The sequence below is a fragment of the Oncorhynchus mykiss genome, chromosome 3 (assembly GCF_057628025.1).
Source record: "Oncorhynchus mykiss isolate SJ-2025 chromosome 3, ASM5762802v1, whole genome shotgun sequence".
Taxonomy (NCBI): domain Eukaryota; kingdom Metazoa; phylum Chordata; class Actinopteri; order Salmoniformes; family Salmonidae; genus Oncorhynchus; species Oncorhynchus mykiss.
Window position 1 is genome coordinate 24,069,939 of NC_143024.1, and position 72,089 is coordinate 24,142,027.

The following is a 72,089-nucleotide window of genomic DNA, read 5'->3' on the forward strand; positions in this document are numbered from 1 at the left end:
GGGTTCCTGTGCGTGTTAACTCTTGGGTTCCTGTGCGTGTTAACTCCTGGGTTCCTGTGCGTGTTAACTCCTGGGTTCCTGTGCGTGTTAACTCCTGGGTTCCTGCGTGTGTTAACTCTTGGGTTCCTGTGCGTGTTAACTCTTGGGTTCCTGTGCGTGTTAACTCCTGGGTTCCTGTGCGTGTTAACTCTTGGGTTCCTGTGCGTGTTAACTCTTGGGTTCCTGTGCGTGTTAACTCTTGGGTTCCTGTGCGTGTTAACTCTTGGGTTCCTGTGCGTGTTAACTCTTGGGTTCCTGTGCGTGTTAACTCTTGGGTTCCTGTGCGTGTTAACTCCTGGGTTCCTGTGCGTGTTAACTCTTGGGTTCCTGTGCGTGTTAACTCTTGCGCTGCATAATTCCCCTCTAACTGTGGGCGGAGTCACAAACCAGTTAAATACGTAGAGCCAGGTCACTCTCTTTCATTGTTCTTTATCTCTCTGGATATGTGACTTTGCTGACATCACTACGGTATGGAGGTCCAGAGAGACCACACAGGGTGCTTTCCACACTACCCACCGGCGGTCCAGTGGAGTATGGCTCCGGGGTATCCAGTGGACTACTACCAGATGTTTTATACCCCCTCTCTGGAGTCTATGGGAGCTCCACGCCTGCTGATGGTGCAGCTTGGACCTTATGTCCCCTGTGGGATACTACTCAGCACCAGGTGGGGTTGCATCCCAACAACCCAGCGTGTGGATTATTCTTCTACGTTGGAGTACCAGGGAGTTGCAGCGCCTTGGACATCGCTGCATAAGTCATATGGAGTACAGGAAGAGTCATATGGAGTACAGGAAGTACTGTATTACCTGTATTGAGCAGAATATACAGCACAGGAGGATGCTGAGGGGAGAACAGCTTATACAAATTTGAATAGCATCAAACACATGGAAACCATCTACAGTATTTGATACCGTTCCACTGATTCCACTCCAGTCATTAACATGAGCCCGTTCTCCCCAATTAAAGTGCCACCAACATCCTGTGATAATTTAATTTAGGCCAGACAAAATCAGCAGTGTATCAAATACTAGTTCTGCCCACTCTACATTAAGTGGATAAGGAATAACAATACTTTACCACATTGTCCTAGGCTATATGGACATGAACAATAGGAGAAATATTCAATTTCAGACTGATTATTATTTTTAATACACAAATTAATATCAATGAACATTATTCACATAGAATATTGCATTATATTATACATCCTATCATATTCGAAAATTATTGAAAAAAACATAATGTATGAATGTTTTATCAGTTCATGAATCTACTTAATTGTATAGCCTAACAAATTCAAGAATTATTGAAAATAAATAATTGTAATCAAATTAAAATGTTGATGCATAATAATGAGTTCATTACCTGAATGGATCTCTATAGCCTAGGCATTAACAAAATATTCATACAAATATGATTAGGCCTCTCATAGACATGGCCTAGTAGAAAGAGGGTTAGTTAGGTCTAGTTAGGTCTGACAAATTAATGTTGCATTGGAAAAAAATTATAAATCCAGCCATAAAGTATAACCTATCATCATCAAAATAAAAATAAAATGTGTTTATAACATGCACAATTTGAAGCATCAATTTATATAGAGCAAGAGTAACTAAATTCCAGCCCAGTAACTTTGATCACCGCATCATCCTTCGATTGTCTCGTCTGGCTTCCATGAAAAGCCCTGCTGATCTGCGCAAAGTGTGTGTGTGTGCCACTGACGATGTACTTTCCTGGACATGCTAGCTTTTCTTGGCGGCGTATCATTTCAAACGCATTCTGTCGTGTTGTTATCCGTTAGCCTACTACTACTGGTAGTACCGGTAAAATGTAAGTTATGAATTGCAATTCACCATACAGCTGACACTTCTATTTCATCAATCATTTTCACATCAATTTGGTTGTCCAAAATACTATCAGCACTGCGTCTTTGCTGATGAATGCCCTGATCTCTGGCCAGTCAATTGGTTACATTACATTGTTGTTTCGTCTATGTTAGAGTTGCATTAATTCGAATCTGGTATCAGGATAAATATGACATTGAGTCACCGATTGTATACTATGTATTTTTTATTAGCTAAGCAATAAGTGGTAAATGCAATTTTCGTATATACGGGCTCTCTGTCCCACCTCGCAGGGCAAACCAGAGAACTGACTTGTTCTTGACAAAGATATTATAAATATACGGCCTGTCAGAGTAGAGACTGGGCGTGGTTTAGACTCACCCAGCCTATCGTTGATTGTTGGCGCAGAAGCTAGTCCCAGCCCCCTAAGCGCTCAGCGGTTATTCGTTGTAGCTGTGTAGAATATGCAGTTATCAGGCACCTGGCTCCTGTTATCTAACAAAAGACAGTTTGTTCTCGCAACACTACGTTCTGAATGTGCCCAACTCATTGCACAGTTCCTGTCTTCATGTTATTCTGTATTTTTCCATCATGAGAAAGGCCCATGGCCCTGAAACTGTTAACATTGTCTCAAGTCAGCTATGTTGCATAACACATACATCCACACAAGCCAACAGCAGATAATATTCAATCACATATATGGTAACGGGCTATAGTGCATAACACAGAATCCTCATATCTATTAATCGATTCTAATAGATCTGAACATGATGCAATAACCATGAATTTAACCCACTGTTTGTTTATAATGAGGGACGTCCCACGTTTAACCTGGACACATAAATAGCAGGAATTTGCACTGGCTTCAGCCATGATGGCATGAGAGAGAAATTAAAAATCTGCACGTCGCCTGCAGGTGTGTGTTTCACTGTCCAATCCCAGGTTTGAACATGATCTGAGCGCGTGATCTGAAGCTGTTTGGTCTCTTAGGCATCAACTTGGGAAAGCCTCAAGGCAGAGCAAACAATGCATTATAAACGAAGAGCGCCATATATTGGCCGAAAAATAACACATCTGATATTTATTTTTTTCCGGGGTGTGGAAAAAAGTGTGGCTGGCCATCCGCTAAACAGTAATTCAAATATGTCAGCCTAAGTATCAAAAGTAAAAGTACAAGTATTTTCTGTGGAAGCACCAGAGAACTCCACTCTCCCTTTTAGGCTCAAATCATCATGTGTTTCCCAAAGGTAGGGCTAAAGTGAGCTATGCCAACCTCTTTTCTATCTGTTTGCTCTTACCGCCACATAACCTGAGTGAGATTGTCCTGGAGCAACTGACTAAGTAGTGTGACATCATTAGCCAAGTACGCCATCATCTGTTGGTCAACACTGACCTGGGCTGTCAAAACTACTGGAGATGCAGAGAAGGGGGAGAGAGTGAGAGATAGAGAAACAGAGATTATTGGAGAGACAGACAGAAATAGAGACAGAGAGATAAACAGAAACTAGGAATAATTAGATTCTCTTTGCATCCCTACAGATTTTTTGACCGATCAGTGCTGCCGATATCAAAGAGAACGTTTGCTGCCTTCATCTCTCTTCCTACTCAAAAAACTAGCTATATGAATGAAAAGCAACACAGAGATTGTACGTTCCAAGATATTTCACATTGGGATTAATTTCTTTATTATTCAGTTAATCCTGTGAGACAAAATAAGAAATATTTACAAGACCCTATAGTGATCAGAGACCTATGATAAATACAAAGTTGTTGATGTACTCGTTTATGATATTTTCATCCACTCCAACTCTACTCATTTAACACTCACAATGCATGAGATGTGTATAATAGGTGTATAACATTATTCTAAATAAAGTGTGAGGGTCAAGATTATTTGTATTACACCCAATTCCAGAGTCATTAACAAAATCCATACATGTTGCATCGTTCAGTGCATGAGACGAATAAAACATTAATTCCATTATTTTATTGGAATTTCAGTGAATCTTCTGCATCCTATATAGTGCACTAGCAAGCATAGCAGGAGCACTCAAACTTCCTCCTTTCAGAGGAAAAAACCCGATGTTACATCTGTTACATGTGTAATGTGGTTCAGTGTAGGAAGTTTCTATGAAAACTCCCCTGATGGCATTTAATGTAACACAGGTCATTATGGTCTGAGGGATGGCAGTTTGACCAGGGAAAGTCAATTCAAATGAGTAGGACTTCAACTGGTGTGTGTAATTTAAGGGGATACAATTTGTCCTTGTGTCTCAGTGTACTGTTACCTGGTCTATATTACATTGAGCAATTAGACAAAGACCAGTGTCTCATCAGAGGTGGAGTACAGTAGTGTCTAGTCTTCTTGGCTGGTCATCCAGTCGTTTGTTGTGTCCATGTTTACTTGATTAAGGTGTAAAACCTGATGGGTGAAGTCCAGAGCCAACTGAAGATATGTAGTTGAGATCAGCTGCTCTCTGAGTCAGGGAGAGCGAGAGAGAGAGAGAGAGAGAGAGAGATTGAGACAACTAGGCAACTATAAAGCTATAAAACAAGTATAATCAAAGGTAATATCATAACGAGGACCCAATAAACAGTTAACTTACCAATTTATACTTTTACAGTACATGGTGGAGCCCTGGATTTCCCGGGTTAGTAAAGACAGAACGAGACACACTGAGTACGTTTGTGTAAATCATCTATACCTATACCTAGGAAGGTTATTTAGGGATGATGTGGTACATCAAAGATTGTGTATTGGAGAGTGCTCCTTTTCATTACAGCTATAACAAAATGCTTCAATGCAGTAAGGTGCCAGCAAGGTGCCAGAGGTGCAGTACTACTTACAGTGTCAGTGTTGGTTTGTCTGGTAGGAAGCTTTCCCTGACAGAGAACAGTAAAGGACTCAGTCACTACAGTATACTAACAGACCCACAGTCTGTCACAATGCTGCTATCGCTGTAACTAACTCATACAGGACATGTTGGGAACCATAGGTATACAATATCATAAGTGTTTAATTTAACTTTGTGGTGGAAACTCACTCTTGAAGGTGGTGTTGGAGCTCCAGTTTTCTTAATTGCTATGCACTCATAATCGTGTACACCTGTAGAAGCTGTGTGGTGGGTGGAGAGAGAGAAAAACAAAATTGCAGCTGATGAAGTTGATAACGAGACAGATTGTTGTCAGCTCGCAAATATTTGCTACACTCTATACGCAAACCTCTCTCTGACCTTTAGTTCCTGGTGAATGGCTGGTGGCTATAGTATGGCTGGTGCCTGGTTGTGGTTGCTTGCGATCATGGGTTCTGTCCTGGATTTGGGTAGTCAGTTCGTGCCCCTCACGTCCTTTGTCAGTGCTGGACATGGACATATCCTCTGTCTGGGATGATCTGCTCAGTGCGTCTGTATCTGATGGACATCAAAGATGATAAAGGACAACTGTGGTCATCAGCTGCAGCGCAGAAAGGCTCTCCACTTTCATCTCAATACTTGCATGTACTGTACAATTACCATACAGTAATTGAAAAAAGTGTACTAGACTAAAATGATCATGTTTTTCTCTTACCTTTCTCTTCATTGTTCCCTTTCTTGTTCCTAAACAACATACCATTACTTCCAAAATGGTCTGCAAAATATTTATGCACAAAACCTCAATTGTCTTCGTGAAATGTATTGTTATTTCCCCACAATTGATGGAAGACATTTTTTCTATTGAAATCAATGGTTTCCAGTTTTTGTTACACCAGAAGAAAAATGACTTATTGGTGTAACCAATCACATTGGTTTCATAGACTCACCGATGATGAGTTATGCCGAAATAGAGACCAAGAGCTACAGCAACCACTACCAACATCACAGCGACTGCTATACCTGCTGCTCCCTCTGGGCTTAGGGGTGGAGGGGTTTTATCTGCATTGCACCAACACAGGAACGTAATCAATAAACAAAACACATCCTATAGAACTGATGCTGATTGGATGTTGATCGTTTTTGCCATTAGTTAGCTTTGATGGTCTACATCTAATGGTGAATGTATCAGAGACCAGTACCTTTAACTGACAGACTATGGCCCATAGAGACAACATTTTCAGTGAGATCATTCCTAGCATCACATCTGTAGTCCCCACTGTTGTTGTAGCTGACGCTCCTTATGATGTATCCAGCTTCATGTACACCTGTCTTCTGCCCATTGAACAACCAGGTGAACGTAGCAGGCGGTACAGACTGAACAGAGCAGTAAATAAGGGTGAATGACTCCACCTCAGCGATATGTCGGCCCAGGATGGTCATGGACTCTGGTCCATCTGTAAGCCCAAGAGCAGAAGACCCTCAGACTGTAGTCGTAAATACAACACGCACAGATGTCGTGTCTTAATTTGAGCCAGTATGTTACAGCAGAAAAATTATGAATTATGAATGTTTTATAATTAATGGACATCTTTGTAGGGGTTGCTACATAATTTCAAAATGAAAATTACAAACTTCAGAAGCTTTTTAAAACCTCGAAATGTGAAAGTGCAGGAAATGCAGGAAAGCAACAGGGTAATTAAATTAAGATCCTGCAGCTGTATGATGAGGGCCAGGAATTTTTCCTGACCACATGACCTGAACAGAAATAAAGTGGGCTCTAAGAACTGGGCATTATGAGTGTAACATCTCATAGGGCAGGTTTCCCAGACACAGATTAAAGGTGCACTATGCAGAAATCGGTCCACCATTTCCTGGTTGCTAAAATTCAAGGAGTTTGCCTAAAACAAGCAAGTATCATTGAACCATCTAAATTACTTTTATACATATTTTCCATAACCCAGAATATTGTATTTTCAGCTGTTTTAAGCTGGTGTACAAAGCCGAAAGTAAAATTAAATTTAAGATGTGGAAACATAGAAATAGCGCACATAGAACAGGTGTATTGCTTTTTAGACTTGCTTTCAATGAATGGCAGATCTATAACTCACACTTCTATGTGAATTTGGTCGAGTCGCCCAATAATTAAAATATTGCAGCTTTAAGCCTAGTCCTGGATTTAAAATACTTGGAAGCATGCTTGTTAGTTCAGGACTAGGCTTAATTTGTGTCTGAGAATCCAACCCATAGATTATTAGATTAGTTATAGACCTTTACTCACAGTTCACTATCATTCTATAGGAGGCAGTAGCAGAGCTGGCAGGGTTGGTGAGTTTACACACATATTCACCGTTGTCGTGTCTCTTCACAGGACTGATGGATACTTTCCTGTTTTCCTCTGAGAATAATATATTGCCACCAGCAGACAGAGGCTGACCTTCCTTCGTCCATTGTATAGTAGTGATGTTACCAGCAGCCTCACAGGTTAAGTTGGCGGAGCTCCAATCTGCAAACAGATTGTTTGATGGTCCTGTGATGTTGGCATCAGATATATTCTCTGTAAAACAAGAGGACATAGTCAAAGACTGAGGAATATCGAAGACACCAAGATGATGATGATTTGTATGGTTTTGATGATGATGATGAGGATAAGGTCAAGTGATATCCATTTCAAACTTTCCCCATTGTTTACTAAACTCTTAATCCTTATTGCCACATGTATTTTTCCACTTCTAAATTGATGACATATACCCATTGATTATTGAATGTGACTTCCCACTGGGCACACGCTGGTTGAATTAATGTTGTTTCCACCTGAAATTATGTTGAATTGACGTGGAATAGAGGTTGAATTGACGTATGTGCCTCCTAATCTAAGTTCAACAGTCATATCCGATGTTTGTAAATAATAAAAATGTAAACAAACACTGTATAGCCTCAAAAGATGGTTAAAACTATCATGTTGATATCCATAGCTCTGTCTATGAATTGGAGAATTGTTTAATTTCACCAGGCCCATATCTCAGCTTTTTACCAAAACTGAAGTGGGACGACTACTTTGTTATTTTTTCATTTAAGGATTTGAGCTTTAACTCTCTTTGACATGGCACTTGGACTTACCATACACAACCAGTTCAGTTGATCCATTGATTGTTTCTGCTGTAGCTGTTGTTATAGACACTCTGTATTCTCCACTGTCAGCCAGGGTCAGATTCCTGAGCTGCAGAGATCCAGTAGTTTTGTTCAGAGTGATCCTGTCTCCGTATCCAGGCCCTATAGAGTCATCACCAGTAGAGGTAATAATGTTGGCTTCACCAACACTCCAGGATATTTTTATGAACGGCTGGGCTGGTGGGATTAGATTTGTGATGAACATCGCTGTCCCTCCTTCTGCTCCATTCACAGAACCTTGTGGAAACAGACCCTGACCAGCACAGAGACCTGGAGAGGGAATACAGGACGGCAGAGAGCCTGGGCTCAGACAACATGCTGTACATGGTGGTACACACTGTACACTAAAACATTCCATCATTCAGGACCATTCTAAATGACTGACTCAGAGAACAGGCCCAGTAACAATCACACAGCACTAATAGTCAGACATAGCTAGCTATACGTACACACAACACAGACAGACTGTCTTGCACAAAAAGGGGTGTAGCCAACATTTGTAGTTCAAACACAGGAGAATAGGATGTGGAATCAACATTTTACTAATTTCACGTGGTATCTGACAAATACATGAATCAATAAACTGAATAAGGCATGTTCTCTGACAGAGAGTTTTCTCCCCTACTTAGGTAATCAGAGTGTAATTACTGTACTCTACTGTACACAGTCATCTATAGTACAATAATTCAATTTTAATTAAAATAAACTGTAGCTGTGTGAAATTAGCAACGAGTGTAGTTATTGTGCAGTTAGGGCTACGTGCAATTACATTGTAACTACAATGTAAATTTACAACTCAAATATCTGTAAAGCATGGCCTAGGTAACAACAAGCGGTTTAAAGAGACAAAGAAGATATCTGCTTTACCTGTGAGTATGAACAGAGTGAGAGAGATGGCTACTGCAGTTTCCATTGTTGTTGGAATACTTTGTTCTGTTCCAGATTTAGAAAGTGCTTCTAGTACACTCACAGTATGATGCTATAGAATAGGCTGAGGTTACTATCTTTTAGAGCTGCCAGCCAGGTGACAAGGAAGTTCCCCATTTACTGTAAGCCACATTGCAGTGACCTTTGCATCTGTTTAGGTAATGGCCCTGTAATGTTATTGTGATACAGATATTTATGGTTTATTGTACATGAAGGACAGGAATTCGGTAAACTGGATAATGATCTGCATGGCAGATAAACACACACCTTTTCCTAACATCGTCATTCATTAATGTGATCCCCCATTCAGGATTGGGCCTTGCTGTGGACCATGATCCGGAATGAAGTTAGGACACAAACACTCAAAGAGACAAGGATGAGGACCAAAACTACAGCTTTTAATGAATCCAATAAACAAGCTTTAGTTTAGTCGTCAACCCAAACATGAACTTGAACTACAAGCAAGTTGTGGATCTTATAACTTTATTCAGTCTTTACCTGGACAGCCACACCCTAAATTAGGCAATTACTCACATTTGTTAGACAATATTATGTTTTTGGTAACATTTCCCTTTATTATAAATACAACTAAACAAAATTATTAACGCAACATGCAACAAACAAAGATTTTACTGAGTTATAGTTCATATAAGGAATTCAGTCAATTGAAATAAATTCATTAGGCCCTAATCTATGGATTTAACGTGATTGGGAATAAAGATATGCATCTGTTGGTCACAGAAACCTTAAAAAAATGTAGATCAGAAAACCAGTCAGTATCTGGTGTGACCACCGTTTGCCGCATGCAGCGCCCACATCTCCTTTGCAAAGAGTTGATCAGGCTGTTTACTGTGGAATGTTTTCCCACTCCTCTTCAATGACGAATTTGCTGGATATTGACGGGAACAGGACGGGAACAGGAACACGTTGTCATACACATCAATCCAGAGCATCCCAAACATGCACAATGGGTGACATGTCTGGGATTGTGTACAGATCCTTGCGACATGGGGCGTGCATTATCATGCTGAAATATGAGAGGATGGCGGTGGGGGAATGACACGACAATAGGCCTCAGGATCTCGTCACGATCTCTCTATGCATTCAAATTACGATCGATAAAATGCAATTGTGTTTGTTGTCTGTAACTTATTTATGCCCATACCATTACCCCACTGCCACCATGGGGCACTCTGTTCACAATGTTGACATCAGCAAACCGCTCGCCCACACGACGCCATACACGCTGTTTGCCATCTGCTCAGAACAGTTAAACCGGGATTAATTTGGGAGAGCACACTTCTCCAGCGTGCCAGTGGTCATCTAAGTTGAGAATATGCCCACTGAAGCCGGTTACAATGCCAAACTGCAGTCAGGTCAAACCCTTTTGAGGACAACGAGCATGCAGATGAGCTTCCCTGAAACAGTTTCTGGCAGTTTCGTCCTGGGCTGGCATGGTAACACGTGGTTTGCGGTTGTGAGGCCTGTTGGACATACTGCCAAATTCTCAAAAATTCTCTAAAGCAGCTTATGGTAGAGAAATGCACATTAGATTCTCTGGCAACAATTCTGGTGGCCATCACTGCAGGCAATATACCAATTGCAGGCTCCCTCAACTTGAGACATGTATGGCCAGAAGCACGAGTAGAGGACATCACAAGGCTGTTTCCGACTGTTTTACGACAGATGCTGGGAGCTGAGACTGACGTAGTCCATGTGGGGTCAAATTACATCAGGAGGGCTAGCTCAGAACATCTGAAAATTTATTTAAAAAAAATGATTTTAGCATTAAAAGACTCCAAAAAACGACCAATCGTTGGGCCACGGGTGTGATAGATACCGCAGGCTGCTGGCATTACACATCTGGCTAAATTATTATTGTTGCTGGAGTCACTTTTATAGATAACGTTGACACCATCTGGAAACAGAAGATGCTCTACAGGAGTCCATCCAAATCATCTTGGCTCCTGGACTCTGTCCTCGCATTTCAAGGCTGCATTGAAACAATGACTTATCAATGACCCAAGACCAGCTCAGTTAATCCCTACCATTGTGATAATGAGTCATCATAATGCTGCATCAAATGTACGTTATCCTAGGGACACAATCTAAGTAACTTAATGTATGTCCCCCTGATTGCCCTGAATACCTTTGTTAATTAGCCATTAGATGCAGTAATCATGAGCCTATGAACCAGAGTTACACTATTAGCACTGAGGCCATGTGCCCTAGTAGGAAGACCACTTTGTGCAGCTCACCCTGCACTATCAAGTCTACTTCTGATAGGCTCCTGGTAAAGCATTAAAAACAATCAAGCAACCCAGAAAAGTGCTAAAAATAACCCATATTAACATTTGCAGCGTGAGAAAGAAGGTCCATGAAGTCAATAACTTGCTTGATGAACAGATTATGTTCATATTCTTACTACCTTTGATGATACAGTGGTAGCAATACACAGTTATAACATTTACCAAAAATACTAAAATGCCAACGGGGCTGGTGTTGCGGTCTATATAAAGAACCACATTCATGTAAATCTAATGTTAAATACTGATTTTAGTAATAATGCTACATTCATCTGCCTCACCTAAAGCCCATTATTGTGGGAAGCTGCTATAGACCACCAAGTGCTAACAGTCAGTCTCTGAATAATATGTGTGAAATGCTTGATAATATATGTGATATCAACAGGGAAGTATATTTTCTGGGTAATTTAAATATTGACTGGCTCTCATCAAGCTACCCACTCAAGAAAGAAATCCAAACTGTAAATGTCACTCCCTGACCGTAGAGAGCTTTATATGTCTCTATTTTGGTTTGGTCAGGGTGTGATTTGGGTGGGCATTCTATGTCCCTTTTTCTATGATTTGTATTTCTGTGTGTTTGGCCGGGTGTGGTTCTCAATCAGAGGCAGCTGTCTATTGTTGTCTCTGATTGAGAACCATACTTGTGAGCATTACATTGGCTTCACGGTTTCGTTTGATGTTTATAGTTTTTTTGGCGACATCTTATAATGAAGAAGTATGTACGCTCACCACGCTGCACCTTGGTCCTCTCCTTTCATCAGCCATGACAGAACTACCCACCACCAAAGGACCAAGCAGCGTGGAAGAGAGGACTGGACATGGGAGGACATCCTGGAAGGCAAGGGATCCTACACATGGGAGGAGATCCTGGCTGGAGAGGATCACCTCCCATGGGAACAGGTGGAAGCAGGCAGGAGAGAAGAGGCAGCAGGAAAAGGGAACCAGCGTTATGAGGAAACACGGCTGGCAAGGAAGCCCGAGAGTCAACCCCCCAAATGTTTTGAGTCAGGTTGGAGACCTGAGCCCACTCCCCGTGCTTACCGTGGCGAGCATGTGACTGGTCAGGCCCCAGGCTATGTGGTGATGCGCACTGTGTCTCGGGTGAGCATTCACAGGTTGGTGTGCTCGGTGCCAGCATCCCGCATTTGCCGGGAGGAAGTGGGCATCCAGCCAGAACGGGTGGTGCCAGCGTCGCCCTCCAGTCCGGACCCTCCAGCGACGCCCTCCAATCCGGACCCTCCGGCGTCGCCCTCCAGTCCGGAGCCTCCAGCGTCGACCTCCAGTCTAGAGCTTCCAGAGGCGCCCTTCAGTCCGGAGCCTCCAGCGTCACCCTCCAGTCCGGAGCTTCCAAAGGCGCCCTTCAGTCCGGAGCTCCCAACAAGGATCGCCAGTCCGGGGCCCGCTACAAGGGTGCCCAGTCCGGCCCCAACAACGAGGGTCCCCAGTCTGGGGTCGGCAGCGAGGGTCCCCGTCCTAGAGGCGCCTCCCAAGTGGGCCAAACCAGAGGTGGAGCGGGGTCTACGTCCCGCACCAGAGCCGCCACCGCGGAGAAATGCCCACCCAGACGCTCCCCTATAGGTTCAGGTTTTGCGTCCGGAGTCCACACCTTTCGGAGGGGGAGGGGGGGGGGGGGGTACTGTCACGCCCTGATCGTAGAGAGCTTTATATGTCTCTATTTTGGTTTGGTCAGGGTGTGATTTGGGTGGGCATTCTATGTCCCTTTTTCCTATGATTTGTATTTTTGTGTGTTTGGCCAGGTGTGGTTCTCAATCAGAGGCAGCTGTCCATTGTTGTCTCTGATTGAGAACCATACTTAGGTAGCCTTTTTCCCACCTGTATTTGTGGGTAGTTTTCCATGTATAGTTAGTTGCCTGTGAGCACTACGTTGGCTTCACGGTTTCGTTTGATGTTTATTGTTTTGTTGGTGACATCTTATAATGAAGAAGTATGTACGCTCATCACACTATACCTTGGTCCTCTCCTTTCATCAGCCGTGACAGTAAACAATGCCTGCAACCTGGTTCAGGTTGTCAGTCAAAATACCAGGGTAGTTACAAACAGCACAGGAATGAAATCATCAACATGTATTAATCACATCTTTACTAATGCTACAGAAATGTGCTTAAAAGCAGTATCCAAATCCATAGGATATAGTGATCACAATATAATAGCCATATCTAGGAAAACCAAAGTTCCAAAGGCTGGGCGTAATATAGTGCATAAGATGTCATACAAGACGTTTGTAGTGATTCATATGTTGATGATGTGAAGAATATTTGCTGGTCTGTGGTGTGTAATGAGGAGCAACCAGACGCTGCACTTGACACATTAATGAAATTGCTTATTCCAGTTACTAATAAGCACGGGCCCATTAAGAAAATGACTGAAAAAAACTTAAATCCCCTTGGATTGATGAGGAATTTAAAAAGTATATGTGACCAAATTATGAAGGACAGGAATTGTACTTTTGAATTCTGTAAAGTCAGAGTGGAAGAGGTGAAAAAATTATTGTTGTCTATTAACAATGACAAACCACCAGGATCTGACAATCTAGATGGAAAATTACTGAGAACCATAGGGGACGATACTGCCACTCCTATTTGCCAAATCCTCAATATTTGCCCTCAGTGTATGCCCTCGGGCCTGGAGGGAAGCTAAAGTCATTCCGCTACCCAAGAATATTAAAACCCCCTTTACTGGCTGAAATAGCCGACCAATCAGCCTGTTGCCAACCCTTAGTTAACCTCTGGAAAAAATCGTGTTTGACCAGATACGTTGCTATTTCACAGTAAACAAATTGACTTTCACAGACTTTCAGCACGCATATAGGGAAGGACACTCAACAAGCACAGCACTTACACAAATGACTTATGATTGGCTGAGAGAAATTGATGATAAAATGATTGTGGGGTCTGTCTTGTTATATTTCAGTGCAGCTTTTGACATTATTGATCATAGTCTGCTGCTGGAAAAACGTATGTAATATGGCTTTACACCCCCTGCTATAATGTGGATAAAGAGTTACTTGACTAACAGAAGGCAGAGGGTGTTCTTTAATGGAAGCCTCTCAAACATAATCCAGGCAGAAGCAGGAATTCCCCAGGGTAGCTGTTTAAGCATCTTGCTTTTTTCAATCTTTACTAACGACATGCCACTGGCTTTGAGTAAGGCCAGTGTGTCTATGTATGCGGTGAACTTAACACTATACAAGTCAGCAACTACAGTGACTGAAATAACTGCAACACTTAACAAGGTGTTGCAGTTAGTTTCGGAATGGGTAGCAAGGAATAAGTTAGTCCTAAATATTTCCAAAACTAAAAGCATTGAATTTGGGACAAGTCATTCACTAAACCCTCAACCTCAACTACATCTCGTATTGAATGTGGAAATTGAGCATGTTTGGCGTAACCCTGGATTAGAAACTGTCATGGTCAAAACATATTGATACAACAGTAGCTAAGATGGGGAGAAGTCTGTCCATAATAAAGCGTGACTCTGCCTTCTTAACGACACTATCAAAAAGGCAGGTCCTACAGACCCTGGTTTTGTCGCACCTGGACTACTGTTCAGTCGCGTGGTCAGGTGCCACAAAGAGGGACTTGGGATAATTGCAGTTGGCTCAGAACAGGGCAGCACAGCTGGCCCTTAAAAGTATATGGAGAGCTATCATTAATTACATGCATGTCAAACTCTCATGGCTCAAAGTGGAAAAGAGATTGACTTCATCATTACTTGTTTTTGTAAGAGCTGTCTGTTTAAAATACTAGCACACAGCTTAGACACCCATGCATACCCCACAAGACATGCCACCAGAAGTCTCTTCACAGTCCCCAAGTACAGAACAGACTATGGGAGGCGCACAGTACTACATAGAGCCATAACTACATGGAAGTCTATTCCACTTGGGTAACTGATGCAAGCAGTAGATTCAGATTTAAAAAGCAGGTAAAAATACACCTTATGAAAACTCTGGGACTGTGAAGTAACACAAACATAGGCACAGACACATGCATACACACATATGATAACAAATGCACTATACATACACATTCAAATGGATTTTGTATTGTACATACAGTGGGGAGAACAAGTATTTGATACACTGCCGATTTTGCAGGTTTTCCCACTTACAAAGCATGTAGAGGTCTGTAATTTTTATCATAGGTACACCTCAACATTGTGAGACGGAATCTAAAACAAAAATGCAGAAAATCACAGTGTACAATTTTCAGTAATTAATTTGCATTTTATTGCATGACAAAAGTATTTGATGCATCAGAAAAGCAGAACTTAATATTTGGTACAGAAACCTTTGTTTGCAATTACAGAGACCACACGTTTCCTGTAGTTCTTGACCAGGTTTGCACACACTGCAGCAGGGATTTTGGCCCACTCCTCCATACAGACTTTCTCCAGATCCTTCAGGTTTCGGGGCTGTCGCTGGGCAATACGAACTTTCAGCTCCCTCCAAAGATTTTCTATTGGGTTCAGGTCTGGAGACTGGCTAGGCCACTCCAGGAACTTGAGATGCTTCTTATGGAGCAGCTCCTTAGTTGCCCTGGCTGTGTGTTTCCACCTCCATGCTTCACAGTTGGGATGGTGTTCTAGTGGTTGTACTCATCCTTCTTCTTCCTCCAAACACGGTGAGTGGAGTTTAGACCAAAAAGCTCTATTTTTGTCTCATCAGACCACATGACCTTCTCCCAAATCAACCATGGTCATGAATTTTCACCTACACTACTCACTGTTTATTATCTATGCATAGTCACTTTACCCCTACCTACATGTATAAATTATCTCGACTAACCTGTATCCCCACACATTGACTCGGTACCGGTACCCCCTGTATAGAACCTCGTTATTGTTATTTTATTGTGTTACTTTTCACATATTTTTTTACTTTAGTTTATTTAAGGTGCCCAGAGTAAACTGCCTGCTTCTCAGGCCCAGTTGCTAATATATGCATATTATTAGTAGATTTGGATAGAAACACTCCGAAGTTTCTAAAACTGTTTGAATTATGTCTGTGAGTATAACAGAACTCATATGGCAGGCAAAAACCTGAGAAGAAATCCAACCAGGAAGTGGGAAATCTGAGGTTTGTAGTTTTTCAAGTCATTGCCTATCGAATATACAGTGTCTATGGGGTCATATTGCACTTCCCAAGGCTTCCACTAGATGTCAACAATATTTAGAACCTTGTTTGATGCTTCTACTGTGAAGGAGGGGGAAATGGGAGCGGAATGAGTCAGAGGTCTGGCAGAGTGCCATGAGCTGATCACGCGCGCTCACGTGAGAGTTAGCTTGCGTTCCATTGCATTTCTACAAAGGAATTCTCCGGTTGGAACATTATTGAAGATTTATGATAAAAACATCCTAAAGATTGATTCTATACTTCGTTTGACATGTTTCTGCGAACTGTAATATGGCTTTTCGTCTGAAATTTCGCCTGGACTTGCCCGCGCGTTGCGAGTTTGGATTGTATACTAAACGCGCAAACAAAAAGGAGGTATGTGGACATAAATGATGGACTTTATCGAACAAATCAAACATTTATTGTGGAACTGGGCTTCCCGGGAGTGCATTCTGATGACGATCATCAAAGGTAAGTGAATATTTATAATGCTACTTCTGGCTTTGTTGACTCCACAACATGGCGGCTATCTGTATGGCTTGTTTTGTTGTCTGAGTGCTGTACTCAGATTATTGCATGGTGTTCTTTTTCGGTAAAGCTTATTTTAAATCTGACACAGCAGTTGCATTAAAACCTCCCTGGGATATACTTGGCCAAAAGCCAGAGAAAATGCAGAGCTCCAAATTATAATAAATTCCTATAAAAATCCAACTTTCATGGAATCACACATGTAGGATACCAAATTAAAGCTACACGTGTTGTGAATCCAGCCAACATGTCAGAGGCTTTTCGGCAAAAGCAAACAATGCTATTATCTGGGTTTCGCCTGTTACATAAGTTCTGTTATACACAGACATCATTCAAACAGTTTTAGAAACTTCAGAATATTTTCTATCCAAATCTACTAATAATATGCATATCTTATCTTCTGGGGATGAGTAGCAGGCAGTTGAAATTGGCCATGCTTTTCATCCAAAATTCCAAATGCTGCCCCCTATCCTAGAGAAGTTCTTAAGGAGAAGTTTATCTTAAGTTCCATACATAACAGTTTTATCTTTTATCAATGTTTAATGAGTATTTTTGTAAATTGATGTGGCTCTCTGCAAAATCATCGGATGTTTTGGAAGCAAAACATTACTGAACGTAACTCGTCAATGTAAACTGAGATTTTTGGATATAATAATGAACTTTATCGAACAAAACATATATGTATTGTGTAACATGAAGTCCTATGAGTGTCATCTGATGAAGATCATCAAAGGTTAGTGATTAATTTTATCTCTATTTATGTTTTTTGTGACTCCTCTCTTTGGCTGGAAAAATGCTGTGTTTTTCTGTGACTAGGTGCAGACCTAACATAATCGTTTGGTGTGCTTTCGTCGTAAAGCCCGCCACACTGTGGTGGGATTAACAACAAGTTTATCTTTAAAAGGGTGTAAAATACTTCTATGTTTGAGGAATTTTAATTATGAGATTTCTGTTGTTTTGAATTTGGCGCCCTGCACTTTCACTGACTGTTGTCATATCGGTCCCGTTATCGGGATCTAAGTCATAAGAAGTCTTAAGGGCTTGTAAGTAATCATTTCAAGAAAAGGTTGTATTTGTACCTGTTGTACATGTTGTATTTGGCGCATGTGACAAATAAAGTTTGATTTGATTTGTAATAATCATGCTGTTTAATCAGCTTCTTGATAAGCCACAGCTGCCAGGTGGATGGATTATCTTGGCAACCGAGAAATGCTCACTAACAGGGATGTAAACAAATATGCGCAATTTCTTTGGAGAAATAAGCTTTTCGTGCATATGGTAAATTCCTGGGATGTTTTATTTCAGCTCATGTAACATGAGACCAACATGTTGCATGTTGCATTTATAATTTTGCATGAATATTTCATGACATGTACCATGGATTACTTTGATTAATTGATATATATATATATATATATAACATAGTATTTTAATAAAGCCCAGATAATATTACAGTTTGACAGGCTAAAGTACATCGCTACATATTAAAACTAAGACGGGTTTGATTCTATACAACATCCTCTAGCCCAGAAGAGTCCATATCAAGATTGTCCTTCATCAGCAAGAAGGCTCTGGGGTTGACAAATCTACAGAAATATTTACAACAAAACATGTTTTACACAGAGTAACCAACACAAAATCATGGCCATTATTATATCAACAACAACAAATATGCTATTATTGTAGAATTGTTTTTCATTATCAATAAATTCATGAAATAATTTTACATAATATCATACAATTCTGTATTCAATTGCATAAATGTAAAACTTATCTTATAATTAACAAATACATATTGAAACATTAAAACATACTCATCATATTTATGACAGCATACATCACATTCATCCTCACCCTTCACCAGCCTCTTCTTGTCCCTGTCTCTCCTTTCAGACATCTACAGTTTCAGCAGTCCCACTACTGGTCACCATCAAAGCAAACGACCAAATGGGGGCAGCAGAGGAGCCTGTAGAGGGGAACAAGTCATATCACCTGCTCTGGTATGAAGCTGTGTCAGGTCAGTGCAGTGATCTCAGGGATAAACCTTATCCAGCAATTCCAATGAAATTCCAGAGGAGTGTAAGGAACGAATAAACACTTTGTATTTACACAAATTAGAGTGACTGAAATATCAGGTTTGTAACTTATTATCCAGGCTCAGATTATAGAATACAAAGTAAAGGTACAATGACAAGTCACAAAGTTCTAGCTGTGTTACTTTTCACAATAAATGTATTTTGTTAATGTATATGACTTATGATCTTAATCTTGGATACACTTCATTTTTTCATGAATCCTAACTGCAACATCGAGCTGTAACTAACCTCTCAGCTTGTAGACCACAGAGTCTTTCAGTCCGGTGATGTTATTGGTGGCAGTGCAGGTGTAGTTCCCAATGTGTAGCGCCTCCATCCTCTCTATGGCGTATAGGGTGTTGTTAACACCTGTCTCTGTCCTGTTGAATATCCAGGTGAATGTAGCAGGAGCGATAGAGTCAGCCGAACAGCTCAGAGTTAGCCTGTATCCTGTTGATGCTGCTGATGGTCCACATATGGAAATTTTCTGGGGTCCAACTGCAACATGGTCAAATAAAATAATGACCAATGCTAAATCCACAAAATACTTATTCCGTGGGTCTATGCACTATTGAAAAGCAAAGTCAAGACTTTGTTTCGTTTTTTTCAACGGCAACATCCAGTGACTTGGTAATTGACACAAGGTTGCCAATCACAATCACTCCTGGAATTAGGATCTAGTAAGCAGTACTCACAGTTGACGGTCAGGTTGTGGGATGCTGTCCGGTTGCTGACAGGGTTGCTGACTAAACACTCATATTCTCCATTGTCAATGTCCTGAACAGGACTGAGAGACTGTCCTGTTGTCTGCAGAGAAGGTGATATTGTTGCTGGGAGACAGAGGGAGGCCATCTTTGATCCACTGTATGGAGCTGATGTTGCCAGCAGCCTCACAAGTCAGGTTGGTGGAGCTTATGCCAGCTATCAGGGTGGCTGGGGTACTGGTGATGGTGGCAGCAGATAGCAACACTGTAAAGAAGTTAACAGTATGGGGAGAGTAAGAGGTACAGTACATTTGAATAATCTGTCTTAATGTATACAACTTTCATATTCATTGCTGAAAAAAATGCCTTGGTGAGTCTAAGATATGGTGATGTGACTGCCAAGAATATACAGTGCCTTGCGAAAGTATTCGGCCCCCTTGAACTTTGCGACCTTTTGCCACATTTCAGGCTTCAAACATAAAGATATAAAACTGTATTTTTTTCTGATGAATCAACAACAAGTGGGACACAATCATGAAGTGGAACGACATTTATTGGATATTTCAAACTTTTTTAACAAATCAAAAACTGGAAAATTGGGCGTACAAAATTATTCAGCCCCCTTAAGTTAATACTTTGTAGCGCCACCTTTTGCTGCGATTACAGCTGTAAGTCGCTTGGGGTATGTCTCTATCAGTTTTGCACATCGAGAGACTGACATTTTTTCCCATTCCTCCTTGCAAAACAGCTCGAGCTCAGTGAGGTTGGATGGAGAGCATTTGTGAACAGCAGTTTTCAGTTCTTTCCACAGATTCTCGATTGGATTCAGGTCTGGACTTTGACTTGGCCATTCTAACACCTGGATATGTTTATTTTTGAACCATTCCATTGTAGATTTTGCTTTATGTTTTGGATCATTGTCTTGTTGGAGGACAAATCTCCATCCCAGTCCCAGGTCTTTTGCAGACTCCATCAGGTTTTCTTCCAGAATGGTCCTGTATTTGGCTCCATCCATCTTCCCATCAATTTTAACCATCTTCCCTGTCCCTGCTGAAGAAAAGCAGGCCCAAACCATGATGCTGCCACCACCATGTTTGACAGTGGGGATGGTGTGTTCAGGGTGATGAGCTGTGTTGCTTTTACGCCAAACATAACATCTTGCATTGTTGCCAAAAAGTTACATTTTGGTTTCATCTGACAAGAGCACCTTCTTCCACATGTTTGGTGTGTCTCCCAGGTGGCTTGTGGCAAACTTTAAACAACACTTTTTATGGATATCTTTAAGAAATGGCTTTCTTCTTGCCACTCTTCCATAAAGGCCAGATTTGTGCAATATACGACTGATTGTTGTCCTATGGACAGAGTCTCCCACCTCAGCTGTAGATCTCTGCAGTTCATCCAGAGTGATCATGGGCCTCTTGGCTGCATCTCTGATCAGTCTTCTCCTTGTATGAGCTGAAAGTTTAGAGGGACGGCCAGGTCTTGGTAGATTTGCAGTGGTCTGATACTCCTTCCATTTCAATATTATCGCTTGCACAGTGCTCCTTGGGATGTTTAAAGCTTGGGAAATCTTTTTGTATCCAAATCCGGCTTTAAACTTCTTCACAACAGTATCTCGGACCTGCCTGGTGTGTTCCTTGTTCTTCATGATGCTCTCTGCGATTTTAACGGACCTCTGAGACTATCACAGTGCAGGTGCATTTATACGGAGACTTGATTACACACAGGTGGATTGTATTTATCATCATTAGTCATTTAGGTCAACATTGGATCATTCAGAGATCCTCACTGAACTTCTGGAGAGAGTTTGCTGCACTGAAAGTAAAGGGGCTGAATAATTTTGCACGCCCAATTTTTCAGTTTTTGATTTGTTAAAAAAGTTTGAAATATCCAATAAATGTCGTTCCACTTCATGATTGTGTCCCACTTGTTGTTGATTCTTCACAAAAAAATACAGTTTTATATCTTTATGTTTGAAGCCTGAAATGTGGCAAAAGGTCGCAAAGTTCAAGGGGGCCGAATACTTTCGCAAGGCACTGTAACTGTGGCCCACCATAGACATCCAGAGTGGTAGCTCCTTGTAACTCCAGAGCCCTGTCTGGTATGATGCTGACTCTGTATTCCCCTTGGTCCCTCAGGCCCAGATTCCACAACTCCAGAGAGCCAGTGGTTCTGTCCAGACTGATCCGGTCTTTGTGGTCAGCATTAGTAATGTTGACCGTAGTAGAGGTGATGATGTTGACCCTGTTGAAGGTCCAGAGACAAAATGTTTGGCTGGTGGACGGAGGGTTGTGGTGAACTTCACTCTCCCTCCTATGGCTCCAGTCAATGGTCCTGGTGGTAACACATTCTGACCTACACACAGACCTGGACGGGACAGAGGGAGGAGGAAGGAAATGTATTAATATACACATAAGACGTAGCAATACATGAAAAGAAAAACAATACGTTTAAATATTTTTTATTTTTTATTCATTACTTTTTAATTTATTACTTTTATTTATTACAGCTATAGCTATACCTATTTGAATAACACACTTCAAAACCCATTATGTTCTGCTTGTTATTTGTAGCAATAGGCATACCTGATGTTAGAAACACAATGGCTGCTGTGAAATGTGTATAGTCCATGGGGAAGGATGGCTCTGTCTAATGGAAGTACCTGTAGTGTTGACCAGACCATGTCCTTACTCCTTTTATATTCCTATACCACTCTGATTGTCCCCTCTGAAGACAAGGCCCGGCCCCCCACTCAGTGACACAGAACAGAAACTAGCTTCATGATATAGCTGTGTACATACATTACAATGCCCTCAGGGCATTTCCACTCTAAGAGGTTATTGGAGGTCACGTTTGTGAGTGAAAAATAACAACCAATAGCTTTGTAGAGACTTCCTCTTTAGGTCTTTATCTGTACCATCTACCATTCAGACAATAGCCTATCCCATTGATGATTCATTCTGCTTCCTATTGGCTATGGTGTGTCAGAGTGACCAATGGAGGCTTAAACAATTGAATTAACTCAATAAAGCCTAAAATGGACCTAGATGAAATTAACCCTTCGGTTTCTTGATCCAGTGCACTGCCTACCAACAATATATACAATGATCAAAGAGTAGAGGTGTTGAATATCAAGAAGATACTTAAAACAGAATCCTAAAATGTGATATTTGGTACATAATGGAGATAGTATACATTATTTAAATACAGGTTAAAGGTCCAATGCAGTCATTTTTATCTCAATATCAAATCATTTCTGGCTAACAATTAGGGACCTTACTCTAATGGTTTCAATTAAAATGGTCGAAAAGAAACAAGATAATTGCTTCTTAGGAAAGAGTACTGTCTCAAGCAAGAATTCTGTCAGGACTGTCTGGGAGTGGTCTTAGTGGGGAGGTGAACTGAACACTTGCTCTTATTGGCAAAGATATTTGAAACTCTCTTTCGAATTTGTCTATTAACTTATTTACCGCCTAGTGATGTCACCAGGCAGGCCAAAACTCGATCCCACCAAAACAGGCTGAAATTTCAGGCGATCTTTTCAAACTGTTTTGACACTAAAAGGGCATTATCATCATTTTCACAATTTCACAGTATCAGAGGTGTGGACTCGAAATATGATGACTAAAAAAACGTGATCCTTGATAGTCGATCCCTATTGGGTGGGGGGGGGGGGTCTTTCTCATGGCTACCCATATATTTCAATGGAAATATAACGTTTATTTGGAAAGTAATAAATATATATATATTTTTAAAAGCATTCATGATTTGCGTAAATGTAATATACTATTACTCTTGTTAAAAATATGAAATAGTATTACATTTGGTGAAGAGCACATTATGACTTGTTTAGGACTCGAAACTCAAAGTTTAGGACTTGAGACTTGACCCAATACTTGACGGTCTTGACTTGGGACTTGACTTGGGACTTGAGTGCTAAGACTTGAGACTTACTTGTGACTTGTAAAACAATGACTTGGTCCCACCTCTGCACAGTATTATTCCAACCTCATAGTGTGGCAATATACACCTTCCTAATAATGAGTTGCACCCCTTTTGCCCACAGAACAGCCTCAATTTGTTGGGGCACGGACTCTACAAGTTATCAAAAGTGTTCCACAGCGATGCTTGCCCATGTTGACTTCAATGCATCCCACAGTTGTGTCAAGTTGGCTGGATGTCCTTTGGGTGGTGGACCGTTCTTGAAACACACAGAAAACTGCTGAGCATGAAAAACCCAGCAGCATTGCAGTTCTTAACATACTCTGACTGGTGAGTCTGGCACCTACTACCATACCCAGTTCAAAGGCACTTAAGTATTTTGTTTTGCCAAATCATGAATGGCACACACAATCCATGTCTCAATTGTCTCAAGGCTTAAAAATCCTCCCCTTCATCTACCCTGATTGAAGTGGATTTAGCAAGTGACATCACTAGGGTGTCATAGCTTTCACCTGGATTCACCTGGTGTCATGTTTTGGACACTTTGTGTATGTAAAACACAGAAACATCACATTTTTGCCCTGGGCCTTTAAACACATTTCAGTCAAGATTGACCTACATCAGTGATTCATACAACAGAAGGGGTCAGTTTATCAGGTTTACAAGGTTTTGTTTGGGAGTTGTGTTTGAGCAGGGTCAGTCAGGTGATGCAATCCAACTCGAGGAGGATCAAAGGCTAGCGGTAATGCATGGGGTCAGAGGTCAGGTGACACAATACGGAACAAATGAAAGCCTTCATCAAACAACCAAGAAAAATTCCACTGATTTATTTAGGAGACACTTGTCTCTCTCTATTGGACCATGAAAACAGGCCAGGTTTGGGCAAAATTTGTCAGTATGTCCGAAAACCAGGAAACAATGTTGATGGTAGGATCCCTTGAGAGAGTACTGAAACTGATTTTGAATTTTTTACACAATAAACAAAGCGTAGATACTGTATGACAAAGTTAACCTTAAATGCAAAGTTAACCTCTTGAAACTAGGGGGCACTATTTTTGGAAAAATAACATTCCCAAACTAAACAGGCTATTTTTCAGGACCAGATAATAGAATATGCATATACAGCTTAGGATAGAAAACACTCTAAAGTTTCCAAAACTGTAAAAATATTGTCTGTGAGTATAACAGAACTTATATTGCAGGCGAAAGCCTGAGAAAAATCCAATCAGGAAGTGACTCTTATTTAGAAACATCTGCGTTCCTATGCGTCCCTATTGAGCAGTGAAAGGGATATCAACCAGATTCCTTTTTATATGGCTTCCCTAATGTATCTAGTGTCACAAGACATAGCTTCAGGCTTTTATTTTGAAAAATGAGCGTGAGCGACAACGGTCAGTGGTCAGCTGGTGGCTCTCAGAATGATATGTGCGTAATAGACAAATGCGGCCATTGTTTCTTTCGCTCCTACTAAGAAACCAACTGACCCGGTTGATCTATTATCGAATAGATATTTGAAAAACACCTTGAGGATTGATTATAAAAAACGTTTGCCATGTTTCTGTAGATATTATGGATCTAATTTGGAATATTTTTCGTCGTTGTCGTGACCGCAGTTTCCGGTGGATTTCTCAAACAAACGTGAAGAACAAACGGAGGTATTTCGGCTATAAAAATAATCTTTATGGAACAAAATGAACATTTGCTGTCTAACTGGGAGTCTCGTCGGTGAAAACATTCAAAGATCATCAAAGGTAAACTGTTAATTTGATTGCTTTTCTGATTTTCGTGACCAAGCTTCCTGCTGCTAGCTGGACATAATGCTATGCTAGGCTATCGATAAACTTACACAAATGCTTGTCTTGCTTTGGCTGTAAAGCATAATTTCAAAGTCTGAGATGACAGTGTGATTAACAAAAGGCTAAGCTGTGTTTCACTATATTTCACTTGTGATTTCATGAATATGAATATTTTCTAGTAATATTTTTTGTCTGTTGCGTTATGCTAATTAGTGTCAGTTGATGACAATTCTCCCGGATCCGGGATGGGTAGTTCCAAGAGATTTTTAACTCCTGTCTTGTGGTCATTCAAAACATGCATGATTGTACATACTGTAGGTATCCTTTACAACACGTGTGATTGTACATACAGTGCATTCAGACAGTATTCAGACACCTTGACTTTTTCCACATTTTGTTATGTTATTTTTCCCTCATCAATCTACACACAATACCCCATAACGACAAAGCAAAAACAGGTTTTTAGAATTTTTTGTAAATGTATTAAAAAAACACACAAAAAAAAGGCTGGGCCACTCAAGGACATTCAGAATCTTGTCCTGAAGCCACTCCTGCATTGTCTTAGCTGTGTGCTTAGTGTGGTTGTCCTGTTGGAAGGTGAACATTCGCCCCAGTCTGAGGTTGTGAGCGCTCTGGAGCAGGTTTTCATCAAGGATCTCTCTGTACTTTGCTCCGTTCACGTTTCCCTTGATCCTGACTAGTCTCCCAATTCCTGACGCTGACAAACAGTGGGGATGGTGCCAGGTTTCCTCCAGACGTGACGCTTGGCATTCAGGCCAAAGTGTTCAATCTTGGTTTCATCAGACCAGATAATCTTGTTTCTCATGGTCTGAGAGTCCTTTAGGTGCCATTTGGGAAACTCAAAGCGGGCTGTCATGTGCCTTTTACTGAGGAGGGGTTTCCGTCTGGCCACTCTACCATAAAGGCCTGATTGGTGGAGTGCTGCATAGATGGTTGTCCTTCTGGAAGATTCCCCCATCTCCACAGAGGAACTCTGGAGATCGGGTTCTTGGTCAACTCTAGGCCAGCTCTAGGAAGAGTCTTGGTGGTTCCAAACCTCTTCCATTTAAGAATGATGGAGGCCACTATCTTCTTGGGGACCTTCAATACTGCAGACCTTCAATACTTTCAATACTTTCAACTTTCAAGTTTCATAGCAAAGGGTCTGAATACTTATGTAAATGTTTTTTTTTTTTATCTTTAATACATTTGCCAAAATGTCTAAAAACCTGTTTCCAATTTGTCATTATGGGGTATTGTGTGTAGATTGAGGAGGACATTTTTTTTTTTAGTTAATCCATTTTTGAAAAAGGCTGTAATGTAACAAGATGTGGAAAAAGTCAAGGAAGGGGTCTGAATACTTTCCGAATACAAAGTAGGTACAAAACGTGTAATTGTATACACTAGGAATGCACAATTCCACATGGTCTAAATTGTCCAGGTAACCCGTGTTAGCTGGTTCTCTAATTCCTGACATGGGTTTATGTGGGAGCTTGGCGCCACCATGAGAGCGACCCTGACATACACACCTCAGAGTATCTACTGAAACTGGCAACAACTGGCAACACTTGTGGAGCCATGTTCCATTTACAGTCTATTCATTCTCATCATTATGAGGGTTGAATTTAATATGTGGCTATTTTTATACATCATTAATGGAGATAACAGTGTAGATAATGGAACTGAATAAGATATAAAGCTTGAAACATCAGATTTACTACACATCTTGGTACATTCCACCAGGGCAGTTCCACCTCAAAATGCCTATTTCACCCCTCACTGACCCCTGTCTTACTCCCTACTGGCCAGTGGAGGAGGCATTGTCTGCTGCCTGATTGAAGTTAATAATCTACAGGACAAGTGTATCTGGTTTATGAGGGTCAATGTCATAATGTTAGCATATCTATGCTGTTGCTTCTGTCTGTGTAGGACTGTTTTGTGTTGTGTTTTGGGTGGACCCCAGGGAGTAGCTGATTGGGATATGAGGTCGATACACATAGCTTATAAATTACTTATAAACCCTTTACATAGTTTTGAAGTATGTCTGAATGTAAGATTTTAATGTTTATTTCTCTTCTTAAACCGTGAACTCAGTTAGCGACTGCGAACAGAGCCCCAGACTAAGTCATGAGTGCAGAGGAGATGTGAAGCCACTAGAGGTTGATCTGCTCCTAGTCCATCATGGAGGGACCAAAGGTCCTCTATCTGTCTCCAAGTGCAGATCAGTGATGTGTGAAATACTAGACTGTTAGGAGGCCATAACACCTACATTAATGTTGAGAAAGGGGATTATATGTAGTGTCTGGGGAAAGGCTAAACACTTTGAGTTGTATATAGGTCTGATAACTAAAGTTTTTAAGACAGTCTGGTCATAATTCAATCTCTATGTTCGTTTTTCTATAAATTGGGATTTCTGTGTTCGGCCTAGTATGGTTCTCAATCAGAGGCAGCTGTCAATCGTTGTCCCTGATTGAGAATCATACTTAGGTAGCCTGGTTTCACTTTTGAGTTGTGGGTGTTTGTCTTCCGTGTCAGTGCTTGTTGCCACACGGGACTGTTTCGTTTCTTCACGTTTATTGTTTTGTTCCAGTGTTCTGTTGTGTTTTGATTAAACATTATGGACACTTACCACGCTGCGCATTGGTCCTCCGATCCTTCTCGCTACTCCTCCTCAGAAGAGGAGGACGAGATCCGTTACAGCCTCATGCATCTACATTGTCAGAATTGTAGGTATTCATGACTATAAAGTGTTGAGAATATATTTATGGTAATATGGAATCGTATAACTAATGTACACTGAACAAAATATAAATGCAAAATGCAACAATTTTAAAGATTTTACTGAGTTACAGTTCATAGAAAGTAATCAGTCAATCAAAATAAATTCATTAGGTACTAATCTATGGATTTCACATGACTAGGAATACAGATATTCATCTGTTGGTCACAGATACGATAAAAACAAAGGTAGGTGCTTGGATCAACAACAAAAAACACCAGTAGGTGTGATCACCATTTGCCTCATGCAGCGCGACACATTTCCTTCACATAGAGTTGATCAGGCTGTTGATTGTGGCCTGTGGAATGTGGTCCCACTCAATGGCTAAGGAAAGTTTCTGGATATTGGCTGGAACTGGAACACGCTGTCGTACCCATCGATCCAGAGCATCCCAAACATGCTCAATGGGTGAAATGTCTGGTGAGTATGCAGGCCATGGAAGAACTAGGACATTTTCAGCTTCCAGGAAGTGCATTATCATGCTGAAACATGAGGTGATGATGGTGTGTGAATGGCACGAGGACGGGCCTCCAGGATCTCGTCATACATTCAAATTGCCGTTGATAAAATGTAATTGTGTTCATTGTCCGTAGCTTATGCCAGGCCATACCATAACCCCACATCCACCACGGGGCACTCTGTTCACAACGTTGACATCAGCAAGCCACTCGCCCACACAATGCCGTACAACCGGGATTCATCCATGAAGAGCGCACTTCTCCAGCGTGCCAGTGGCCATCGAAGGTGAGCATTTGCCCACTGAAGTCAGTTACGACACCTAACTGCAGTCAGGTCAAGTCCCTGGTGAAGATGACAAGCACACTGATGAGCTTCCCTGAGACAGTTTCTGACAGTTTGTGCTGAAATTCTTCTGTTGTGCAAACCCACAGTTTCATCAGCTGTCTGAGTGGCTGGTCTCAGATGATCCCGCAGGGGAAGAAGACAGATGTGGAGGTCCTGGCCTTTTATTGTCCCCCAGCACAAGGTGCACCTGTGTAATTATCATTCTGTTTAATCAGCTTCTTGATATGCCACACCTGTCAGGTTGATTGGTTACCTTAACGAAGAGAAATGCTCACTAAAGTAAACATATTTGTGCACAAAATTTGAGAGTTTTTTTTTTTTGTGTACAGACAATTTCTGGGATCTTTTATTTAAGCTCTGAAACATTGTACCATCAGTTTACATGTTGCTTTTATAGTTTTGTTCAGTATATATCTTATAAACTGGTAATCACTGGTCTGACACAAAGAACAACAGAGTAGTAGGAAAATAGCAGGCAATATTTATTAGTCATTCTGTTTTTACATAATTTAAATATGGTTATTTATTTAACTGGCATTAATTATGCTCTAATTTATAAAATGACAGTACAGTAATGCATTATCCACTTTCATTATTAACAAGGTTTTCTTTTCAATGTTAAGAAATTACACAAGAAAGCAGACAAACATAGCACAAATGTATTATGTACGTTACATTTCAGATCCACACTGGGTGTTATCAGGTTTTCTTTGTGTTGATTGTGGAACTGGAGAATGGTGGTTGAATGGAGATCTCTTCCTGACCTCTTACTGCTAGTAGGAAAGTAAGGGAGAAAAGAAAGGAACATTAACTTCCATTTATCAGCTATAATACGGCATGAATACCATTTAACATATAACACATAAATCAGTTGTTGTTACAGTATTACAGTCACATGGTGACATGTGGTCTAGAACAAACTTACCATTATCCTAGTATCATAGGTACTCTTGAAGTCCTACATTTCATAATTAGGGATAAAAGCAGAAGTAAACAACTGCAGTACACAGAAGGCAACAGCCACACCAACAGTTGCCATGACAAAATACATAACCTCAAGTCCTAAACAAACTTTTACAGCAATCATGTGTTAGTGAATAACATGAAAAGGCCAGAGACTGAATACGTGTCATTAAGTCAAAACTAAACTTATATAATATAATTGGCAAACAGTCTTTGCATACAGTATTTTCAACACTGTACATCCTGTTAAGCAAAGTAATCTTGTTAATTACAGTCAGACTGTAGTAGAATACAGATGTGCACAGACACATCCCAGGGGTGACCATGTTTTACTTACTGTCAGGGGTAGAGGTGGAGATTGATTTTGTTGTGTGTTGTCACGCACAGCTGATGGATTCTCATACACAGGTGATGGGTTCTCATACACAGGTGATGGGTTCTCATACACAGGTGATGGGTTCTCATACACAGGTGATGGGTTCTCATATACATGTTGTTGCGAGCCTTTATGAGATACACAAATAGAGGTGGTTGTATAGTTGCTGTTATCTTGTCTGCATTTGTCTGCATAAGCATTTTACATTATCAAGCATCGTCATAGTGGTGTTGTATTATATCATGTCATTTGTCTGAATACATTTCCTTCTTCCATGGAAACTGCAAATCACACTGGATGAGAGCGACTGCTAAATGACGATTTTAATGTAAATGGATAAAACAAATGTTTGAAAACATGATTCATTAGAAGATTGGAGATAAAGCATATGCTTACCTCCTCGATGCATTGGCTCAACATTGGGGACAAGTACAACACAGCAAACACAACTAAAAGGCACTATTTTAAAACAAGTTTGGAATGGAAAACTTCAGACGTATCATTGTTCTTCTACTAGCACTGACTTTTCTGATACTTTGAGGAAAATATTATTTACTATGACTGAGATATTTGGTTGTCCCACATAGCTAACTTAATGCACTAACTGTACGTATCTCTGGATAAGAGGGTCTGCTAAATGACTAGATGTAACTGTTATCTACTTACTATGTTCATATTGTCTTTAGAACTTCTACTAACTTTACCTTTTACTGACAGTTTATGGACCACAGATGTTTTGTTTCCAGTGACATCATTTGTTGCTGTACAGGTGTATTCCCCACTGTCAGAGTATTCACTCTTCTCTTTAGTGAACTCAGGGGAATGTCCAGGTATCTCTGTCTCATTGTGCATCCAGGTGTAACTAGTAGGTGGGTTGGAGTAGGCAGAGCAGGTCAATGTAAACTTCTGTCCTACTTCTATTTCATTTGGACCCTTGATTTCCATACCATCAGGTCCATCTGTAACACAGAGATCACCAGTTAGTAATAGCTACAAGTTCATTAGTTTGTAATCAGTGTGACGGTGGAGTCATAATGGTTGGTGTAAAGTGTGTGTTCAGTCATTGTTATATTCTTGTGTTGATGGTACATTTGGTACATTTATCTGGTACATTTATCGAATCAAATCAAATTTTATTGGTCGCATACACATGGTTAGTGTAACAGTTTAACTTTCGTCCGTCCCCTCGCCCCTGCTTGAACCAGGGACCCTCTGCACACATAGACAACAGTCACCCACGAAGCATTGTTACCCATCGCTCCACAAAAGCCGCAGCCCTTGCAGAGCAAGGGGAACCATTACTTCAAGGTCTCAGAGCGAGTGACGTCACTGATCAAAACACTATTTGCGCACACCACCGCTAACTAGCTAGCTATTTCACATCGGTTACACTCACCCCCCTTTTGACCTCCTCCTTTTCCGCAGCAACCAGTGATCCGGATCACGGCACCAATGTAACAGTTTAACTTTCGTCCGTCCCCTCACCCCTACCTGGGCTCGAACCAGGGACCCTCTGCACACATAGACAACAGTCACCCACAAAGCATCGTTACCCATCGCTCCACAAAAGCCATGGACCTTGCAGAGCAAGGGGAACCACTACTTCAAGGTCTCAGAGCGAGTGACGTCACATATCGAAATGCTATTAGCGCGCACCACCGCTAACTAGCTAGCCATTTCACATCGGTTACATTAACATGTGTATGCGACCAATAAAATTGGATTTGATTTGATTTATCCCCAGGCTTATAGGGAAGTACTTACAGATTACATTCACAGTGTCACTGGCATTTTCAGAGCTGACATGGTTGCTGACTCTACACAGGTATTCGCCACTGTCTGTTCTCTTCTTTATGGACAGCACTCTCTTATCCTCAGATAATATGATATCGTCAACAGAAGACACAGGATGACCATCCTTCATCCACTCTCTGGTGATGTTGAAGCCAGCTGCATCACAGGTTAAAGTGACAGAGCCCCCCCTCGATGATTGGTGGGTTTGGGGTAATTGTGATAGTAGCACCAGATACTGGTTCTGTGAAATTAATACAAGATGAGATAATACTAATTATTGTGGTTTGTTAAAAAAGAAAAGGAGAAAAAAGTTAGTTTTATGTTCATGGTACACAGTGGTAGAAAAAGTACCCAACTGTCAAACTTGAGTAAAAGTAAAAATACCTTAATAGAAAATGACTCAAGTAAAAGTGAAAGTCACAGTAAAATACTACTTTAGTAAAAGTCTAAAAGTATTTGGTTTTAAATATACTTAAGTATCAAAAGTAGATGTAATTGCTGAAATATACTTAAGTATCAAAAGTAAAAGTACATAATTTCACCGCCCTTATATTAAGCAAACCAGACGGCACAATTTTGTTGTCAATTTAATTTACGGATAGCCAGGGACACACTCCAATACACAAACATATTTGGAAACAAAGCATTTGTGTTTAGTGAGTCTGCCAGATCAGAGGCAGTAGGGATGACTAGGGATGTTCTCTTGGTAAGTGCTGCTAAGCATTGTAAATGTAACGCATACTTTTGGGTGTCAGGGAAAATGTAGGGAATAAAAAGTACATTATTTTCTTTAGGAATGTAGTGGAGTGAAATTAAAAGTTCTCAAAAAGTAAATAGTAAAGTAAAGTACAGATACACCCCAAAAACTTTAAAGTAGTACTTTAAAGTATTTGTACTTAAAAAATGTACACCACTGGTGTTACAGTACCATGGACAGGCGTAGAGCTCATCAGCACAGACGGGGCAGTGCGCTCTCGAAGGGTCTGTCATGCCAAATAGTGTCTCCCGGCCAAATAGTGTCCCCATCTACGTCACAATGGGATTCAATTAAACTATTAGCGTCCGTTGCTATATCAACGGTGGAATGATTTGAATTTTTTAGATCATTACATTCTAAATGACGTTCTTTTCATCATCGCTATGCAAACAAGGCAGATTTTCGCGACAATTTCGCTGTTTAAACAAGTTTGGTTGAGCTAATAAAATGAAACAATTAATTCAAACTAGTTTTGGGTACCTTGTTAACATTACAACATGAAATCCATGTCTTAAACATTGCTACGTTTCAGAAATGGCAAAGAAAACGTGTAGTCTGCTTGACACATTAAAGTTACTTACCTTACAAATCACAAAGACAGCTAATTTCCGCTCCATTCATATGGAAATCCATTTAATTCTTACACTGGCTTGTCTGGCTGTCATGTTTTTATTTAAACCTGCCCTTCCTTCCCTCATCTACACTGAAATAAGATCATTTCAGTAGTCCTCTATTATGATTTTTTTTCTGGCATAGCACATTAGTACACCCTTGTGGTTCAATATATATGTATATATTGTAGGTCCTAGGCTACAACAATGAATAATGTGGAACAAATAAATACCATCAATGGTTACCTTACAATTTACAATAATGAACACCTTGCGAAACAGCTGTGAAAACCAACCTGACGTTCTAGCAACAGCCCTAGCAACAGAAGCTAGAACTCATCGAATCCCATCAATGAATTAGAGGGGGAAACTATTTGGTAAGGGGACAATATTTGGCATGACAGGTCCTTAGCAAATCTTTTAAAAAAAATAATAGCTGATATGTCCCATCATAATAAAAGCAAATGAGTAAGTTATTTTGTCATCTAACTTATTTATAACTTGCATTACTGCGCACCGCATACAAAGCCTAGTTTGAGCAAAGCGAGAGCTCGCAGCTCATTGATCATGTGTTCTTATAATCCCAGTCATTGTGCAACATTTCTACATTTACAATCGCGTGTGAAAACAGTTTTACTTCATAGCCTATTATGACACATGTTTTACCTTGCTTCAAAGTAGCCTGTAGCCAAAATGTGACCATAGAAACGTTAGAACAAGAGAGAAATGCTGGTTTCAATGATATATGAGGAATATTTATAAAATTCTTCCTCATATATCATTGAAACCAGCATTTCTCTCTTGTTCTATACATTTTTATATCAACTTTATTTCATTGTCTAGAAGCCAAAGTCACAATCCCCATAGGAGAACCATTTTTGGTTCCAGGTAGAACCCATTTTGATTCAAGGTAGAACCCTTTTGGGTTCCATGTAGAACCCTCTGTGGAAAGGTTTCTACATGGAACCCAAAAGGGTTCTAACTGGAAACAAAAATGGTTCTTCAAAGGGTTCTCCTTTGGGGACAGCCGAAGAACCCTATTAGGTTTTAGATAGCCACTTTTTTTTATAAGTCTAGTCATATTAGCAACCCATTCTAGTTGTTGCATCTTTCGATTTCCACTCATTGTCAGTTTCTAAAATAGATTTGCACCTGTCACATGAAACCGCTGGCATCAGCTGCCCTTTAGAACAGTGTTTTCCCGCTAATTGCATGTCGGAATATGTTGGAAAATGATGTAGCCTAATACATTGCTTGCTTCATAACAGTAGCTGAACGTTCAAAAATGGCCTACAGTCTCTTGGTTGTGAAACAATGTAGTGGTGCTGTATGAAGTAGACTATTAGTAGTTTGTTAGTTTAACACTACTAATAGTCTACTTCATACAGCACCAATACAACATTAAAATAATTTTCCAGAAAATAACTAGACAATAATATTAAATGAAAACAGAATGTTTAGCCAAGCCATTTCAATGTTCATATTTATTTTTTCAATCGTTATCAGTAGTAAACTAAAAAACGTACTAAATAAATGAATAATCATTTTGAAGACATTTTTGAAGATCCTGGTCTGTCCTGGCAGCAGCCAGGGAGTAGAGTGACAGACAGCTGTACATTGCTTTATAAAATAAGCAACACCAGCTCAGACCAATTCCAGGATCTAATGATAAAGTTTTACAGTTGAAGTTGGAAGTTTACATACACCTTAGACAAATGCAATTAAACTCAGTTTTTCACAATTCCTGACATTTATTCCTAGTAAAAATTCCCTCTCTTAGATCAGTTATGATCAGCACTTTATTTTAAGAAGGTGAAATGTCAGAATAATAGTAGAGAGAATTATTTATTTCAGCTTTTATTTCTTTCATCACATTCCCAGTGGGTCAGAAGTTTACATACACTCAATTAGTATTTGGTAGCACTGCCTATAAAATGTTTAACTTGGGTCAAACGTTTCGGGTAGCCTTCCACAAGCTTCCCACGATAAGTTGGGTGAATTTTGGCCCATTCCTCCTGATAGAGCTGGTGTAACTGAGTCAGGTTGGTAGGCCTCCTTGCTCACACCGGCTTTTTCAGTTCTGCCCACAAATTTTCTATAGGATTGAGGTCAGGGCTTTGTGATGGCCAATCCATTACCTTGACTTTGTTGTCCTTAAGTCATTTTGCCACAACTTGGAAGTATGCTTGGGGTCATTGTCTATTTGGAAGACCCATTTGCGACCAAGCTTTAACTTCCTGACTGATGTCTTGAGATGTTGCTTCAATATATCCACATAATTTTCCAGCCTCATGATTCCATCTATTTTGTGAAGTGCACCAGTCCCTCCTGCAGCAAAGCACCCCCACAACATGATGCTGCCACCCCTGTGCTTCACGGTTGGGATGGTGTTCTGTGGCTTGCAAGCCTCCCCCTTTTTCCTCCTGATGGTCATTATGGCCAAACAGTTCTAATTTTGTTTCATCAGACCAGAAGGCATTTCTCCAAAAAGTACGATCTAAGGCCGTTGCAAACTGTAGTCTATCTTTTTTATGGCGGTTTTGGAGCCGTGGCTTCTTCCTTGCTGAGTGGCCTTTCAGGTTATGTTGATATAGGACTCGTTTAACTGTGGATATAGATACTTTTGTACCTGTTTCCTCTAGCATCTTCACATGGTTCTTTGCTGTTGTTCTGGGATTGATTTGCACTTTTTGCACCAAAATACATTAATCTCTAGGATACAAAATGTGTCTCCTTCCTGAGCGGTATGATGGCTGCGTCGTCTTTTGATGTTTATACTTGCATGCTATTGTTTGTACAGATGAACGTGGTACCTTCAGGCGTTTGGAAATTGCTCCCAAGGTTGAACCGGACTTGTGGAGGTTTACACAAAATTGTTTGACGTCTTGGCTGATTTATTTTGATTTTCCCATGATGCCAAGCAAAGAGGCACTGAGTTTGAAGGTAGGCCTTGAAACACACCCACAGGTACACCTCCAATTGACTCAAATTATGTCAATTAGCCTATCAGAAGCTTCTAAAGCCATGACATAATTCTCTGGAATTTTCCAAGCTGTTTAATGCCACAGTAAACTTAGTGTATGTAAACCTCTGACCCACTGGAATTGTGTTACAATTCCACTTTCAAAAAAGTAAGTGAAATAATCTGTCTGTAAACCATTTTTGGAAAAATGACTTGTGTCTTGCGCAAAGTAGATGCCAAAACTGTAGTTTGTTAATTAACAAGAAATTTGTGGATTGGTTGAAAGACGAGTTTTAATGACTCCAACCTAAGTGCATGTAAACTTCTGACTTCAACTGTATGTATTGGCATGTTTTACAGTGTCAAAAATGTTTTTTCTTTGGTTTTTGGCACATTGTTGAAAAGGTTTTTTTGTTGTTTATTTTGTTTTTTTCTCCAGGATCAGGGTGCCCCTAGGTGTGTGGTCCCTGGGGTGATCACCAGGGTTGGGGTAAATTCAATTTAAATTCCAGTAAATTCAGGAAGTACACTTAATTTCCAATTCCAATTATCTTGTATGGTTTTCAGTTAGTAAAATTTGAAATTTGAATTGGAGTTTGGTTAACTTTTTGAATAGACTGAAATTTAATTGGAATTGAAACCTACGCTGGTCGCTCCCATAGCCCTCACACTAGCTCTGCTTCTGACCATGGATCATGTATTTAGTAGAGTGTCAAGAGATATCCATAAATTGTAACTGCACCATCAAAAGACTAGAGTAACTGCATTTCAACAAGCGCATTCTATTTTTTTTTGTATTGTTTTTATATATGGAAGTACATTCAAATCACATTAGTTGACAACTCAACTTTAACATGAAGTGACATCTTTTGGAACTCAGGGGGTACTCACCAAAGACATTCAGTGAAGTATTTGACAAATACATAAAATCAGACTCTCTTAGGATCACTCTGTATTCTCCATTGTCAGCAATGGTCAGTTTCAAGAGCTCCAGAGATCCAGTGCGATGGTCCAGACGGATCCTGCCAACATATCCCTCTCCGGTCACAGGACCTTCAGAACTGAGAAAGTCAACAATGATGACAGGGGTATCACCAAAAGTCCAGACGATTGCACTAAGTGTCGTTGGATTGATGGTGGTTTTGAAAAACACATTTCCTCCCAATGTTCCATTCACAGGTCCAGGAGGAAGCACTTCTAGACCAGCACAATATCCTGAGGAAACAACAGGGCTTGATTATCATGTCTCCAAAACCCCCCAAAAATACTGTAACCAGACAGTTTTATGAGTTCTTATGCACTTTTATTTAACTAGGCAAGTCAGTTAAGAACAAATTCTTGTTAACAATGACAGCCTAGGAACAGTGGGTTAACTGCCTAGTTCAGGGGCAGAACGACAGATTTTTACCTTGTCAGCTCAGGGATTCGATCTAGCAACCTTTTGGATACTGGCCTAATGCTCTAACCACTAGGCTACCTGCCACCCTCAAAACTAACCAGTAGGCTACCTGCCGCCCCCAAAATTAATTATAACATAATTATTTTATCAAGACAATTTTGGAAGCCACTGTGGAAGCCATTGTGCCTTGTAGACACATAAATCATGGTCCTACATTTTCAGAAGGATCAAAAAGGGTTTATAAATTATGACATGTTTCACCCCTTGGGTTTAAAATTGTCCCTTGTCAGTGCTTTTAGGGTTAACCTATGTGTGGCTGTATTTCATTGAGTGCAGCAGATAAGGTCTCACCTGAGAGTGTTGCCATGGTAAGAAAGACGACTACAGATGCCACCATCTCTTCTGATGTAACAAATGTCTGTGATTCAGACTACTTCTGTACCTAGAAATAAGTATTGCATAAGAGACAGGGCTTCAATAAAAGTGGTCTACAGTAACATCAAAACCTGATATGAGGAAGGAATATTGAGATAAAAGGTTTTGATGAGTTATATCGCTGCATGAAGGAACAAATGACCAAACTCCACTTTCAGAATACTACAATCCAACTCCACTAAGACTAATAAGGAAGCTTTGTGGGGTTTTACATTCACTGAGCCTGTTGCCCTCAATTGTTTTGCAGGCTTTGACTGATAAAGATAGTAGACTTTGGTCTTTAGGTATTTTCTGATAATAGATTATATATTATATATAACAAAGGTTTGTGCTTTATACTCCTTCTCAAACACTGACATCACTGTAGGATCACTTAGAACCAACACCCAGATTTGTAGGAATGTTAGTTGAGGTAAAATGTACATCTAGGTAGAGTTATTAAAGTGACTATGCATATCTGATAACAAGAGAGAGTAGCAGCGGTGTAAAAGAGGGGGAGTGGGGGGGGGGGGGGGCAATGCAACTAGTCTGGGTAGCCATTTGATTAGGTGTTCAGGAGTTGTATGGCTTGGGGTAGGAGCTATTTAGAAGCCTCTGGTCCTAGACTTGGTGCTCCGCTGCCGCTTGCCGTGTGGTAGCAGAGAGAACAGTCTATGACCAGGATGCCTGGAGTCTTTGACAATTTTTAGGGCCTTCCTCTGACACCGCCTGGTATAGAGGTCCTGGATGGCAGGAAGCTTGGCCCCAGTGATGTACTGGGCCATTTGCACGACGCTCTGTAGTGACTTGCGGTCGGAGACCGAGCAGTTGCCATAACCAGGCAGTGATGCATCCAGTCTGACAGATTTGCAGCTATAGAACCTTTTGAAGATCTGAGGACCCTTGCCAAATCTTTTCAGTCTCCTGAGGGGGAATAGGTTTTGTCGTGCCCTCTTCACGACTGTCTAGACTAACAGGTATGTAAACAAATTTGTACATAAAATTGGAAAGAAATAAGCTTTTTATGCAACAATAACATTTCTGTGATCTTTTATTACAGCTCATGAAACATGGGACCAACACTTTACATGTTGCGTTTATATTTTTGTTGAGTATGCATGGTTTAGTTTAGTTTATTAGGATCCTGGATTTGACCCTTGCCTGTCCTGTCTCTGAGCCGGCCTGCCCGACTACTCTGCCTGACCTGACCCTGAGCCTGTCTGCCGTCCTGTACCTTTGCTCCTCTACTCTGGATTATCGACCCCTGTCTGCCTTGACCTGTCGTTGCCTGCCCCTGTTGCTATAATAAACATTGTTACTTTGACAGTCTGCATCTGGGTCTTACCTTGGTTCCTGATACAATGATAATTGTAGCCTCGTAGTCTGCCAGCCCGTGATTGGTCTGTGTCAGTGATTGGTCTGTGTCAGCACGTGGTCCTGTGTGATGACAAATGTAGTCATCAGAATAGATCACAAATTAATTAAATATCTTGATTTGAACTTTAAAATAATTCAGCGCGGGGATCGAATTTCATAATAATAAAGGCAATCTTGATTTACATAGTCTTTCTTGGGAAGACCATGGCTTTTGTCATTGCTAGGATGCTACGCAGTAGCTGACCTGCAGAGCTCGTGACTTTGCGCTCCAGATCAGACACTGGGGGCCTGGGTTGAACACATTACAGCTAAATTGCCCCTGGTCATACCGAGTCACTCTGACTATGGTGAGAGTGCTGTTGTCATCACCAAGCTGAACTCAATCAATGGCTGTGACCTCAGAGCTGCCATTCAGCCAGCGGTAAGACAGAGGAGGAGCCAGAGGAGGAGCCAGAGGAGGAGCAGGACAGACTGCCAGAGCTGTTAAACTCCACAAAATGTGTTGCGGTGGCAATTATCACCACATTGGAGACGGGCTTGTGTGTTTAAAACAGAATAACTACTTCCTATTTGCTTAGTTGATTGATCCAATGCCACACAGTATAGTGTTTAGCTGTATTTGCACACATCTTTCATCAACATAGCTGAAATGAGCACTTCAGGAGCTGTGCCATGCAGAAGAGCTCAGCTTTCTATGTTGGGGTCATATGAGTTTGCAGCCCAAACCGTTCGGACGCTACAGACAGAGGTTGGCATATCAGCAGGTCCCGACTTCAGACGAGTACCATGAAACTTGTTCTAGCCCGATCCATTCAGACTCTGCAGACGTTTTCATGAGAAGATCGATTTTCGGGATGTCTCATGGTCTAACAAACATCGCTGTAGCTCTGCCACCGCAGATGAGGAAGACACAGCCCATGCAAAAAAACATAACTGTAACTTAATCAGACAGATTTTGATGTTTTTTTTGCTAATTATTAATTTAGTGCCTTGCGAAAGTATTCGGCCCCCTTGAACTTTGCGACCTCTTGACACATTTCAGGCTTCAAACATAAAGATATAAAACTGTATTTTTTTGTGAAGAATCAACAACAAGTGGGACACAATCATGAAGTGGAACGACATTTATTGGATATTTCAAACTTTTTTAACAAATCAAAAACTGGAAAAATTGGGCGTGCAAAATTATTCAGCCCCCTTAAGTTAATACTTTGTAGCGCCACCTTTGGCTGCGAATACAGCTGTAAGTCGCTTGGGGTATGTCTCTATCAGTTTTGCACATCGAGAGACTGACATTTTTTCCCATTCCTCCTTGCAAAACAGCTCGAGCTCAGTGAGGTTGGATGGAGAGCATTTGTGAACAGCAGTTTTCAGTTCTGTCACGCCCTGACCATAGTTTACTTTGTATTTTCTATGTTTTGATTGGTCAGGGTGTGATCTGAGTGGGTATTCTATGTTTCATGTCTTGTTTGTCTATTTCTATGTTCAGCCTGATATGGTTCTCAGTCAGAGGCAGGTGTTCGTCATTGTCTCTGATTGGGAACCATATTTAGGTAGCCTGGGTTTCACTGTGTGTTTGTGGGTGATTGTTCCTGTCTATGTGTTTTTCACCAGATAGGCTGTTTTAGGTTTTCGTTACGTTCATCACGTTCTTTATTTTGTAGTGTTTGCATTGATTCGTGTTTTACGTTTGTTCATTAAAACATGGATCGCAATCTACACGCTGCATTTTGGTCCGACTCTCCTTCACATACAGAAAACCGTTACAGAATCACCCACCACAAAAGGACCAAGCAGCGTGTCAACAGGCAGGAGCAGCGCGAGGAGATGCGCAATAAGGATTTCTGGACATGGGAGGAAATCCTCGAAGGGAGAGGACCCTGGGCTAAACCAGGGGAGTGTAGCCGCACCAAGGTGCAGCAGGAGAAGGAACAGAGGCAGCAGCAGCAGCAGCAGCAGCTGCAGTGGGAGAGGCTGCACCACCTGGAGAAATGGACATGGGAGGAAGAACTGGACGGTAAAGGACCCTGGGCTCAGCCTGGAGAATATTGCCGCCCCAAGGAAGAACTGGAGGCTGCGAAAGCTGAGAGGCGCAGATATGAGGAGGCAGCTCGACGTAGCGGATGGAAGCCTGAGAGGCAGCCCCAAAAATTTCTTGGGGGGGGGCTAACAGGGAGTATGGCTACGCCAGGTAGGAGACCTGGGCAGACTCCCTGTGCTTACCGGGGGGCTAGAGAGACCGGACAGGCACCGTGTTATGCAGTGGTGCGCACGGTGTCTCCAGTGCGGGTGCATAGCCCGGTGCGGTATATTCCAGCTCCGTAATGCCATGAAGCCGGCTCTACGCAGCTGGTCCCCAGTGCGTCTCCTTGGGCCGGCTTACATGGCACCAGCCTTGCGCTCGGTGTCTCCGGTTCGCCTGCATAGCCCAGTGCGGGCTATTCCACCTCGCCGCACTGGCAGGGCGACCGTGAGCATTCAACCAGGTAAGGTTGGGCAGGCTCGGTGCTCAAGAGCTCCAGTGCGCCTGCACGGTCCGGTTTTTCCAGTACCACCTCCACACCCCAGCCCTCCGGTAGCAGCTCCCCGCACCAGGCTTCCTGTGCGTGTCCTCGACCCAGTACCACCAGTGCCAGCACCACGCATCAGGCCTCTAGTGCGCCTCGCCTGTCCAGCGCTGTCAGAGCCTTCCTCCTCTCCAGCGCTGTCGGAGTCTCCCGCCTGTTTAGCGCTGTTAGAGCCTTCCTTCTCTACAGCGCTGCCGGAGTCTCCCGCCTGTTCAGAACTGCCAGTTAGCATAGAGCTGCCAGTTAGCATAGAGCTGCCAGTTAGCATAGAGCTGCCAGTCTGCAAGGAGCTGCCAGTCTGCAAGGAGCTGCCAGTCTGCAAGGAGCTGCCAGTCTGCAAGGAGCTGCCAGTCTGCAAGGAGCCGCCAGAGCTGCCTGTCTGCAGGATGCCGCCAGAGCTGCCAGTCTGCAAGGAGCCGCCAGAGCTGCCAGTCTGCAAGGAGCCGCCAGAGCTGCCAGTCTGCAAGGAGCCGCCAGAGCTGCCAGTTAGTATGGAGCAGCCAGGGCCGCCAGTCAGCATGGAGCAGCCAGGGCCGCCAGTCAGCATGGAGCAGCCAGGGCCGCCAGTCAGCATGGAGCAGCCAGTCAGCATGGAGCAGCCAGTCAGCATGGAGCAGCCAGAGCAGCCAGTCAGCATGGAGCAGCCAGAGCTGCCAGTCAGCATGGAGCAGCCAGTCAGCATGGAGCAGCCAGAGCTGCCAGTCAGCATAGGGCCGCCAGTCAGCATGGAGCATCCAGGGCCGCCAGTCAGCATGGAGCAGCCAGTCAGCATGGAGCAGCCAGTCAGCATGGAGCAGCCAGAGCTGCCAGTCAGCATGGAGCAGCCAGTCAGCATGGAGCAGCCAGAGCTGCCAGTCAGCATGGAGCAGCCGGTCAGCATGGAGCAGCCAGAGCTGCCAGTCAGCATGGAGCAGCCAGAGCAGTCTGCCAGCATGGAGCAGCCAGAGCTGTCAGTCAGCATGGAGCAGCCAGAGCAGCCAGTCTGTGTCGTCCAGACTCTTCCAGATCTGCCCGTCGTCCAGACTCTTCCAGATCTGCCCGTCGTCCAGACTCTTCCAGATCTGCCAGTCGTCCAGACTCTTCCAGATCTGCCAGTCGTCCAGACTCTTCCAGATCTGCCAGTCGACCAGACTCTTCCAGATCTGCCAGTCGACCAGACTCTTCCTGATCTGCCAGTCGACCAGACTCTTCCAGATCTGCCAGTCGACCAGACTCTTCCAGATCTGCCAGTCGTCCAGACTCTCTCAGATCTGCCAGTCGTCCAGACTCTCTCAGATCTGCCAGTCGTCCAGATTCTCCCAGATCCGCCAGTCGACCAGATTCTCCCAGATCCGCCAGTCGACCAGATTCTCCCAGATCCGCCAGTCGACCAGATTCTCCCAGATCCGCCAGTCGACCAGATTCTCCCAGATCCGCCAGTCGACCAGATTCTCCCAGATCCGCCAGTCGACCAGATTCTCCCAGATCCGCCAGTCGACCAGATTCTCCCAGATCCGCCAGTCGACCAGATTCTCCCAGATCCGCCAGTCGACCAGATTCTCCCAGATCCGCCAGTCGACCAGATTCTCCCAGATCCGCCAGTCGACCAGATTCTCCCAGATCTGCTAGTCGACCAGGATCTGCTGAAACCGCCAGCCAGCCAGGTTCTGGTAGTTTCTACTACCTGCCTGGGCTTCCTCTCAGTGCTGAGCTTCTTCTCAGTGCTGAGCTTCCTCTCAGTGCTGAGCTACCCATCTGTCCCGAGTTACCTCTGTCCCGAGCTGTCCCTCTGTCCCATGTTATCATTGTGGTGGGTAACCTATTTAGGGACGTTTAGGAGGGGGATTAAAACTGTCATGGAGTGGGGTCCACGTCCAGCGCCAGAGCCGCCACCGCGGACAGATGCCCACCCAGACCCTCCCCTATAGGTTCAGGTTTTGCGGCCGGAGTCCGCACCTTGGGGGGGGGGTACTGTCACGCCCTGACCATAGTTTACTTTGTATTTTCTATGTTTTGATTGGTCAGGGTGTGATCTGAGTGGGTATTCTATGTTTCATGTCTTGTTTGTCTATTTCTATGTTCAGCCTGATATGGTTCTCAGTCAGAGGCAGGTGTTCGTCATTGTCTCTGATTGGGAACCATATTTAGGTAGCCTGGGTTTCACTGTGTGTTTGTGGGTGATTGTTCCTGTCTATGTGTTTTTCACCAGATAGGCTGTTTTAGGTTTTCGTTACGTTCATCACGTTCTTTATTTTGTAGTGTTTGCATTGATTCGTGTTTTACGTTTGTTCATTAAAACATGGATCGCAATCTACACGCTGCATTTTGGTCCGACTCTCCTTCACATACAGAAAACCGTTACAAGTTCTTTCCACAGATTCTCGATTGGATTCAGGTCTGGACTTTGACTTGGCCATTCTAACACCTGGATATGTTTATTATTGAACCATTCCATTTTGCTTTATGTTTTGGATCATTGTCTTGTTGGAAGACAAATCTCCGTCCCAGTCTCAGGTCTTTTGCAGACTCCATCAGGTTTTCTTCCAGAATGGTCCTGTATTTGGCTCCATCCATCTTCCCATCAATTTTAACCATCTTCCCTGTCCCTGCTGAAGAAAAGCAGGCCCAAACCATGATGCTGCCACCACCATGTTTGACAGTGGGGATGATGTGTTCAGCTGTGTTGCTTTTACGCCAAACATAACGTTTTGCATTGTTGCCAAAAAGTTCAATTTTGGTTTCATCTGACCAGAGCACCTTCTTCCACATGTTTGGTGTGTCTCCCAGGTGGCTTGTGGCAAACTTTAAACGACACTTTTTATGGATATCTTTAAGAAATGGCTTTCTTCTTGCCACTCTTCCATAAAGGCCAGATTTGTGCAATATACGACTGATTGTTGTCCTATGGATCAGAACTATCTACAGCTGTAGATCTCTGCAGTTCAACCAGAGTGATCATGGGCCTCTTGGCTGCATCTCTGATCAGTCTTCTCCTTGTATGAGCTGAAAGTTTAGAGGGACGGCCAGGTCTTGGTAGATTTGCAGTGGTCTGATACTCCTTCCATTTCAATATTATCGCTTGCACAGTGCTCCTTGGGATGTTTAAAGCTTGGGAAATCTTTTTGTATCCAAATCCGGCTTTAAACTTCTTCACAACAGTATCTCGGACCTGCCTGGTGTGTTCCTTGTTCTTCATGATGCTCTCTGCGCTTTTAACGGACCTCTGAGACTATCACAGTGCAGGTGCATTTATACGGAGACTTGAATACACACAGGTGGATTGTATTTATCATCATTAGTCATTTAGGTCAACACTGGATCATTCAGAGATCCTCACTGAACTTCTGGAGAGAGTTTGCTGCACTGAAAGTAAAGGGGCTGAATAATTTTGCACGCCCAATTTTTCCGTTTTTGATTTGTTAAAAAAGTTTGAAATATCCAATAAATGTCGTTCCACTTCATGATTGTGTCCCACTTGTTGTTGATTCTTCACCAAAAAATACAGTTTTATATCTTTATGTTTGAAGCCTGAAATGTGGCAAAAGGTCGCAAAGTTCAAGGGGGCCGAATACTTTCGCAAGGCACTGTAAATATTGCATGTGATGTTGATCTCCCCTGAGGATATTACTGTCATTTTTTTTTGCTTCAGATCTGCTTTCAGAAGGCCAAATTGCATCATGTGTTTCAGCGGAGTGTGTAACCGTTTGCGAAACTATTTGTGGCTTTTCAGGAGAAGAGACAAAAGCAACATTCTTGACCAAATATACACATTACCTTTATTTCAGACCCTTAGACTGCAGTTACTGAAAGTGTAGTTAAGAAATGATTAGCAGCAAATGCTAAAGAAATTCTAAGGTCTCGTTCTCTCAATAACTCATGTAGTATTCATGCTATCCTAAAAGAGAGAGAGAGAGCGAGAGGAATAGGGATTCAAAGCCCATAAAAGGTAAATGTTGTGTAAACAACAGCCACTGCCAGGAATAATGCAGCATTGCAGCCCATTTACGATGTGCTGGTAAATTGCAACATGTATCGTGATGTGAACCGTGAACCTTTACTCTTCGGAGTCATATTTATGTGCTCCATAAAGACTAGAGTGGCATAGCAACCAGTTTAGTTTTAGTCTATGGTGCAGTCAGGTGAGATGGCCATACCTGCAGAAACACCAGATCAGATCACATCAGCTTGGGCTCCCAACTGGTGCAGTGGTGTAAGGCACTGCACCTTAGTGCTTGAGGCTTCACTAGACACCCTGGTTTGAATCCAGGCTGTATCACAATCGGCTCTGATTGGGAGTCCCATTTGGCGGCACACAATTGGCCCAGTGTCGTCCGGGTAGACTGTCAATGAAAATAAGAATTTGGTCTTAATTGACTTTTCTAGTTAAATAAAAAGATCAGACGCACTTTATTCACCTTCATAGTGATGCTGACCTTGACCCCAGGCTATTGCGCAGTGGGCACAAGATTACAGTGACGTTAACTTCCAGTCAGTTTAGCACACAGCTGTGCTAAGAGGTCAGGGAATTTGCCTTTGACACAGTTAACCACAGGGATATCATACACAAACCACAGGGGTTGACTACAGGTTAGTGTGCAGGTTTTTGTTCCAGCCCAGCTCTAACACACATGATTCAATATAATCAAACAAATCAAAGTTTATTTGTCTTGTGTGCCGAATACAGCAGGTGTAGACCTTACAGTGAAATGCTTACTTACAAGCTTTAACCAACAGTGGAATTTCTAAAAAAAGGTATTAGGTGAACAATAGGTAAGTAAGGAAATAAATACAATTGTAAAAAGACAGTGAAAAATAACAGTAGTGAGGCTATATACAGTAGCGAGGCAATAACAGAAGCAAGGCTATATACAGGCACCGGTTAGTTGGGCTGATTGAAGTAGTATGTACATGTAGATATGGTTAAAGTGACTATGCATATATGATAAACAGAGAGCCATCAACTACTGATTGATCAACTGAAACATTCTGCTTTGTGGCAACAGGACATTTTGGAACCAGTAGCAGTCATGAAGGGATGAGGCAAGAGAGGAAGGCATTTTACTGAAATTTGAAATCACATACTAGTTTTGAAGTTATCATTTAAACCAGCCCACTGTCTGAGGTAACAAGTCATGATTTAAACCAGTCCACTCTCTGAGGTAACGAGGCATCATTTAAACCAGCCCACTCTTTAAGGTAACAAGTAATAAACACGTAATCGATGAACAACCTGGAATCTCTAGTCAATGTTTCTCAGCACAAGATGGCTTATAAAGCCCTTCTTACATCAGCTGATATCTCAAAGTGCTGTACAGAAACACAGCCCAACCCACAAAAACCAAGCAATGCAGGTGTAGAAGCACAGTGGCTAGGAAAAACTCCCTAGAAAGGCCAGAACCTAGGAAGAAACCTAGAGAGGAACCAGGCTATGAGGGGTGACCAATCCTCTTCTGGCTGTGCCAGGTGGAGATTATAACAGAACATGGCCAAGATGTTCAAATGTTCATAGATGACCAGCAGGGTCAAATAATAATAATCACAGTGGTTGTCGAGGGTGCAACAGGTCAGCACCTCAGGAGTAAATGTCAGTTGGCTTTTCATAGCCAATCATTTAGAGTATCTCTACTGCTCCTGCTGTCTCTAGAGAGTTGAAAACAGCAGGTCTGGGACAGGTAGCACGTCCGGTGAACAGGTCAGGGTTCAATAGCCGCAGGCAGAACAGTTGAAACTGGAGCAGCAGCAAGGCCAGGTGGACTGGGGTCAGCAAGGAGTCATCAGGCCAGGTAGTCCTGAGGCATGGTCCTAGGGCTCAGGTCCTCCTCCGAGAGAAAGAAAGATAGAAAGAAAGAGAGAGAGAATTAGAGAGTGCATACTTAAATTCACACAGGACACCGGATAAGACAGGAGAAATACTCCAGATTTAACAGACTGACCCTAGCCCCCCGACACAAACTACTGCAGCATAAATACTGGAAGCTGAGACAAGAGGGGGTCGGGAGACACTGGCCCCATCCAACGATACCCCCAGACAGGGCCAAACAGGCAGGATATAACCCCACCCACTTTGCCAAAGCACAGCCCCCACACCACTAGAGGGATATCTTCAAACACCAACTTACCATCCTGAGACAAGGCCGAATATAGCCCACAAAGATCTCCGCCACGGCACAACCCAAGGGAGGGCACCAACCCAAACAGGAAGATCACGTCAGTGACTCAACCCACTCAAGTGACGCACCCCTCCTAGTGACGGCATGTAAGAGCACCAGTAAACCAGTGGCAGAGAATGACAGTGGAGAGAGGGCAACCGGCCAGGCAGAGACAGCAAGGGCGTTTCGTTGCGCCATTGCCTTTCCATTCACCTTCACACTCCTAGGCCAGACTACACTCAATCATAGGACCTACTGAAGAGATGAGTCTTCAATAAAGACTTAAAGTTTGAGACCAAGTCTGCGTCTCTCACATGGGTAGGTAGACCATTCCATAAAAATTGAGCTCTGTTGGAGAAAGCCCTGCCTCCAGCTGTTTGCTTAGAAATTCTAGGGACAGTTAGAAGGCCTGAGTCTCAGCCGGTGGATAGAGAGCCGTTTATTATGTTGAACATAGGAGGGCCAAGCACAGGAAGCAGCTCTTTCAGTAGCTTAGTTGGAATAGGGTCCAGAATGCAGCTTGAAGGATTAGAGGCCATGATTATTTTCATCATTGTGTCAAGAGATATAGTACTAAAACACTTGAGTGTCTCCCTTGATCCTAGGTCCTGGCAGAGTTGTGCAGGCTCAGGACAACTGAGCTTTGGAGGAATACGCAGATTTAAAGAGGAGTCCGTAATTATCTTTCTAATGATCGTGATCTTTTCCTCAAAGAAGTTCATGAATTTATCACTAATGAAGTGAAAGCCATCCTCTCTTGGGGAATGCTGCTTTTTAGTTAGCTTTGTGACAGTATCAAAAATACATTTTGGATTGTTCTTATTTTCCTCAATTAAGTTGGAAAAATAGGATGATCGAGCAGCAGTGAGGGCTTTTCTTCGATACTGCATGGTACTGTCTTTCCAAGCTAGTCGGAAGACTTCCAGTTTGGTGTGGCGCCATTTCCGATCCAATTTTCTGGAAGCTTGCTTCAGAGCTCGGCTGTTTTCTGTATACCAGGGAGCTAGTCTCATGACATTTATTTTTCTTTTTAGGGGTGCGACTGCATCTAGGGTATTGCGCAAGGTTAAATTGAGTTCCTCAGTTAGGTGGTTAACTTATTTTTGTACTCTGATGTCCTTGGGTAGGCGATGGGAGTCTAGAAGGGCATCTAAGAATCTTTGGGTTGTCCGAGAATTTATAGCACGACTTTTGATGATCCTTGGTTGGGGTCTGAGCAGATTATTTGTTGCGATTGCAAACGTAATGAAATGGTGGTCCGATAGTCCAGGATTATGAGGAAAAACATTAAGATCCACAACATTTATTCCACGGGACAAAACTAGGTCCAGAGTTTGACTGTGGCAGTGAGTAGGTCCGGAGACATGTTGGACAAAGCCCACTGAGTCGATGATGGCTCCGAGAGCCTTTTGGAGTGGGTCTGTGGACTTTTCCATGTGAATATTAAAGTCACCAAAAATGATATAATCTGCCATGACTACAAGGTCCGATAGGAATTCAGGGATCTCAGTGAGGAACGCTGTATATGGCCGAGGAGGCCTGTAAACAGTAGCTATAAAAAGTTATTGAGTAGGTTGCATAGATTTCATGACTAGAAGCTCAAAAGATGAAAACGTCAGTTTTTTTTTGTAAATTTAAATTTGCTATCATAAATGTTAGCAACACCTCCGCCTTTGCGGGATGTGCGGGGGATATGGTCACTCGTGTAACCAGGAGGTGAGGCTTCGTTTAACACAGTAAATTCATCAGGCTTAAGCCATGTTTCAGTCAGGCCAATCACATCAAGATTATGATCAGTGAATAGTCCATTGGCTATAACTGCCTTGGAAGTGAGGGATCTAACATTAAGTAGCCCTATTTTGAGATGTGAGGTATCACAATCTATTTCAATAATGGCAGGAATGGAGGAGGTCTTTATTCCAGTGAGATTGCTGATGCGAACACCGCCATGTTTAGTTTTGCCCAACCTAGGTCGAGGCACAGACACGGTCTCAATGGGGATAGCTGACTGTGCTAGTGGCAGACTCCACTAAGCTGGCAGGCTGGCTAACAGCCTGCTCTGCACCCTATCTCATTGTGGAGCTAGGGGAGTTAGAGCCCTGTCTAAAGAATCAAGAATGTATGAATAAATCTAACTTTGTGAGTCAGATGTTGAAATCCAGGACGTTACAGTATGTCAATATAACACCCCCTGTACTAATGCAACTATAAAGGTGTCCACATATTTTAGGTGGCCACAGAAAGAGTCGTACAATACCGAATAGAAGTTTTGTAATGGTTAGGTTGTTAAGACTGCACTGATAAAAGTGGACACACGTGACATTTTGGCAATTTAATAGAAAATCATTGGTGCAGTCCGTGGTCAGGTGAAACAGTAGGTCTTATAACAAACTGAGGCCTGATCACCCCCTGGTGGCTCCTGGTAACACCACCCGCAAACACATCAGCTCAGACACACCTTACACAACTTTACATTGACAGTAACCTCATCCCCATGCTACTGCACACAGCAGGGGAACTAGATTACAGTGACGGTAATCTCGTCCCCGGGCTACTGAGCACAGCAGGGGAACTAGATTACAGTGACGGTAACCTCGTCCCCGGGCTACTGGGCACAGCAGGGGAACTAGATTACAGTGACGGTAACCTCATCCCCGGGCTACTGGGCACAGCATGGGAACTAGATTACAGTGACGGTAACCTCATCCCCGGGCTACTGGGCACAGCATGGGAACTAGATTACAGTGACGGTAACCTCATCCCCGGGCTACTGGGCACAGCATGGGAACTAGATTACAGTGACGGTAACCTCATCCCCGGGCTACTGCACACAGCAGGGGAACTAGATCACAGTGACGGTAACCTCGTCCCCGGGCTACTGGGCACAGCAGGGGAACTAGATCACAGTGACGGTAACCTCGTCCCCGGGCTACTGCACACAGCAGGGGAACTAGATTACAGTGACGGTAACCTCATCCCCGGGCTACTGGGCACAGCAGGGGAACTAGATTACAGTGACGGTAACCTCGTCCCCGGGCTACTGGGCACAGCAGGGGAACTAGATCACAGTGACGGTAACCTCGTCCCCCGGCTACTGGACACAGCAGGGGAACTAGATTACAGTGACGGTAACCTCATCCCCGGGCTACTGGGCACAGCAGGGGAACTAGATTACAGTGACGGTAACCTCATCCCCGGGCTACTGGGCACAGCAGGGGAACTAGATCACAGTGACGGTAACCTCGTCCCCCGGCTACTGGGCACAGCAGGGGAACTAGATTACAGTGACGGTAACCTCGTCCCCGGGCTACTGGGCACAGCAGGGGAACTAGATTACAGTGACGGTAACCTCGTCCCCGGGCTACTGGGCACAGCAGGGGAACTAGATTACAGTGACGGTAACCTCATCCCCGGGCTACTGCACACAGCAGGGGAACTAGATCACAGTGACAGTAACCTCGTCCCCCGGCTACTGGGCACAGCAGGGGAACTAGATTACAGTGACGGTAACCTCGTCCCCGGGCTACTGGGCACAGCAGGGGAACTAGATTACAGTGACAGTAACCTCGTCCCCGAGCTACTGGGCAAAGCAGGGGAACTAGATTACATTGACGGTAACCTCGTCCCCGGGCTACTGGGCACAGCAGGGGAACTAGATTACATTGACGGTAACCTCGTCCCCGAGCTACTGGGCACAGCAGGGGAACTAGATTACAGTGACGGTAACCTCATCCCCGGGCTACTGGGCACAGCAGGGGAACTAGATTACAGTGACGGTAACCTCATCCCCGGGCTACTGGGCACAGCAGGGGAACTAGATTACATTGACGGTAACCTCATCCCCGGGCTACTGGGCACAGCAGGGGAACTAGATTACAGTGACGGTAACCTCGTCACCGAGCTACTGGGCAAAGCAGGGGAACTAGATTACATCGACGGTAACCTCATCCCCGGGCTACTGGGCACAGCAGGGGAACTAGATTACATTGACGATAACCTCATCCCCGGGCTACTGGGCACAGCAGGGGAACTAGATTACAGTGACGGTAACCTCATCCCCGGGCTACTGGGCACGGCAGGGGAACTAGATTACAGTGACGGTAACCTCGTCCCCGGGCTACTGGGCACAGCAGGGGAACTAGATTACAGTGACGGTAACCTCGTCCCCAGGCTACTGGGCACAGCAGGGGAACTAGATTACATTGATGGTAACCTCGTCCCCGGGCTACTGGGCACAGCAGGGGAACTAGATTACAGTGACGGTAACCTCATCCCCGAGCTACTGGGCAAAGCAGGGGAACTAGATTACATCGACGGTAACCTCATCCCCGGGCTACTGGGCACAGCAGGGGAACTAGATTACATTGACGATAACCTCATCCCCGGGCTACTGGGCACAGCAGGGGAACTAGATTACAGTGACGGTAACCTCATCCCCGGGCTACTGGGCACGGCAGGGGAACTAGATTACAGTGACGGTAACCTCGTCCCCGGGCTACTGGGCACAGCAGGGGAACTAGATTACAGTGACGGTAACCTCGTCCCCGGGCTACTGGGCACAGCAGGGGAACTAGATTACAGTGACGGTAACCTCGTCCCCGGGCTACTGGGCACAGCAGGGGAACTAGATTACATTGACGGTAACCTCGTCCCCGGGCTACTGGGCACAGCAGGGGAACTAGATTACAGTGACGGTAACCTCATCCCCGGGCTACTGGGCACAGCAGGGGAACTAGATTACATCGACAGTAACCTCATCCCCGGGCTACTGGGCACAGCAGGGGAACTAGATCACAGTGACGGTAACCTCATCCCCGAACTACTGGGCACAGCAGGGGAACTAGATTACATTGACGGTAACCTCGTCCCCGGGCTACTGGGCACAGCAGGGGAACTAGATTACAGTGACGGTAACCTCGTCCCCGGGCTACTGGGCACAGCAGGGGAACTAGATTACAGTGACGGTAACCTCGTCCCCGAGCTACTGGGCACAGCAGGGGAACTAGATTACAGTGACAGTAACCTCATCCCCGGGCTACTGGGCACAGCAGGGGAACTAGATTACAGTGACAGTAACCTCGTCCCCGGGCTACTGGGCACAGCAGGGGAACTAGATTACAGTGACGGTAACCTCATCCCCGGGCTACTGGGCACAGCAGGGGAACTAGATTACAGTGACGGTAACCTCATCCCCGGGCTACTGGGCACAGCAGGGGAACTAGATCACAGTGACGGTAACCTCGTCCCCGGGCTACTGGGCACAGCAGGGGAACTAGATTACAGTGACGGTAACCTCATCCCCGAGCTACTGGGCAAAGCAGGGGAACTAGATTACATCGACGGTAACCTCATCCCCGGGCTACTGGGCACAGCAGGGGAACTAGATTACATTGACGATAACCTCATCCCCGGGCTACTGGGCACGGCAGGGGAACTAGATTACAGTGACGGTAACCTCGTCCCCGGGCTACTGGGCACAGCAGGGGAACTAGATTACAGTGACGGTAACCTCGTCCCCGGGCTACTGGGCACAGCAGGGGAACTAGATTACAGTGACGGTAACCTCGTCCCCGGGCTACTGGGCACAGCAGGGGAACTAGATTACATTGACGGTAACCTCGTCCCCGGGCTACTGGGCACAGCAGGGGAACTAGATTACAGTGACGGTAACCTCATCCCCGGGCTACTGGGCACAGCAGGGGAACTAGATTACATCGACAGTAACCTCATCCCCGGGCTACTGGGCACAGCAGGGGAACTAGATCACAGTGACGGTAACCTCATCCCCGAACTACTGGGCACAGCAGGGGAACTAGATTACATTGACGGTAACCTCGTCCCCGGGCTACTGGGCACAGCAGGGGAACTAGATTACAGTGACGGTAACCTCGTCCCCGGGCTACTGGGCACAGCAGGGGAACTAGATTACAGTGACGGTAACCTCGTCCCCGAGCTACTGGGCACAGCAGGGGAACTAGATTACAGTGACAGTAACCTCATCCCCGGGCTACTGGGCACAGCAGGGGAACTAGATTACATTGAGGGTAACGTCCAGTCAGTTTTGTCACTGACTACCACAGTATTGCCAAGAGGTCAGGGAACTTGATCAGTAAAGAACTCCAGTGACCCAGTTAACCAGGGAGATATCATATACAAACCACAGGGGTTGACTACAGGGTAGTGTGTAGGCTTTTTTTCCAGCCCAACTCTAACACACATGATTCAATTAAATCAACTAATGATGGTCGTCAACTGAAACATTCTGCTTTGGGGCAACAGGACATTTTGGAATCAGCAGCAGTCATGAAGGACAAAGGAAGGCATTTTACACAAGTCTGAACTCTGCCAATACTTACTACTGTACACACTATCATTTAAACCAGCCTACTCTTTGAGTAAGGTAAGGAAATAAAACAAAAATGTTTTAGCAACCTGGAATCTCTACTCAAGGTTTCTTAGCACAAGATGGCTGAGACGTGACTAAAGAATGTATGAATAAATCCCAATTTTGTGACTCAAATGTTGAAATCCAAGACTTTACAGTATGTCAACACAATACTTCCTGTTCTAATGAAGATATAAAGGTGTCCACATATTTTGGGTGGCCACAGAGAGTGGTAGAAGACTCGGGGGGTAATACTATGGAATTCTATTTGAAGACTTTCTACACTGTGTTGGTACTGACACTGACAGGTAAGGGGTCTCAGACACACACACACACACACACACATACACACACACACACACACACACACACACACACACACACACACACACACACACACACACACACACACACACACACACACAATATTTAATTCACACATATATACAAATGACTGAATCATTCAGTCAATTAAATCCATAACGGATGAGCCGGCAAATGTCGATTTGACACAAAAATAAGAATAAAGTCATTCACACACATGCACACACACAAAGTCACAATTTCAGTGTGATCATTGTACAACATATAGGGCCAATTGTTAGCCACTCACATGAGTCAAACAACATTATTCAGATACAGCTCATCAGGTTGTATGATGCCCTTAAAGTGGCAGTCAGCAGCTGCTACACCATTTTTGGACTTGAATGTAAATGAATGAATGATATGTACCCATTGATTCTTGAAGAATATAACTTTAAAATGCTTCATGAGCTTAGTTCAGCTGTCGTTCCCCATCAGAACCGCACAAATAAGCTTGTTTTAATCCAATGTTTTAAAAAAAAAATGCAAATGCAAACAAACTGTATAGCCTCACAACATGGTCACAACTATAATTTCGATATCTTGGATGATCAGTCCTTACATTCATAGCTCTGTCTATGAATTAGAGTGGTTTGATATCTCCAGCCCCATCCCTCTGTTTTTTACTGATCCAGGGGTGGGGCTTCAGCTTTGTTATTGTTTTTCCTGCTGATTGCCGCTTTAATGAAGTCTCTATCTTTTCTCGTCCTTTCTGCCTCTGTCTCTCTCTCCCCCTCTCTCTCTCTCATGTATATCTCCAGGAGGCCTTGATCCTACCAGTGTCTCAGCAGCATCTCCTAATCCTAGTGAGTATCCAACTACCTGAAATAATCAAAGACTACCTCTAATCTCTTATCATTACTACCAAAGGAATTATGTTAACTCGCAATTATATAGAGACACATTTTACTATATGTTTAGTATCATAGTGTTTGGCATTGTGTTTGTTATTTTGTTATAATATTGCGACATGGGCTTGGGTCGGGTGAGAGATGGATACAAGACGACCTTCACCTGTACCTCCAACTGCATCCCAGGATGCACCTACACCTGGCTGCTGAAGGGGCGCACTTTCAATGGGAGTGAGTTTACCTGGACCCCAGAAGGTCTGGACCGCATTGTGGAGCTGCAGTGTACTGCGGTCAACACAGAGAGTGGGAGCTCAAAGAGCATAACCACAATCTTGGCCGTGCACGTGCGCCATAGTGCGCAAATTGATTTTGTCCTCCCACACTGAACACGATCACGACACGCAGGTTGAAGTATCAAAACAAACTCTGAACCAATTATATTAATTTGGTGACAGATTGAAAAGCATTAAACATTTATGGCAATTTAGCTAGCTAGCTTGGAGTTGCTAGCTAATTTGCCCTATTTAGCTAGCTTGCTTTTTCCAGCTAATTTGTCCTGGGATATAAATGTTGAGTTGTTATTTTGCCTGAAATGCACAAGGTCCTCTACAATTAATACACACATAAAATTATCAACTGAATCATTTCTAGTCATCTCTCCACCTTCCAGGCTTTTTCCTCTTTGGTCTTTATATAGCGATTGGCATCTAACTTTATTTACCACAATGACCGACCGAACTCAGTTCATATTGTCACAGGCCGGCTCATAGCCTGTGGCAAAAATGAGGGGACACGAACAGGTATAGGCCAGTCAAAAAGGTTCTTTATTATAAACCAAAACTATTAACTTTAAAGAAAAAGGAATGAGGTGTGAAAGTATCATAATGTAGTGTGCAGGGATGCGTGAATCTGTGTGTGTGAATTTGACTGAGTGAAAACTAAGTAAAACTACAAAGGAACAAACAAAACAGGATCATACCCGGAGGAGCAGAGAGAGAGACAAGAGTGGTTAGTGAAGCAGTTTAAATACCCTGAGCCCAGGTGGCTCCAATCACTAATGACCCTCCTCTGCCTTCAGGAGGAACCGCCCCTGCAATGCAGAGGAGGGGCCGTGACAATATGGAAAACCAGCTTTCTGCCCGGATTGAATATGCCTCAGATTCCTAACCCTAACCGTCCCACCAATCACACCTCTGGATCTCCCTTCTGTGTGTTCCAGGCTCAGTGTCCGTGAGGCCCAGCCCACAGCTCTCTCTCCCCATTCTCAACCAGTCCTTCAGCCTGGACTGTAGCGGCTCCTTCCCAGGCCTGCCAGTGCTTTGGTACAAAGACGGCCAGGTTGTAGCTCCAGACGCCAGGATAAACCTGTTGGAACACAACACCTCCCTCCACTTCAACTCCCTGCTGCCCTCTGATGGTGGCTTCTATCAGTGCGAGGTGACCATGGCAAACATGGCTGAAAGCAAGGTCATAAGCTTGGGCTACCTGCTAAACTGTGAGTATAAGATGTAACGCCTACGCTTCATTTGAGAGAATCAGTGAATATGGGTGATCCTGTCCAATTTTCCTTCAACAAAATATACATTTTCTTCCTTTGCTGATTGACAGTTGATCATTGGAGTGTTAGTATCAGTGGCCCTGACACAGTGTTGCCTGGGAGGGAATACACCTTTACCTGCCAGGTGAACTGCACTGTCGACCTGGACTGCTCCATCCGCTGGCCATTGAGGGGGGGTATCCTTACTAGCGCCTACTTCTCCGTGAGGAAGAATATCCTGAAATGGATCCCGTCGGTACCTGGTACAGTCCAGAACTTCACCTGTGTGGTGGAGAACACAGCAGCTGGACGCTCTGCAGAGGCCTCCAAGACAGTGAAGGTCACAGGTAGTCACTCCCGTTTTAATGTTTGATCAAATTAAGCTTCACTGCAGAATCAATTCTTGCAATGGCAGTTTTGTGATTGTTTGAGGGTTCTTTAGATCGTAAAGAAATGACTCTCTAGACAAACCCAGGATGGAGACTGATTACTCTTTGGCAGATTTAATGGTGAACTGACCACATTCATTCAGCCATGCATAAAGGTAGATAGTCATTGATTATCACAGTTCCAACGAACTGATTCACCATACTGTAAAACTACACTACACTTCACCTTATATAATAATATCCCTCATAAAATATTCCTACACTATTATCACCAAGTTATCATGGTACAAAATGTATTAACTCATGCTTAAACCCAGTTGTAGGTACTGTTAAATCTAAATATTTAAATCGAAATGCTTTGTTTTTTAACCTAGCTAGAAGACCTGCGTACTACATGGTAAAATACTCATCTCCAAAATCCCAGACTGAAGTCATGTTATTGTTCCCTCATGCAGGACCCACAGTATCAGGATCTGAAACAGTGAGGCTGACTGGAGTTTTAGGACTGGTCCTCTGTATGGGACTGCTGTTCCTCCTTGATCCCTAGGAGGGGCGCTATAAGGCTACAGACGATGGGAAGGACAGAGGAGAACATTGAATGAGTTCAGGTTCACCTTCAGAACGAATAATAAAACAGGAACCAACGTTTTGAAACTCTTAATCCTGTCCAATAAGAATGCTTGTTTCTCAGAGTAAGAATATAAGGGAATAAGAATGTTTCCTCTGTTGTGGGATAATGATAGTTGAGTCATTGGAAGTTTCCAGTGAATTATGTTTATCATCCACATGCAGTGGGTAACGATGAGAAAATAACAAAACGTACATATTGATGTTATCTATGTAATATTTTATTTTTTGCAACACCTACTGTATTATTATTATCTTTGTTGTTGTTGAGATGACCTTGTAAAATAAACTCCCAAATGAGTGTGGTAATAGATAGCTGTCTCTGTATGGAGTTGTCAACTTTGGTCTTTGATTGGCGTAGCCAGCATACCTCCAGATCCACTGCCAGACATACCAGCAGAGTACACTGTACTGTCCCTCCCCTCACTAGGGAGCAGAGACAACCCTGCTGTCTTCAAGGAAAAGTCCTATGAAAAGCTGCTGTTATAATCACACTATCTTCACACCATAACATCACTTGTTTATGTGAGAGTGGTATTATGAGACTAGCCTGACCTACATTCACAGAAGTCGTTTCATAACATGATAGTATAGTATACTGTAGGCTGTCAGTGTGTATGTAGGCTTATATAGCTAATATAGCCTACTTATTGCAAAGGCTAACCTGATGTACAAGTTGTACAACTCTTTACGCCAGTCCTAGCACCATGTCCAACACAATCGCACACATTCAAATGTATTTGTTGGCAAATCCATTTCTGTGTGATAAGGTCATTTCAATCTCAGGCCATGTTTGCCTACCCTGTTTGGTCAGGGCATGATATGGTGAAATTGAACAATGGACACCATTTGTCATGGACCCAGAATACCACAAAGTAGATATTGAAGCTAACCTCAAACCTGGAAATGGCACATGAGGAGGCGTTCATTTATCGTTACATCTGGCACAATGCCATTGGTTTATTTATCATTTACAGCATAACTATACTGGATGCATCATACTCAAGCATCTGTTTTGATACACTCCTTTATTTATGACCACATCATTTGCATTCTATTGGAAGTGAAAGCGTTATTCAAACAGTATCTGGTAGTTAGTGCGCCTATCCCTAACCATGACCCTAACCCTAACACTAGCTTCATGTCCACACATACACACAGAACTCAATGTGTATTTGGTAGGCCAAGCTTTGAAAAACTACAAACCTCAATGTGCCACTTCCTGGTTGGATTTTTCTCAGGTTTTCGCCTGCCATATGAGTTCTGTTATAATCACAGACATCATTCAAACAATTTTAGAAACTTCAGAGTGTTTCTATCAAATACTAATAATACTATGCATATATTAGCATCTGGGACAGAGTAGGAGGCAGTTCACTCTGGGCACGCTATTCATCCAAAAGTGAAAATGCTGCCCCTTATCCCAAAAAAGATAACATAGACTGACTAGGTGAATACAGGTGAAAGCTATGGTTCCTTATTGATGTAACTTGCTATATCCACTTCAATCAGTGTAGATGAAGAGGGGGGGGGGGGCAGGTTAAAGGAGGATGTTTAAGCCTTGAGACAATTAAGACATGGATTGTGTATGTGTGCCATTCAGAGGGTGAATGAGCAAGAGAAAATATTTAAATGCCGGGGTACAGGGACACCTACTAACGGGATATGGTAGTAGGTGCCAGACGCATCGGTATGAGTGTGTCAAGAACTGCAACGCTGCTGAGTTTTTCGTGCTCAACAGTTTCCTGTGTGTATCAAGAATACTACACACCTAAAGGACATCATGCCAACTTGACACAACTGTGGGAAGCATTGGAGTCAACATGGGCCTGTGGAATGCTTTCGACACCTTGTAGAGTCCATGCCCTGACGATTTGAGACTGTTCTGAGGGCAAAATGGGGCGCTACTCAATATTAGGAAGGATTGATTATGATTTCCATGGGACAATTTCACTGTAACCTACCTCTTCTACATGTGTAGAGTAGACAGGGTAGACAGGGAAGATGTAAGAAGGCAGGGGATGCTTATGGGGGGAACACAGGAGAAGGAAGTGTGCAACATTAAAAAGGGCACTTACACCACCAAAAGGAATGTACACTAATATCAGACATGGGAACTGTTCTGATGTTGTGTAAATATATAACATGAAATACAATACTTGTTACATGAGCAGGCAGCACATTCAGGCTCGGAATAGAGATTAGTACAATATCCCACTGTTCAACTCAGCTCTCATGTTTTGATGGTGTTATGATAGGGTGCTTGTTCACTCTCTCAGGGCTCTATGTTGACCTCTTACCCTCAACCTGAGAGCGTTGTAATACAGCATGTGGGTACTTATGATGGTTTCATAGAATAGCTGAGTGTCTTTCGCATGACCAGTTTGTTCCTCTATTCATGCTCCTTGGTTGGACAGTTAGATAACGACAGGCATCATACCTTTTCCTCCGCTGTTCATAAATCAAACCTGATCTGGCATAGACCCACATAGGTGTGCTCAGGTGTTCCCTGATTGGAACCTGCCCCCACAATTCTACAGGTGTAGACCTGGGAGAAGTGAAAGGCATGTGTTTTGCCTTGTTACACAAACACTGCCAGGAATAACAGAGGGAGATTTCTCAATATTTGTGAAAGTTGTGAAATGGGGATGTAAATTATGTACTGTATGATGTTACAATATCACAGACACAATATATATATATATATATATATATATATATATATATTATCTAGGCATGTCAGTTAAGAACAAATTCTTCAATGACGGCCTAGGAACAGTGGGTTAACTGCCTTGTTCAGGGGCAGAGCGACATATTTGTACCTTGTCAGCTCGGGAATTCGATCTTGTAACCTTTCAGTTACCAGTCCAACGCTCTTACCTCTAGGCTACCTGCCACCCCAATATGATACTTGATGTACAGTATGTACCGTTCTATTCTGTACTTGCTGACTGCATTACAAACATTTAACACATGTTGTTGTCATGGTGTTTTGTAAGAGACTGTAGCCCTGTTCCAAACCAGTAAAACTGTAGTCAGAAAATATAGACTTAAACGACACACAATTAAATACTATAGAAGTAATACTATTAATATATATTTTTATGTCTAATTGATCTGTGAAAATATTTGTAATGATTCTTTACTACAATGCCATTGCCACAATAAGGCTACATACTGTATCAAAGTGTGAAGGAGACAGACAGGAGGGATGAAGGGGGATAAGCAACTCGGAGATCACACACATTCTCTGTCACCATTTGTCAATCAGATTTCCCTAATTGGTCATTCACACCATGAAACCAAGGAAAATGTTTGCAGGGGGGGGAAAAAAACGAAATATTAGATCTCTGTTCTAGTTTGTCAGGAACAAGTACTAAATGATGGACACTGGCATATAAAGATACATTAGCTTGTTTCGTGAGGTATTTGGGTAGGGGGCTGGACCCCAAAATACTAATATAAAAGAGTAGGAGCACTCATAGACCACCTAAACACAATGTGGGAGACAAGAGGAAGAGTCCCACATGTTCTTCTACTGGCTTTGATACAAGGTAAAATGTCTTATTTTTCAATACTACAAGTAACTCAGGGAGTTAAGTTTCAGTTTCATTTACTGTAAAGAAGATGGAGAAATTAAAATGTAAAATAGAGACATTTACAGTAAAATGGGAATTTAGAAATCGCAACTTGTTCTAAAGTGGATACAGTTTTATACTAGATAGTTTGTTATATTTGTATTATATCATTACCAAATAAATTACAAAGTTGTATTTACCAGGTAGACTCTAACAAATGGCCCCAAAATATTGCATGTTAAAGACTAGTGACCATAAGTTCATATTTGATTGTGATAATATGACTTCAAAATTACTAGAAACTGTGAATTCAGATCATGTCTGTCTTAATCAGCAACTGTTTAGCTGGAAGAGGAACAAAAGTGGGTACACCCTGTTGTGTTCCAGGACCAGGATTGTTGACCACTGGATGCTAAAGACCCATCTTTCCACTCTTCTCCAGGTGTGCTGAGCTTCAGCTTCCGGTCACTCAGCTGCAAAGCGGCAGATGGACTGTGGGGGACCCTCAGATCCTGACCTGGTCGGGGCCCAGCAGGCCATGTTCCCAAGCCACAATGGCAGGGCATCGGTGGACATCAGCATGGGGACTCTGACCCTGACCTCCATCACGGTGGTCTACTCAGGGGTCTATGTGGTCCAGAGCACCAGCCCTCAGCTCACAGCCACCTCAACCCTCACTGTGATAGGTGAATCAGAGACATCAGCCCAGCTCACTATTAAAATAGTTAGATTAGTCAACTACTGAAGGCCCTGTGGGTCTATACTGCAACTACTGTTAAGATAGCCTAGCTTCCACCATGACTTGAAGTGTAATACAACAATTCTGCCAGTCTAGAAATACTGGTTCAGTTTGAGTGTGCACCTGTGTGTGTTCGGAAAGTATACAGACTGCTTGACTTTTTCCACATTTTGTTACGTTACAGTCTTATACTAAATTGTATTACATAGTTTTTGTTCATCAATCTACACACAATACACCATAATGACAAAGCAAAAACTTTTGCAATTCAGGCCAAAGAATTCAACCTTGGTTGTCCTTCTGGAAGGTTCTCCCATCTCCACAGAGGAACTCTGAAGCTCTGTCAGAGTGACCATTTGGTTCTTGGTTACCTCCATGACCAAGGCACTTCTCCCCCGATTGCTCAGTTTGGCTTGACAGCCAGCTCTAGGATGAGTCTTGGTGTTTCCAAACTTCTTCCATTTAAGAATGCTGGAGGCTCTGTGTTCTTGGGGATCTTCAATGCTGCAAACATTTTTTGGTACCCTTCACCAGATCTGTCTCGGAGCTCTACGGACAATTCCTTCTACCTGACTTGGTTTTTACTCTGACATGCACTGTCAACTGTTGGACCTTATAGAGAGATGTGCGTGCAATCAATTGAATTTACCACCGGTGGACTCCAATCAAGTTGTAGAAACAGCTCAACGATGAGCAATGGAAACAGGATGCACCTGAGCTCAATTTTCTCTCCTCATGGCGCCAACAGAGATGGTCGCCCCACTTTGAGTTCCTAGGCAAACTATGCAGTATTTCATTTTTGTATGTATTATTTCTTACACTGTTACCCCGGGAAATCTTAAGTCTTATTACATACAGCCGGGAGGAACTATTGGATATAAGAGCAAAGTCAACTTACCAACATTATGACCAGGAATATGACTTTCCTGAAGCGGATCCTCTGTTTGGACCACCACCCAGGACAATTAATCTAATTCCAGTAGTCGACCAAAAACAACGAAGTTGCAGAAGGGGCTGACGAGGCGGCCACCTGACCAGGCTCCGTAGACGGGCACATCGCCCACCGCTCTCGACTATACTACAAGCCAATGTCCAGTCTCTTGACAACAAGGTAGACGGAATTCGAGCAAGGGTTGTCTTCCAGAGAGACATCAGAGATTGCAACATTCTCTGTTTCATGGAAACATGGCTCTCTCGGGATATGTTGTCGGAATTGGTTCAGCCACCAGGCTTCTGCATGCATCGCGCTGACAGAGATAAACATCTCTCTGGGAAGAGGTAGGGTAGGGGTGTATGCTTTAGGATTAAGGAATCATGGTGTTATCAAAACAACATACAGGAACTCAAGTCCTTCTGCTCACCCTGTCAGGATGTGTATGAAGACGAAGTCAGGTGCAGGAGAGCAGAGTATGATTAAATAAAGCGCACTTTATTATAGTTCCAAACTGGGAGCACAACAAAACAAACATGCTCAAAAAAAGGAACAATATAGTAAAGCGCTTAACGAACATCACTTGACATGAAAACAGTTACACACAAAACATGTTGGGAAACAGAGGGTTGAATACAAGTAGATCGATTGGGGAAATGAAAACCAGGTGTGTATGAAAACAAGACAAGACAAATGGATATATGAAAAATGGAGCAGCGATGGCTAGAAAGCCGGTGACGTCAATCGCCGAACGCCGCCCGAACAAGGAGAGGAAGCGACTTCGGCGGAAGTTGTGACACACCCAATCTAGAATTCCTTACTATCAAATGCCGGCCATTTTACCTACCAAGAGAATTCTCGTCAGTTATAGTCACAGCTGTGTACATTCCCCCTCAAGCAGACGCCAACACGGCCATCAAGGAACTTCACTGGATTATATGAGAACTGAAAACCATACATCCTGAGGCTGCATTTATTGTAGCTGGGGATTTTAACCTCTCTGGGATATGTAGCGTCCCACCTGGCCAAAAGACAGGGAAAATGCAGAGCGCCAAATTCCAATACATTACTATAAAAATCTAACTTTCATTAAATCACACATGCAAAAGGCTTTTCGGAGAAAGCAAATGATGCTATTATCTGAGGATAGCACCTCCGTAAACGAAGAGAGAAACCATATTTCAACCCTGCAGACGGGACACAAAACACAGAAATAAAAATATAATTCATGCCTTACTGTCACGATCGCCGTATAGAGTAGAACGAAGCGCAGCATGGTGTGAATGCATACTTTAATGATTGACCAAAAACACGAAGTACACTAAACAAACGAAACAAACTAACAAGACGAACGTGACTGCTATCGAAACACTGTGCTAACATGCAACATAACATAGACAATAACCCACGAACCACAATACAAAACAGGCTACCTAAATATGGTTCCCAATCAGAGACAACGACAAACACTTGCCACTGATTGAGAACCATATCAGAACAAAACACATAGAAACAGACTAACTAGACATGCAACATAGAATGCCCACTCATATGACAACAAGGTAGACGCACCAAACAAAACATAGAAACAAACAACGCAAATAATGGTCAGAGTGTGGCAGTACCCCCCCTAAGGTGCGGACTCCGGCCGCAAATCCTAAACCTAAAGGGGAGGGTCTGGGTGGGCATCTGGCCGAGGTGGCGGCTCTGGCGCGGGACGTGGACCCCACTCCACCATAGTCATTTCCCTCTTCAAGGGCCTCTTTAGAGAGGCGACCCTCGCCTCCGACCTTGGGTCTAAGACCCTAATAAAGGCCCCACTGGACTGAGGAGCGCCTCTGGACTGAGGGGCAGCTCCGGACTGAGGGGCAGCTCCGAACTGAGGGGCAGCTCCGGACTGAGGGGCAGCTCCGGACTGAGGGGCAGCTCCGGACTAAGGGGCAGCTCCGGACTGAGGGGCACCTCCGGACTGAGTGGCAGCTCCGGACTGGCTGACGGCTCTGGCAGCTCCTGGCTGGCTGACGGCGCTGGCAGCTCCTGGCAGGCTGAAGGCTCTGGCAGGTCCTGGCTGGCTGTAGGCTCTGGCAGGTCCTGGCTGGCTGACGGCTCTGGCAGGTCCTGGCTGGCTGACGGCTCTGGCAGCTCCTGGCTGGCTGACGGCTCTGGCGGTTCCTGGCTGACTCACGGCTCAGGACAGACGGGAGACTCTGGCGGCTCAAGACAGACGGGAGACTCTGGCGGCTCAGGACAGATGGGAGACTCTGGCGGCTCAGGACAGACGGGAGACTCTGGCGGCTCAGGACAGACGGGAGACTCTGGCAGCGCTGGGCAGGAGGAAGGCTCTGGCAGCGCTGGACAGGCGGGAGCACCTGTAGGGATGAGACGGAGAGACAGCCTGGTGCGGGGGGCTGCCACCGGAGGGCCGGTGCGTGGAGGTGGCACCGGATAGACCGGACCGTGACGCCGCACTGGTGATCTTGAGCACCGAGCCTGCCCAACCTTACCTGGTTGAATGCTCCCGTAGCCAGGCCAGTGCGGCGAGGTGGAATAGCCCACATTTGGGCTGTGCTGGCGAACCGGAGACACCATGCGTAAGGCAGGTGCCATGTACGCCGGCCCGAGGAGACGCACTGGAGACCAGATGCGTAGAGCCGGCTTCATGGCACCTGGCTCGATGCCCACCCTAGCCGGCCGATACGAGGAGCTGGAATGTACCGAACCGGGCTATGCACACGCACCGGGGACACAGTGCGCTCCACCGCATAACACGGTACCTGCCCGGTTCCTCTCTCTCTCCGGTAAGCACAGGAAGTTGGTGCAGGTCTCCTACCTGGCTTCGCCACACTCCCTGTGTACCCCCCAATACATTTTTGGGGCTGCCTCTCGGGCTTCCAGCCACGCTGCCGTGCTGCCTCCTCATACTGGCGCCTCTCTGCTTTCGCTGCCTCCAGCTCTGCTTTGGGACGGCAATATTCCCCTGGCTGAGTCCAGGGTCCTTTGCGTCCAGAATCTCCTCCCAAGTACATCTCTCCAAGTATCATTGATTCTCCTGCAGCTGTTGCTGCTGCTGACCGTTACCACGCTGCTTGGTCCTTTTTTGGTGGGTGGTTCTGTAACGGTTGTGGTCTGGAGATGGAGGAGAGGACCGAAGATCAGCGTGGTTAGTGTTCATCTTAATTTAATAATAATCAAAAAACTGATTACAAACACAAATTACAAAACAACAAAAGTGACAACCGAAACAGTTCTATCTGGTGCAGACACACAAAGACTGAATACAACCACCCACAAACCCCAACAGAAAACAGGCTACCTAAATATTGTTCCCAATCAGAGACAATGACTAACACCTGCCTCTGATTGAGAACCATATCAGGCCAAACAAGAAACAGAAAACATAAGAACTATGGTCAGAACGTGACAAAATGTTCAAAATGCAATTACAACCTTAAAATAGACAGCCCTAAACCTCATGTGTGTGGAATCATACATTGCCCAATCTGTAAAGGAAAAAGCAGAAAAGCAGAGATGCTGAAGTGGTTCAAGAAGTGCCACACGAGTGTTATATTCAGCCCTTGGCTGAAGATGAACATTCAGAGAAATATGTGTTTTATGATTTTGAGACTAATCATCAATCAGAGGTTCATTTGACTATTTTTGTATCTACCATGACTTTCAAGGGTAAAAAGGGATCGGCAGAGGGTATAGAGTTTCACTCTACAGGCCGGGTAAATCAAACAGATAACCCCATAGCTGTTGTCGTGTCTTTGGCTATGCCGGATTAATTGATATGACATGCTATTGTAACGCTCGTCCTCTTCTTCTGACGAGGAGTAAGAGATATCGGACCAATTTGCAGCGTGGTAAGTGTCCATTTTAATATGTACAACTGAACACTACAAAATACAAAATAACAAAGTGAAACAAACGAAACAAACGAAACAGTCCCATGTGGCACAAACACTGACACGGAAAATAATCACCCACAACTCAAAAGTGAAACCAGGCTACCTAAGTATGGTTCTCAATCAGGGACAACGATAGACAGCTGCCTCTGATTGAGAACCATACCAGGTCAAACACAGAAACTCAAAACATAGAAAAAGGAACATAGATAACCCACCCAACTCACGCCCTGACCATACTAAACAAAGACATAACAAAAGAACTAAGGTCAGAACGTGACAGCTATTCTATAAAATCCTTTCTCTGTAATTAATATTACCTGATTGAGCTAATCATGTAAATGTAATTAACTAGAGAGTCGGGGCACCACAAAATAATATTTATAGATCTTACGGATAAGCTCTTAAAGACCTAGTAATATTTTACATAAATAGCAGTCAATATTAATCGTCACCTAATTTCAGTCTCATCTGAAAATTGTAAATTCTTGATCACAAACCCTTGCTAACAAGTTGATTCAGCAATACAAAATTGGGTTTAATTATTTATTTACTAAATACCTAACTAATCACACAGAATTACAAATACACAGAATGAACCATACATTGATTACAAATTACGTCATAAAGGAAAACTTCCCTGGCGGACAGAGCAGATATGACAGCTGGTTACACAACGGAAAGTTGGTTGGGTTTGAGTGAAAGAGTGGGAAGACTGAGGAACAAAGGGAGAAGCTGTGCTATCGTAAATACAATATCCTATGCATTCTAAATTACTGCCCATTTGGAAAAGAAAAATGCAATAAATATTTACTCTGAGCTGCGCTTCAATAGGTTGGTGGTAGATGGATGGCCGTGTTGCCCAACAGTGTCCTTTGTCCTTTGAAGAGTGTCTCTGGTGGTGAACGGGAAACGTTGTAGTGTCATAATTTGGTGGTAGACGGGATACTCTGTCTGTCCTCTCCTAGCCCACGTTTACAGCGGCCGCTGATAACTCAGCGGCTAGGAGGTATCACTTCTGTAGCAAATAAGAGTTCAAAGTTCATACCATTCGCAACCAAAGCTCACGCTGAGGTTGGCTTCGTTCTGTAGATATTATCTGAATTCTTCTGACATCGGACCGTCATCCTAATGTACGCGGAACAGGAGGTTACATTTTCGTCAAGGGCTTACATAGTGGAGGGAGAAGGGTGTGTTTCATAGTTTATAGCCCATGTCTCTTCACAGGGGTGGGCCACTGATTGAGCAGAGCCCTAACCTTATGAAAACCCAAATCTCTAATTTGGAAGCTAAAATTACATTTAATCTTTTCACCAATAATTGTATATTTAAACATTTGAATTGCACAACAATTTCATGTGAATCTGATAACTATAATGTGTAGACTTTCCCAGATACAGTTTAGGTCGTCCTGTCATCAGTCATAATGTCTCAAATGACAACCGAACTGACATCATATTCATTAAGTACCAACGCATATTTTCAACTTGTCCTATTCCCAAAATATTTGGTGTTCCCAGACTCTCTGTTTAACAAAGGCTATTCAAGAGTCCCTCTGTGGAGTCAAGAGAGAGGGAAGGGAGAAAGGTATTTATGGGGGGGTCATAAACCTTACCCACAGGCCAACGTCATGACACTGTCCATTAGACATCAACACTTGATCTTTCAGCGAAGTTGCGGAGGAGGGTATTTGGGTTCTATACATATTTAGAAACCACTTTTTTGGCGCATCATATATTGATGCTTATTACTCGGCCCTTCTCTATGTTTCCACCGAGGTCCTGCTTCCGTTGTTACGGTCATCACGTGTGTGTCACTGATCACAAAATCCATGTTTAATTTCTTGTTTAGTGTTCTGGGGTTTATCGAGGTTGCTTGTAGTGTTCAGCTCTTATTTTTAATGCGGCTGCCCACAATAACCCCGGACATTCCTGTTTCACAGACAACAGCCAACAGACAACAGGTCACCACAACAAGGGGTTCCATGCTCTTTGAAATGTTCAAACACACCCTACTATCTGGATAAATAAACACTCAATCTAAAGCGTGAGAACTTCCTGACAGGATATACATATATGGGCACTCCCTAGAGAGCATGAGAACTTCCTGACAGGATGTCCTGCAGTATGCCCATATATGGGCATACACACCTGACCCCTAAAGTAGGGTCATAAATCACACGTTTTTCGTGTGCCGTCTACTGTATTCTCTCTTACATACACTCAATTAGTATTTGGTAGCATTGCCTTTAAATTGTTTAACTTGGGTCAAACATTTCGGGTAGCCTTCCAAAAGCTTCCCATAATAGTTTGGTTAATTTTGGCCCATTCCTCCTGACAGGGCTGGTGTAACTGAGTCAGGTTTGTAGGCCTCCTTGCTCGCACACACTTTTTCAGTTCTGCCCACACATTTTCTATAGGATTGAGGTCAGGGCTTTGTGATGGTCACTCCAATTCATTGACTTTGTTGTCCTTAATAAGCCATTTTTCCACAACTTTTGAGGTATGCTTGGGGTCATGCATACTATTGTTTGTTCATATGAATGTGATACCTTCAGGCGTTTGGAAATTGCTCCCAAGGATGAAGGAGGTCTTGGTTGATTTCTTTTGATTTTCCTATGACGTCAAGCAAAGAGGCACTGAGTTTGAAGGTAGGCCTTGAAATACATCCACAGATACACCTCCAATTAACTCAAATTATGTCAATTAGCCTATCAGAAACTTCTAAAGCCATGACTTCATATTCTGGAATTTTCCAAGCTGTTTAAAGGCACAGTCAACATAGTGTATGTAAACTCCACTGACCCACTGGAATTGTGATACAGTGAAATAATCTGTCTGTAAACAATTGTTGGAAAAATTACTTGTGTCATGCACAAAGTAGATGTCTTAACTGACTTGCCAAAACTATCATTTGTTAACAAGAAATTTGTGGTTGAAAAATGAGTTTTAACTTTATATGGCTGCAGGGGCAGTATTGAGTAGCTTGGATGAAAAGGTGCCATTGTAAACGGCCAGCACCTCAGTCTCAGTTCCTAATATATGCATATTATTAATAGTATTGGATAGAAAGCACTCTAAAGTTTCCAAAACTGTCAAAATATTGTCTGTGAGTATAACAGAACTGATATTGCAGGCGAAACCCTGAGGAAAATCAAAACAGGAAGTGGCTTCTATTTTGAAAACTACATGTTCCATAGCCTCCCTTTGCTGGATTTAAAGGGATATGAACTAGATTCCTTTTCCTATCGCTTCCTCAAGGTGTCAACAGTCTTCAGACATAGTTTCAGGCTTTTATTTTGAAAAATGAGCCAGAACGATAACATCGCGTCAAGTGGTCACATGAGATTTGCTTGCGCAACAGAATTTGGACAGCCATTGTATTCCCCTCTCCTACTGTGAAAGACATTTGCGGTTGATATATTGTCGATTATATATTTTAAAAACAACCTGAGGATTGATTATAAAAAACGTTTGACATGTTTCTGTGGACATTATGGAAACAATTTGGAATTTTCATCTGCATTGTCGTGACCTCTCTTTCCAGTGGACTTCTGAACATAACGCGACAAACAAACTGAGGTATTTTGGATATAAAAATCATCTTTATGGAACAAACGGAACATTTGTTGTGTAACTGGGAGTCTCGTGAGTGAAAACATGCAAAGATCATCAAAGGTAAACGATTAATTTGATTGCTTTTCTGATTTTCGTGACCGAGCTACCTGATGCTAAGTGTTCTTAATGTTTTATCGTGTAATCGATAAACTTACACAAACGCTTGGATTGCTTTCGCTGTAAAGCAAAATTTCAAAATCTGACACGACAGGTGGATTAACAAAAGGCTAAGCTCTGTTTTCCTATATTGCACTTGTGATTTCATGAATATAAATATTTATAGTAATATTTATTGTATGTAGCGCTATGCTATTCAGCAGTTGTTGATGACACTTATCCCGATAGGGGTATTGCAGCCATAACAAGTTAATGACTCCAACCTAAGTGTATGTAAACTTCCGACTTCAACTGTATGTGGCAGGGTCTACAGGAAATCAAGACTACAAAAATAAATCCAACCACGTAACGGACAACGACGTCACGCTTCCAGACAAACTAAACACCTTCTTTGCCCGCTTTCAGGTTAATGCAGTGCCACCGCCGCGGCCCCCTAACAAGGACTGCACCCCCCCTCCTTCTCTGTGGCTGACATGAGTTGGCCCAGGTGGCATCCCGTCTACGGCATCCCAGCAATGGCAGACCAGCTGGCTGGTGTGTTTACGGACATATTCAATCGCTCCCTATCCCAGTCTGCTGTCCCCACATGCATCAAGATGGATACCAATGTTCCTGTTCGCAAGAATGCAAAGATAACTAAACTAAATGACTACCGCACCATAGCACTCACTTCTGTCATCATGAAGTGCTTTGAGAGACTAGTCAAGGATCATATCACCTCCACCTTACCAGCCACCCTAGACCCACTTCAGTTTGTATACTCCCAAACAGGTCCACAGATGACGCAATCGCCATCACACTGCACAC

The 72,089-nt window shown here is 43.2% G+C and overlaps 3 protein-coding genes and 1 pseudogene across 8 annotated transcripts; 1 reads left to right on the forward strand and 3 right to left on the reverse strand.

Annotated features, from left to right (window-relative positions):
* Positions 1-3,541: 3,541 nt before the first annotated feature.
* Positions 3,542-8,990, reverse strand: LOC110505108 (cell adhesion molecule CEACAM6). Its single transcript, XM_021584088.3, has 11 exons — positions 8,768-8,990; positions 7,850-8,170; positions 7,011-7,286; positions 5,932-6,186; positions 5,680-5,791; positions 5,448-5,476; positions 5,114-5,290; positions 4,925-4,995; positions 4,728-4,763; positions 4,487-4,518; positions 3,542-4,357 (listed from the first exon to the last, which is right to left on the reverse strand). Coding segments are annotated over exons 1-11 (1,356 nt in total). The 5' UTR covers positions 8,814-8,990; the 3' UTR covers positions 3,542-4,356.
* A 3,252-nt stretch (positions 8,991-12,242) lies between these two features.
* Positions 12,243-22,501, reverse strand: LOC118944453 (cell adhesion molecule CEACAM1-like; annotated as a pseudogene).
* Positions 22,502-29,356: 6,855 nt separating this feature from the next.
* Positions 29,357-38,417, reverse strand: LOC110509853 (cell adhesion molecule CEACAM2). 6 transcript variants are annotated; one of them, XM_090225897.1, is made up of 7 exons: positions 38,109-38,417; positions 37,250-37,573; positions 31,999-32,269; positions 30,939-31,193; positions 30,196-30,362; positions 29,821-29,853; positions 29,357-29,665 (listed from the first exon to the last, which is right to left on the reverse strand). In XM_090225897.1, the coding sequence occupies exons 2-7, from the start codon at positions 37,256-37,258 to the stop codon at positions 29,663-29,665; spliced, it is 738 nt and encodes a 245-aa protein (XP_090082023.1). In that variant the 5' UTR covers positions 37,259-37,573; positions 38,109-38,417; the 3' UTR covers positions 29,357-29,662. The 6 variants fall into 6 exon arrangements, with proteins under 6 accessions (XP_090082023.1, XP_090082016.1, XP_090082024.1 ...); XM_090225890.1 differs by having other exon boundaries at positions 29,357-29,668; XM_090225898.1 differs by lacking the exons at positions 37,250-37,573; positions 38,109-38,417 and adding exons at positions 32,957-33,054; positions 33,367-33,967 and having other exon boundaries at positions 29,357-29,668.
* A 16,423-nt stretch (positions 38,418-54,840) lies between these two features.
* On the forward strand, positions 54,841-58,708 carry LOC110509875 (hemicentin-1). Its single transcript, XM_021591058.3, has 5 exons — positions 54,841-54,936; positions 55,753-55,797; positions 57,062-57,337; positions 57,451-57,726; positions 58,224-58,708. The coding sequence occupies exons 1-5, from the start codon at positions 54,885-54,887 to the stop codon at positions 58,313-58,315; spliced, it is 741 nt and encodes a 246-aa protein (XP_021446733.3). The 5' UTR covers positions 54,841-54,884; the 3' UTR covers positions 58,316-58,708.
* The last annotated feature ends 13,381 nt before the right edge of the window (positions 58,709-72,089 follow it).

What these genes read in the sequence shown, in the direction of transcription:
- LOC110505108 (XM_021584088.3), bottom strand. Translation starts at nt 8,813, where the DNA reads ATGGAAACTGCAGTAGCCATCTCTCTCACTCTGTTCATACTCACAG. An exon ending in AGGGAACAATGAAGAGAAAG is followed by an intron (nt 5,291 to 5,447) that starts GTAAGAGAAAAA and finishes GATGTCCATCAG; the next exon opens with ATACAGACGCACTGAGCAGA. An exon ending in GACAAACCAACACTGACACT is followed by an intron (nt 4,519 to 4,727) that starts GTAAGTAGTACT and finishes CGGGAAATCCAG; the next exon opens with GGCTCCACCATGTACTGTAA.
- LOC110509853 (XM_021591025.3), bottom strand. Translation starts at nt 33,402, where the DNA reads ATGGAGCGGAAATTAGCTGTCTTTGTGATTTGTAAG. An exon ending in TGACACTGTGAATGTAATCT is followed by an intron (nt 31,194 to 31,998) that starts GTAAGTACTTCC and finishes TCTGTGTTACAG; the next exon opens with ATGGACCTGATGGTATGGAA. An exon ending in CCATAAACTGTCAGTAAAAG is followed by an intron (nt 30,363 to 30,938) that starts GTAAAGTTAGTA and finishes TATCTCATAAAG; the next exon opens with GCTCGCAACAACATGTATAT.
- LOC110509875 (XM_021591058.3), top strand. Translation starts at nt 54,885, where the DNA reads ATGGAATTCTATTTGAAGACTTTCTACACTGTGTTGGTACTGACACTG. An exon ending in GTTGGTACTGACACTGACAG is followed by an intron (nt 54,937 to 55,752) that starts GTAAGGGGTCTC and finishes GTATATCTCCAG; the next exon opens with GAGGCCTTGATCCTACCAGT. An exon ending in AGCAGCATCTCCTAATCCTA is followed by an intron (nt 55,798 to 57,061) that starts GTGAGTATCCAA and finishes TGTGTGTTCCAG; the next exon opens with GCTCAGTGTCCGTGAGGCCC.